This window comes from Meriones unguiculatus, chromosome 1 (genome assembly GCF_030254825.1).
Source record: "Meriones unguiculatus strain TT.TT164.6M chromosome 1, Bangor_MerUng_6.1, whole genome shotgun sequence".
NCBI classification, from domain to species: Eukaryota; Metazoa; Chordata; class Mammalia; order Rodentia; family Muridae; genus Meriones; species Meriones unguiculatus.
Window position 1 is genome coordinate 123,050,982 of NC_083349.1, and position 70,679 is coordinate 123,121,660.

The 70,679-nt window shown below is 48.8% G+C and overlaps 1 protein-coding gene and 1 non-coding gene across 5 annotated transcripts; both read left to right on the forward strand.

The window, feature by feature from the left end:
• Positions 1-15,628: 15,628 nt before the first annotated feature.
• On the forward strand, positions 15,629-21,952 carry Odc1 (ornithine decarboxylase 1). 4 transcript variants are annotated; one of them, XM_021661400.2, is made up of 12 exons: positions 15,629-15,772; positions 17,713-17,810; positions 17,886-18,018; positions 18,245-18,418; positions 18,574-18,746; positions 18,946-19,080; positions 19,194-19,275; positions 19,433-19,516; positions 20,219-20,381; positions 20,466-20,578; positions 20,661-20,875; positions 21,473-21,952. In XM_021661400.2, exons 3-12 carry the CDS (start codon positions 17,917-17,919, stop codon positions 21,615-21,617), a joined length of 1,386 nt encoding a protein of 461 aa, XP_021517075.1. In that variant the 5' UTR covers positions 15,629-15,772; positions 17,713-17,810; positions 17,886-17,916; the 3' UTR covers positions 21,618-21,952. The 4 variants fall into 4 exon arrangements, with proteins under 4 accessions (XP_021517075.1, XP_021517054.1, XP_021517084.1 ...); XM_021661379.2 differs by having other exon boundaries at positions 17,901-18,018; XM_021661409.2 differs by lacking the exon at positions 15,629-15,772 and adding an exon at positions 16,019-16,244.
• LOC132651496 (small nucleolar RNA SNORA42/SNORA80 family) lies at positions 16,752-16,885 on the forward strand. The gene has a single exon (XR_009589132.1). It is a non-coding gene; the product is annotated as a small nucleolar RNA SNORA42/SNORA80 family (small nucleolar RNA).
• Positions 21,953-70,679: the final 48,727 nt, after the last annotated feature.

Below are 70,679 nucleotides of genomic sequence, written 5' to 3' on the forward strand. Positions count from 1 at the left end.
CTACTTAAAATAGTAGATTACATACACAGTAGCCTAGGTAGCCCAGGGAAGGCCACTTCTAGGGCAAGGAATGCTATCCGTGGAGGAAATTAAGCTTTTTCACTACCTGTGGGTCCTTCTACAAGCTTCAGGATTATTAGAGTGTGCTCGGTAATGATAACAATTCGTGAGTGCGTTCGTGAGTGTGTGCAGCCTGTGGGCTCTGGTGTGAAGCATGGGACTCGGGCACAGTACCACCCTGCACAATCCGCAGTGCTCAGTCCTGGTGCTGCCACCTCCCCATCCATGTGGTACTCACAGCAAGTGGAGGGCCAGCCCCCAAACCCCCCTGAAACTCACACTTACTATTTGTGATCGGCGCATGGAGTGCTTGCCTGAATTCAGTCCCAGGCATCATATAAACCAGGCATGGGGCGCACATCTGCAATCCCAGTACTTGGGAGGTGAAGGATGAAATGTTCAAGGACATCCCACCGCTGGTCAGGAAGTATTCTCTGACGATCTTAAGAGATTCCAGCCTATGAAGGTCCTGTACCTTATTTACTCCCCACTGTTGGGCTTTTGGGGACAATCATGAAAAATAGAGGACTCTATCCTCTTAAAGATTGTTCCTGGGCTGCCACCCCTCCTAGGAGCCCCTTCAGGAGTTTTTGGCTCCATTGGGTGGGCTGGGCTCTGAGGCAGGAGCTACAGCTGGTTCTACACTGCTGCCCGCAGCAGCCTGGGGACTCCCTTTGGAGTCCAATATGTGAGTAAAGCCAGATTCTTGGCTTCACTGCCAAAACGAGCTTTCAGGATGTTCAGGGCATCTTCAGCAACACGTGGTTTAAGACCAATCTAAGATCCCTGAGTTCAAGCCTATAGTTTAAGAGAGAGGTGCTGGGGGCAGGGGTGGGGGATAAAACACAGCCAGACACAGGTGTAGACGGTTCAAGAGAGTCCTCTTAACTGTACTTACCATAGCAAAATACACGATTTTGGTGGCTTCTGTCATTCCCTCTCAAATGGTTGCTAAGGGGTTTAAATGAGATCCTAGGGTAGTCCCTTAGGTGTGTTGGACAGGATGGTAGAAAAAAAAAATTTGCAGGAAAAGTTAAGGTCTTATTTGAAGAAAAAGGAGAAGGAGAAATAATCTCAAAAAGGTTTATAATTTTGTTTGTGATATTTTCCTGGAACTCTTCAGGTTTACATCTGGGAAAAGAATGAGGCGACCTATGTTTGGACCTCAAGTACACTGCTAACTAAACATTCTTATTTGAAATATCTGTATATAAAAGAAATCATGCTGACTCTATGCAGATAATCTTTTCAGCAAGTTTTGTTAATCATGCTGGATTTTTGACCCTCCCAGTAAGAGGCTCCAAGGTGAGGGGTTCTATGTCCTTTCCATGCTCTTTAATTTTCTGTTTTTCTATCCTTCTTTAGATAACTGTCTGGGAAGACAGTCAGCCTCAGGGGTCAAATTAAATTCTACGTATCAGAAATTCCAAGCTATGTAACGGTCATAATATTTTCTTTGGGGAGAAAGGCTTCACTGAAAAACTATGTGAGAGCCAGGCATGGTGGCTTGCTAGCTTTTAAAAGACCTGTGCTGCAGGCCCTTCCTTGTTTGGTGAGAACACCTTGCCACATCTCTCTAGGAGGCTTGTGCCATGGGCTCCCATTGACAAGACTGCCACGGGAGAAGAAGCTTCCAGTAAAGTCCAAGGACTTTGAGGAGGCCTTGGGGGGTGTGTGTGTGTGAGAACTCCGCCCTGGCCGATCAGACCTGAAGCCTCTCAGATGACTGGACTACCTGGACCTGGAAGAGGGGATTGGGAAAGAGCTGTTAATTCCATGGGCAAGAATAAGACCACAATTTCTGAGCCAAATATGGAGCAAGCTTTATTAAATACTGGCCAGGACCATGGATAATGGCCAGTCCATACCCAAGATTAGTCAGGAGCTTATAAAGGCAAAACCTACACTGCTACTTCTCACCTTTGTCCAATCAGGGGCAAGCATAATCCTGATGTACTTCCTGCCTGTGAACCTCCAGGTAAAGTGTGGTCAAGCAAAGAGCCTGTGCAATTGCTTGTTTACATAAGTGAAAACACCTGACTTCCAGCATTTCCGGAAGCCATCTGTCCTCGGGCAAGTGGGGCTCCTAGGTTAGAGGCATTTTTATTTTACAGATCTCTTCAGCACAGCAATTGAAATGTAAAATAATCACTGAAAGAAGGTATTGCCGATGACACCCTTTTCCAGTGCCCTGAAGGGGGCCCAAAAGGATCTGAAAGCTGACTGTCAGACCTTGAAGGGGCAGTTGGCCATCACTGAAGGTGGAGCTACCCTTTCAGCGCCTGCTCATTTCTGCTGATGCCATCATAAGAACTTTCCAGTCCCATGGGTGGAAGGAACGGGGTTCTTTTTTACTGTTTTTTTACTGTTCACCTTGGTTTGTTCATTCTGTCTGGGTTTTGGATGGTCCACTGGTTATGTACCTGCTCTGTAAACTAGGGTCTAAAAAGAGTATATTCGCTTGTCATTGTCTAGAGTCAGAAAGGTTGAATTCGCAGTTTGCAGGAAGCACAAAACATCCTGAGCTGCTGTCCCCTTATCTTTGACCTAGTTCTTGCTTTGCTGGGTCACACTAAGAAGTGAGAGCTCACCACGAGAGCAGGTTTTTACCCCCCCCCCAAACTGGATATTGCTAGGTAATGTCAGGCCGCTAAGTAAACAGAGAAAGTGTGGTAAGGTGACTTCAGGGCACAGGTTCTTCCAGAGTTTTATTGTTGTTTTCTCTATGATAAAGTTAATACCAGTTTGTGCAGATGCTTAAACCTACAGGCACCTTAGAAGAGCACCCTGTCCCATCCAAGCATAGTGGTGAGTTCAGCAGGAAGAACCAAATGATGTCAAAATATGACACGTCCTTGCTCTGTCAGAGAAGACTCTGTCCTGCTCATTTCATGGCACTCACTCACAAAACTGATGTTTGCAAAGCACCCAAAGCACTGAGCTAGCCTCAGGCTACAGGCTAGACCCCAGGTCTCCGACTCCCAGAATGTTGTCCCCACCCCAACCCCATCACTGCTCTGGCCAGATATGGTCATGTTAACTCTCACTCTCTTAGCTTAGGCACATAAGGCAATGAAGTCTCAAGGCACCTCTACTAGCAGGACAGTGGGCCACAGGCAGACCTGTGTGCATAGTCCTTGGTGATGTCACTGGGAGTTGTCCATCGGTGACATCACGTCAGCGTTTAAGTGTCACATTCACCTTGCCTTTGCCTCAGCTCCGTAGCTCAGCATCTTTCCAGGCCCTTCATTCAGGTCATTGTGCTCTTGAGAAAAGCTAATGGCAGCCAAGAGTCAATGTGGTTTAATAAGGGGTTTGGTTTTACAAGGAGGAAGAATTTCCTTTGTCCATGAAAAGGTGGTTTTCAAGTTAAAATTATGTCATTGGGTGGCTCTCGGATGCTGGCCATTAATGATGGCTACAGGGGTGGTTTCTTCTCAAGGAGGCCAAAGAAGAGGTGCACCGCTGAGGCAGGAAACAGTTCTCACTTGCTCCCGAAGTGCTGAGCCAACAGACTTCCTAAAGACTATCTGGTCCCAGACCAGAGTCCTGCCCTGAGAAAAAAGTTCTTGAAGGGTAGAATGGAAAGATCTCATGGCCCTGGTGAGCCTCAGTTGTGCTAAAAATGCAAGTGTAGCTGGGTAGTTTGCTCTGTGCACAGCTGTGGCAGTGTGGCACTGTTTATAGTTCACCTGGAGCTTGACTCTCCAACACAGCACTCACCAGCCGGACACGGCTACAGATGACCATTCTTTATTTATAAATTAATTTCAAAGTCCTTTACATTTATTTATTTTTGTCAGAGAGGAAGGGTGAGTGTATACCATGGGATACCTGTGGAGGTCAAGGGACAAGTTAGAGGAATCAGTTCTCACCTGTCATATGTGGGTCCTGGGTATTAAGCGTAGATGATCAGCTCGACATGTCTGCCTATGTGCATGTACGAGTGCATGCAGTATACACACACACTAAAATGTAAAACAAAACAAAAAGCAAAAAAAAAAGAAAATTCCCACGATTGTTTTAAGAATAAACGAAGATTGGCTGGGGATCTAACTCAGCAGGTACAGCCTTGGCTAGCATGCAAAAAGCTCTGGGTTCCATCCCTGGCCCTACATCAAACTGGGCATTGCCTAACACCCCAGCACTGGGAGGAGGGCTGTGAAGCCAGGAGGTTTAAGGTCATCCTCAGTTAGTTGGGAGTCAGCCCACATGAGGCTCTATTTCAAAAGGAAAGCAAGCAAGCAAACAAGCAAACAAAAAAGCCCAATCCCGTTGCCATTATGTTGCTTATGTTAATCTTCTAAAGACATTTACTAACGATCTCAGCTGCAGCCCACACAGCAACGGAAGGAATGTTTTTCTTTAGAGAAGCAGAAAGGTAAATAAGTAACCACTGTAAGTGTGTGGGAAGAGGTGGCAAAGATAGGAAGGAATCATTGTAGCAATGAAGTATCAAAATTTCCCTGGGGCCTGGAGAGGCTGTTCATTCAGTTACTTTGAAAATAAAATAAAAATGGAGCCTCTCCCAGGGCTGGTCTTTAGTCAGCACTCAGGAGGTAGTTAGTGAAAGGTGGGTATCTGTGAGTTTGAGGCTAGGCTGGTCTGCATAGCGGTCTAGGCTATCCAGGGCTGCATAGTAAGACCTTGTCTCAAAAATAATAATTTTAAAATGTTAAAGACTAAATAAAGCAGGGCATGGTGGTGGCATGTGCTTGTACATAGAAAGAGGCTACATAGAAAGAGGCTAGGATGGCAGGATTGCCTCAAATTCCAGGTCATCCAGAACACATCAGCAAGACCCCATTTCTAGCCAGGCCCCAGTAGATACCACGTGTTCCCCTGGCTGTAGAGTCATTTGGCCACGTTATTCTTGTTATTTGGAGTATTACTAATGTTTAGCTATTATAAATGGTACCTTCATACAGACCATTCTGTGTATAAAACTCCATGTCTTTGAAGTCAGAGATGGCGGTGCACACCTGTAATCCTTGAACTTGGGAAGTAGAGGCAGGAGATAAGAGTTAGAGTCTGGGCTGATAACCTATCTCCAAAACTTAAAAACAATGAAACAAACCTAGATGGAATCCCTTAAAACAGAGACATAAGGTGGGCTTGAGCAGGCAAGAGGACTCAGCTCAAAAGTGCTTCCCATACAAACATCTTGAAAAGCAGGGTGACCAGATGGAAGGACATGGCATCCTTTGGCCCTTTGATACCTTCTCCAGATCATATTCATCAAACATCCTCTCCTGGGCACACCTGAGAATGCCACCATCAAAGCCCAACAACCTGAGCAAACATTTTACAAAGTTGTTAATTTGTTTATTTTTGGTGTGGTTTTGATTTCTGAGATAGGGTCCCCAAGGGTCCTCCTTGCTCTGCCTCCAGAGCGCTGGGATTAAAGTCGTATGCTGTCATGCCTGGCTTCGTTCATTTTCTAAATTATGTGTGCACATGAGTGTAGGTGCCCACAGAGGCCAGAAGAGGGTGTTGGATCCACTGAGCTGGAGTTCCAGGTGTGGTAAGCCACCTGATTTGAGTGCAGCTGGAACCAAACTCAGGTCCTTTGCAAGAGTAATACATACTTTTACCTGCCTAGCTGACTCTCCAGCTCCATGAAAATACATTTTTAAGGACCTGAACCGCTCATGCCCTCCCTCTCTTTTCCTCCTGCTCTGTGCCTGGCTGGAAGCATCTCTGAGTATTTCCTGGGTTTTGTTGAGGCCAAAGCCATGGACTCATACTTGGCAAAGGTAACATTTGTAGCTGGTCTTCCAGAACCACTGAGGCTGGTGTGCAGGCCTGGGTTCAGGCAGGTATGTTCTGGAAAGAGACATATGGGAGATGGGGTGCAAACAAGGGGGTAGGGGTCAGGATATGGAAGAGAGGGGTAGCCTGAGGCTGGTAGCCAAGTTAGTACACTGTCAGCTTAGGATCAGGATCTGCTTAAATGTCATCTGGAACCTATGTCTACCTCTCATCCTTCTGTTTAGAATAGGATGTGAAGTATGAGGATGTGGTATCTCTGTGTGTTTCCCCAAGAGCTTGGTGGGTGCAGGGATGAGAGAATATTGTCATCCAAGAATAGTGTTATCCTTCCCCCCCCCCCCGGAATAATGATGGCAGCACAACCATCCACATGCTAAGACTCCAATGCATCAAAGAAGCAGAGACCAGGCAAGATGGATTGGCAAAGAACATGTAATCCTAAGGAAGCCAAAGACAGATTTCCCCAAGAATCCCACCCTCGGGCTCTGTGCCTTTAACATGAGACCTATGTCAATTCTCGGAGACCTAACAGCAAGGTATACCAAGTATACCAAGTAAGGGCCGTGGCGCCCTGTAGATACAGAAGCAGGTCCAAGGAAGTGAGGGAACAGACAAGAACTGAGTTTCTACCTGGGCAAAGCCTGAGCGCTCTCTAGTTCAGCCAAGCCCCACCAACAACCCTGCAAGGAAACAGTGAGGCCCCAGACTCAGATATGTGCAAGAAGTTCCCTAAGCCCCACCGCAAGCCGTGCCAAATTCACCTTGGTGCTTCCTGGGTACCAGCCCTGGGCCAGGAGCCGAGGTTCAGGAAGGGCGGGACGGTGGGTGCTGCCTGCAATAAGGAAGGGCATTGTCTGTAGATCATAAGCTGGACTCCCAGCTGCCCCGCTTGTCATTAGCATCATGCCCTTCAACTCTAAACAATGGCGCTGATAAAATAACCCTTCTTGAGAACGCTCCTTTGTTCTACACAATGGCTGTGGTTATGAGGGAGTTTCAAAGGTGTGGATGGAACTTCACATTTGCATGACTTGCGCCTTCAGAAAGGATTCTGCACCGAAATTAACGCTGAGGACTCCCAGTTCCACAGCCAGGCCCTGGCTCACAGGCTTTGCCCTGCGTGTCCACTTGAGAATGGGTTTCTTAGGGGCAGCAGTCTTCCAGCAGCTGACCAGCTCATTCTGGCTCATGCAGGGTTTTTGTAGTTTTAGCCCTGACAGTCTCTAAGTGTTGTCCACTCCACCTTTGAGTCCAGTCCCTGGACGCATGGCTCCAGCTGTCATGACACTGGAAAAGAATAATGATATTCCAGGCATTGTGAATACAAAGAAACAGTTTGATTTGTTATTTTTTAGGATTTTATTTTATTTCGATTTATTTATCTCCTTTTATGGGGGTGAATGTTTTGCCTGCATGGTTTGTGTGTGCACCTTGCCTGGTATGTGTATATGAATATGCCTGGTGCCCATGGAGGCCAGAAGAGAATGTCAGATCCTCTGGAACTGGAGTTACAGATGGTTGTGAGAGATATGGGTGCTGAGGATCAAGCCTGGGCGCTTGGTGAGAGCAACCAGCACTCTTAACTGCTTAACTACTACGTCATCTGTGGTGGTTTGTATAAGAATGGTCCCATAAGCTCATATATTTAGTGCTTAGTCACTGGAGAGTGGAACTGTTTGAAAGAATTAGTAGAATTAGGAGGTGTGGCCTTGTTGGAGGAAGTGTATCACTGGGGGTGGGCTTTGAGGTTTCAAAAGCCCATTCCAGGTCCTTCTTGAGGATCAGGATGTGCTCTCAATTACTTCTTCAGTACCATATCTGCTGCCATGCTTAGCAGATGAAAGGCCTTAGGTTTGATCTCTAGCACCACATTTAAAACACTATAAATAAATGGATATTTATTTATCTGCCCTGTGTAGACTATCTCATGTTCTCACGACTATCCTGGGGTTGCCTCGGTTATTTTCCCCTCTTAGAGATAATTAAATTGAGCTTGGGGGAAGTTAACTTCCTAGGAAACATAGGCATATGTCTTTAAGCCCAGCTCTCAAGAGGCAGAGGCAGGCAAATCTCTGAGTTCCAGGCCTACATGAAGAGGCTTTATCTCAAGGCAAACCAAAACTGTTCTGTAGTTGCTTCCTTCAGTTGCATGGCTGTGTAACAAATTACTCCAGAGCTCACTAGGGGCAAACAGCCACGTGCATACTGTTAGATTCTGAGAGTCGGGGTATCTGGAGCCTTGGCTGATAAGATTGTGTGTCCCCTATAAGTGATTTGATGACTTGGGGTTATTTGCTTGAGGTGTCCCAGTCATGTGTTCCATGGTTAGAACTGTCTGGGTCCCCAGCTCGGCTGTAAGCAGGACACCTGTGTTGCCTGACTCCAAATGAGGAGACCAACGGTGTCATCCATCTGTGTCCTTGCACAAGATGAAAACTGCATCACCTGTTGGGCTGAGGTCTGACATGGCCTTCGGCACTGTCTCTGAGATTCAAGAGAGCCTACACAAATTGGAGGGAAGCCCCTACTTCCTGATGGATCCCAAAGCCACTCAGTAGGACCCACTCCCCCTTATGCTACTGGTCTTTCCGGTTCTGCCTCTTCTGGTCCTGAGTCCTCTGGGTGTACCTTTCCTGGTCTTGCCTTCTCCATTCTCAGCTGTGGCCTGGGCTCTTCCTGGAGCTCCCTGCTGCAAGCTTGTCAGGCAGTGCCAACCCTGTTGGATATTGAGGTGTGTCCCTCAGAGAGGCGCAGGGAAGAGGAGACCTTGGATATTAGGGTATGCGTCTAGCTTTGAGACATCGCAAACGGCTGTGCTCTAGCTGCCTCACTGGACTGTTGGGGAGCCCTCTCTTCGGACTGTGATACATCAGGCCTTAGACTCGCCATCCCGCTGAGGAGTGGTAGATGATTCTGCTCCATCCCCAGTCACGCCATCCCTTCCTCCATGAGGGTATTGCTTGTCTGCTTCTCACCCAGGTCCCTGCCAAGAAGAACAGCTACAGTGAGGTAGACCACCTGCCTTCAGCTGTCTGCGAAGAATGGAGGGGTGTGCTGGAAAGGAGTCCCGGGGGACAAGTTGGGACAGCTTGTTACCTACGTGTGTGTGCATGAGTTTATGTGAAATATGTGGGGATGCTCAATGAGGCCAGAGGACATTTGATCCCCTAGAACTGGAGTGACAGGCAGGTGGGAACCTCCATGTAGGTGCTCAGAACTGAACCTGGGTCCTCTGCAGGAGCAACTCTTACCTGCTGAGCCATCTCTCCAGCTCCTAAGCAGTGAGTTTTCAATGGTGTCTGAGAAGGAAACAAGGGATAGCCAAGGTTTGTTTGGCTGTTTACATTGCTCAAGCCAACGTAAAAAGTCCCTAGGTGCTCACCGAAACTTATTAGGAAGTGTAGAGAAATGGCTAGAAAGGTGTACATGTGTCTTTGAGAAAGGGTGGAGGCCATCCTCAGCCTGCCAGCTCTCAGACTCACCTCGTCCTCCACCAGGACAGGCCTGTTCTGTTCCTGGACTTTCTTCTCCTCTCCCTTGGGTGGTTTTAGCCCCTCCTGGTGACAGCGCTGTCTAGGAGCCCAATTCCTACTGGTCATTTTGGAGGCCTGAAGCCCTGTGGGGACATCACTCCCTTCTATCACCAGCCAGGGCCTAGCCTCTCTCTGTCTGAAATCATGGATTTTTCCTGTTTACCCCTCCATCAAACTGTCTGCTTGGGGCCTGGGTAATCCAGGCACAAAACTCTAAAAGGATAGATGTTATACCTTCATTTGGTGGCTCTCTTGCCTTTTACACCCACTAGGCCTGATAGGAACTACAGGTGGAGGCTGAGACAGGAGGCTGCAGTAGGGACTGCTGGTCACACAGCCACAGCCCTTGACCCTCTCCCTAAGGAGAGCTGGGCATGGTCGGCTCTCTGTGCTTGCCCTGGGCTCTTTCAACTCATCCCAGCTTTGTTAAACCCATTGAAGCCCAGCTCATCTTCCCTTTGTTATTTCTGATGTCTGTGCCTTTGGGTCCCTATAACCACTGTCCTGGGGACCGACACAACAAAACCAAAGCCGGAAGCTGGGCCTCCCCTCTAAACAAGAACAACTCAAAAATGGGGGCTTTTGGAGTTGGTGAAATGGCTTGGTGGGTAGAGGTACGTGTCATCAACACTGGAGTCTGATCCCTGGGATCCCTGGGCATGACCTCACTACTTCAGACTGTCCTCTGACCTCCATATGTATCCTCTAGCGCATGCACGTACACTCCCCACAACAACAACAATAATAGATAAAATTAAATTTGAAAAAAAGAATGGACTTCCCTGGCTCCTCTCTTTCTCCTTGCAGCCTGACAGGATTCTGGCATAGAAGTACAGAGAAGTGGAGATAGTATTTTTTTCCAGTCATGCCCCTCCTTCTGCTCCGTTATGTTGGCTCATGTGTTTCTTCCTAGCAGCCCTTCAAGGTGTTGTTGGCCATGACTTGCCAGGAAATTGGCATGCATACCATCTCCGGGAAGAGGGCTTACCTTCTTGATGACTCCATTGTGCAAGGGCCATCCAGGAAATGTGCCCTGACACAAGGAAGAAGAAAGCTTGCCAATATCAGAGCTTCCCAGAGGTGAGGCCCACAAGGGTATGTGGTATTGGTCCTTGGCAGACCCCCGGGAACCTGGCCTTAGCAGCATGTCTCTCACATACAGGAGCCCCACAGATGTGCAGAATGAGCATACCACCCAAAGATGAATACTCTGATTCCTGTATCCTTCTCTCCAGAGAACACAGAATGAGGAGGGAGTTCTTAGCAGCCAATAGCTCACACAGAAACCACAGAGGCCAGGATTTTACAGTTATCGACATTTATTAACACGGTGTTTGTGTGTGTGTTAGAGGTGATTGCCACAGTGCCCATATCGAGGCCCTCTCCTTCCATCACTTTGAGGATTAAATTCAGGTCCCTGAGCTTGGTGGCAAACTCCTTTACCCACACAGCTTTTGTGTGTGGGGGTTGGAGAGTTGTTTGTATTTTTATTGCTTTGATTTTGAGATGACAAGGTTTTTTTTTTTTTATGTAGCCATAAGTTCAAGGATTGCCTTGAATTTATGATTCTCTCTCGCTCTCTTTTTCTGGTATAAACGAGGTTTGTTGGGGGAAGGGAAGAGTGAGGGCCCGGAGAAGGGGGCAGAAACAGTGAGTGAGCCATGAAGGCAGAGAGAAAGGAGCAGACGGAGAGAAAGAGGGCACCTAGGACACACAGAGAGAAGCTGGAACTGAGAGCAAATTTCTGATTCTCTTGCCCTCACCTCCTGAATGCTGGAATTACTGACATACCACCATCCTGATCTCATATGAGGAGATGCGTGTTAGCTAAGCACTCTACCAACCAAGCTACGTCCTCAGCTAGCCCCAGTTGTACCATGACAACATGAAGTGACTTCTGTGGGCCGGGTTGAGGGTTAAAAATTGGACTTATAGAGTCACAAGTAAATTACAGCTTTGACCTTAAAGAGGAAATGGGGGTGTGGCAGGGACAGGAAGGATGAATGAAGCAGGAAGTCAGAGGTACCCATCTCCTGTGACTGTGCTGGGTTGCAGGGGCAAGGTCTTCAGGATGGTGTCTGGGAGACGAGGCTAAGAGAATAACGGACTAGACTCCAAAGAGTGGGTCCCAGAGACTCTGTGGACTCAGAGGGGTGTTACTTAAACAAGTACTACAGTCAGCTCTCAGACCTGCTGTCATGCAACTCTACATGAAAAGTGGTGTGTTCCCCCCCCTCACACACACTCCCCAGATAGGCTTTCTCTGTATAGCCTTGGCTGTCCTGGACTCACTTTGTAGACCAGGCTGGCCTCAAACTCAGCAGTCTGCCTGCCTCTGCATCCTTGAGTGCTGGAATTAAAGGCGTGTGCCATGGTATTCAGCTAAGGTGGTATGTCTTAATGCCCACTTGGCTCATATGTATTAGCATTCAGTCTTCAGGCCATAAACTGGCAAGGGTGTGGGAAGCAAGGCATTACCAGGTACCAACATGCCACTAAAAATGAACCTCAGGCAGGGACCATTGTTCTGCCTCTGAGCCTGCTGGCCTCTGGAAAGTCCTGCCCCAGTTTTCACTACCAGGCTTGCTGTCTGGTCTCCTCCCAGTAAGCTCTACCAGGGCAGGGTGAGGTGAGGCCATGATGCAACTTCATTCTTTATAATAAAAATATCCTGCGAGTTCCACACATGGGTGTCTGAAGAGATCTGGAGGAATGCCATCCTTTCTGATGATGCCACCATTGCTCACAGCAGGCTGGAAACTGCCTTCCCTCCCTTGGGCGCATCATTTGGATTATCAGCAGAGGAGGCACGCTTTCTGCCTTGGAGGGAGGGTTAGATTTTTGGAGACACTCAACACAATTACAGGGAAGTCTAGCATCAGTGAGTAACAGCAACGGAACACTCCTTTTGATCAAATACCCAGTTTGGTGACTGGTCCTCACTGCCCAGGTACCTTGAGTTGTTCACCTTTAGCAGGACAAGTGCTAATTTCTTTATGTGGCCTAATATTAGGAATCTCACTTCAGTCTGCTCTTTTTTCCAGAAGTCAGGATATGACTGTGGATACAGATTCTTTTTTGTTGTCATTGTTTTTAAAGAAAGTTGTAGTGGAAGTTTTGGTTTCTTTAAAAACACAGTCATGTTATGTAAACAGGTTTGTTTTAATCGCAAGTGTGGGATGAGGAGTTTGTCCATAGCTGATAATTGCCATGTGCAGCTCAGAGAGGGGCGTGGTCTTTGCCAGCTGGTAACAGCCTCTAGGGTCTCAGAGAGGGGGTGTGGTCTTTGCCAGCTGCAGTTAGTGGAATGCTGAAGACTCTGGGAGGGTATAAATAGCAGAGCCCAGAGGGAGGAAGGAAAGCTTCCAGGAGGCTGTTGGAGAAGAAAGAAGGGCTGCTGCTGGATATCCTGACGACTGAGGTTGGTATTGCCCCAAAAACCCCAAATCAGCTGGAAGTAGTAAAGAGACTTCCACCCTTCCTCCCCAATAATATTTTTCTCTCCTATCTAGGGTTGGGGTGTTGGAAGGTATTAGAAGAGATAAAGGGTGGTGAAAGGCAAGGTGAGGCATTAAGAAACCAAAATAAGATAGAGATAAAAAATAGCTCCTACAGGAAGTTTCTAGCTTGAAGGCAGGTGTGGCCTGCACACCTTCAATCTCAGCAGAGGCATGCTGATCTCTGTGAATTCCAGGTACCCCTTGTACACACCCACGTCTAGGCCAGCCAGGGCTACAGAGCAAGACCTTACCTAAAACAAAAGTGAGCCAATGAATGAATGAAAGCTTTGTCTTGATTTTGCAATACCAAGTAAATGGATTCATATACGGTGGTACTTCTTTTTATATTATTTAATTCTCTCTCAATAAGGGCTCTGCTTTAAAGTTATGACTACCATATACACCTGGGAGGTGGTGGCAGCAAATGTTCAAGGTCATGCTTTGATACATAGGAACCTGAGCTACGTGAGATGCTGTCTTAAAAAATAGAGAGAGAGTTCTTACAACTTCTGTGTGTATGGGCTGGAGCTTTGGTCCAATCATCCCCATTTATAGACAAGGAGGGAAGTGAGATTCAGGGTTTCACATGGGCAAGGGCTGAGGGCCCCTAAGAAAGTCAAGAGGCAGCCCCAGAATGTAGGGCAGTAACTTTGAGAACACCCCTATTAGCAGCACCTACAATGTGCTATTGGTTTTATTCAAATACAAACATCTCACTACACATGAGGGTAACATCCAGGCATCAGGCATTACCCATTTTATAAGGTCTCATCACTTTATTTTTGGGGGCAATGGTAATGGAACTCAGGGGCTCAGATTGCCCCCAGAAAACAAAAAAGAGAGCAAACACTCTTGTGTTGAGCGGTAGCCTGGCCCTTGTTGATTTTCTCTTAAGGAAAATGGGAAGGGAAAGGGAGGAGCCTGGTGAAAATGAATTGATGACAGTGATGCCAATTGTTTGACTAAGACTAATTGTTTAGTCACCGCTGATCTGTCTTGAATTCAGGTTAGTAGTTGAATCTTATGACTCAAGCTCAGCTGTCTTCAGACCGGCTTTGGGGGCCTCTCCTTCCTGGAACCTGTCCCCACCAGCCAGCAGGGCCAGCACCCCAGGAAGTGGGCCCCTCCTTCCCTACCTTCTGTTCCCACCCTGAGGTTTGGGCAGGAGATGGAATTCTGGGTTGGATGGTGCCACAGATCCAGGCAGCTGTGATATGGCGAGAGTAGTTCATATAAGTTGGAATGGTCTCCTGGTTTCCCGAACCAAGACCTGCTCTCTCCTTCCCACTTAAGGCTTCCAAATCTAAAGCATGTTGAGCATCTCCCATCACAGAGATAAAGATGCTACATAGTGAGACCCTATCTTTAAAAAAGAAAGAATGAAAGGCCCCCAAAGCTGCTCTGAAGGCGGCTGAGTTTGAGTCATTACACTGAACTACTAACCTACCTCCAAGAAGAAAGACCAGCGGTGACTAAACCCAGTTTTTGTGAAGCAAGTAGCATTTTCTTCGGAAGTCCTAGAAGAAATACAGGATCTCCCTCTGCTCCCGAGTTGCTCTGTAGTTCTCATTTACCCGAGCTCTTTTAAAACCACAAAGCCCTGGAAGGAAAACCTTGGTACCCCCTCCCAGGCCTGGGGCTTAGTCATGAGAATTTGTTGAAGGAGTGCACGGACGAACGAAAGAATGAATGATCCGCTTCTCCCTGAAACACGGCTTCGGCAGAAACGAGAAGCCCAAAGGCATCAAGCGGAATGTCCATACAAAGATGTAATCGGCCTTCCGCTCTTCTCTTAGGCACTCTGCTCTACCTTATATTTATATAATCCTGGAGCAGTCACAGGGTACCAAGCAGAGCAGGAGAAGGTTGACGGATCCCTTCTTAAGAACTCCTTTCTTCCCCAAGGATGAGATTAGCTCTTGGGACACAACTGCGGTTCTGAAGAAAATGCTACTTGCTTGACAATGACTAGGTTTAGTCACCACTGCACTGGTCTGTCTTCTTGAATGTAGGTTAGTAGTTGAATCTTATGACTCAAACCTTCAGTCCGGTTTTGGAGGTCTTTCTTTTTTTTCTTTTGGTCTTTCAAGACAGGGTTTCTCTGTGTAGCCTTGGCTGTCCTTGACTCACTTTGTAGACTAGGCTGGCCTTGAACTCAGAGATCCGCCTGTCTCTGCCTCCCAGAGTGTTAGGATTAAAGGCGTGAGGCCGCCGCGTCCGGCTTCTTTCTTTCTTTTTTTAGAGATAGGGTCTCACAACGTAGCCTTGGTTGGTCTGGAACTATGGAATAGACTACGCCGGCCTCAAACTTAGAGATCCAGCGAGCCAGTGATGGGGAAAGGAAGCGACAAGGCGCGCCTGCGCATGCGCCGACCTACTCCCGTCCGCTGCCCATAGGGCCCTGCGGCGTGCTGGCAGGCAGGACCGGTGGCGTGGTGCGCGTGCGCGGGACTGCCGCAGGGCGGGTTGGGCGCGAGGCCGGGCGGGGTGCGCGGGCGGATAAGCGGGTGGGCGGGCACGCGCGGCGCTCCGCCCTACTGACGCGCCCGGCCCGCGCCTCCCGCCCCCGGCGCCGGGACCCGGGTTGGCCGCCGCCGAGCCCCCGCCCCTCCCCCGCACCTCCCGGCCGGAACCGATCGCGGCTGGTTTGAGCTGGTGCGTCTCCATGACGACGGGCTCGGTGTATAAGTAGCCGCGCGTCGCGCCGTCGGGCTTTGTCAGTCCCTGCAGCCGCCGCCGCCGGCCGCCCTCAGCCAGCAGCTCGGCGCCACCTCGGGCCGGCGTCTGCAGCGGGCTCGACGAGGCGGCTGACGGGGCGGCGGCGGGCGGCCGGGCGCTCCTCGGGGTTCGGCGGCGGCGGCGGCGGCGTCTCCATGGGGCAGGCCAGCGGCGCCCGAGCGCTGTGAGGTGAGCGGGACGCGGGAGCGGTGTGCGGCCACGTGTCGGGAGGCCCAGCCTGCGGCCGCCGGCAGGGGACACGTGGCCCGGGGCCGGTGACCTTGCGAGCGGCCGCCCCGAAGGCGGTCGCTCCTGGCCCCTGGCTGCCAGCCCGCGGGAGCCCGCACCGCGGCGGCCCGGCTGGGCGCTGCACCGCCGGGTGCGATGATGGGGGCCGAGCCAGCCGCGGCAGGTGCAGGGGAGCGCGGCCGCCAGCAGCCGCCCTGCAGTTTCCTGCTGCCTTCTTTAGTTTCGCTACGTGTGCAGAACAGAGCCGGTGACCCGACGTAGAAGTTGCTAGACTTCATTTAGTCCCGGTGTCACTGCTGATGAATAACCCGCTGGCTTGACTTGGAGATTAGAACGCCTGCAGTGGGGAGCCTGGCTCCCGGCTGTCCGGCGTGCACCTTTAAAAAACTCGACTCAGAATCCTCGACAACTGGTAAAAAAGTGTGGGGAGCAGAGCCTGTCAGGAATGTCTGAAAGAGGACAAAGAATGCAGTGGCTTGTTTTATTCAGATCTAAGATCGGGCAGATTTGACCGGAGGAATTACTTTTTTTGTTTTAATTGGCTTGTATCTCTTCCAGGGTAACTCTTTTGTGCTAATTGTTTAACACGATTTAACTACGCCCAGACCAAAAGGTGTTAGTAACATTTTTTTCAGATTTTATTATTTAGGCAAAGCTTTTAAAGGATACAGAGAGGCAAAATAGTGGTATCGCAAGGAAAGCTTTCCGGGTTTAAGCCTGAAGGTTGCCTGGAAAATACTTAACAAGAGCTAAAATTACAAAGTTGCTGCCAGAGGCTGTTCATTAGTGGTAAATGGTGTGCACATGAGTTGGCTGGCCTTGCTCTGTAGGCTTCACTTAGGAGTGCTTTAAGCAACCAATGAAGTTGACAGTGCCCAAAATGTCTCAATAAATTGAGGTGTAAATCGTCTTTTACCATGCATGGATTTGGATTTATGGCAGGCTCATCACCCTGGGCCTCTCATAGTGTCCCATGCTAGAACAAACTGGCTCCTAACCATTGCCGGGCCTCTGTGCCTGTAGGCTGCTGGCACTGAAGTGGGTCGCACAGTGCAAAAAAAAAGAAACCTTTACCTGGCCACCCTCTGCTGTCCTGTTTCGTGAGGCCAAGACAGAAGCTTTTATTGTTCTGTGTAGTGATCTTGGTTATTTTTGTTAGTTGTAAAGTTAAAATTTCTTCCATATGGTTATTATTCATAACTAAATAGATATTGAAGGCACTGGAGAACAGTTGGATTCTCAGAAGTGCTCATTTGGTAGGCAATACAGGCGCCAGAATTTTGACGTCTGATAACAGTAACTAACAATATACTGTGTTGATTTAAGGTAACTTTTTTTATGCAAGTATGGCATGAAAGTTTCCTAATGGAAATTTTTGATGGATTTGTTCATTAAGTTTGAGTGCTGTAGATACCTGATGATGCACCGTAATCACTAAAAATAGTTCAGCATAACTCTTAGTCAAAGTGGGACCAGGAAAAAAAAAATGTTTTCAGGGCTGCATGTAAATTACTGGAATGCCATTTGAAGTTTCTGAAGAGCAGGAATGGCTTAGAAATAAAGCAGATGGGAACATACAATATACTAACAATGCCAGTCAGTGGACTGTTTGCAGATGAACTTCGGAGACCCATGTTCTGTTTTGGAGAGGGGCGGGTGTCCCATGTGCCTAGAGCTGTGGCATTTGGTTTTGAAGAGTGTGGACTATGATTTATTTGGGTTTGAGGGCCTCTCATACAGACACTGGGATTCCTACCCCACTGATGATCCTGTACTGGAAGCTTTATTCTGCCTACTTACTCTGGTATGCTGTTGCACTGTCTAACCTTTAATGGTAAAATTCCCAGGGAGATAGCAACATCTGTGTTTCTGTTCATTAGAACGTTTCCACCGCTCCAGGGAGACAGTGTTCAGAGTTCCTGGACAACATTTCTTGTGCGGAGCTGGCAGTACTTCATTCCATCTCCAGGTTTTCTGTGTAAGTAGTATTCAACTTATACTTGTTTTGAGAATCATTGCTAAGGCTTTGCGTGAATTTACCCTCACTTTGCAGCTTGTTCTGTTTCAGAGACGCATCAAGAACCATGAACAGCTTTACTAAGGAAGAGTTTGACTGCCATATCCTCGATGAAGGCTTTACTGCCAAGGACATCCTGGACCAAAAAATTAATGAAGTTTCTTCCTCTGTAAGTATGGGAAGCCCACTGCCCAGCTCTGCTGAGAGTTCCTGCCACCACGAGTGAGCATGTCTTCATGTCTTGCGGGAATTTAGAATTTGGCTGTGGATTGTCCACTGATAATGGTCATGCCCTGTCAGTGACTGCCAACAGTGAAGGAAGGGGGGAAAGGGTTTTCAGTGTGGCGCGGCCTGCAAGACTGTTAATGATGTTTCTGACCCCACTTTTGTTCCAGGATGATAAAGATGCTTTTTATGTCGCGGACCTTGGAGACATTCTAAAGAAGCATCTAAGGTGGCTAAAAGCTCTTCCTCGTGTCACTCCCTTTTATGCAGTCAAGTGTAATGACAGCAGAGCCATAGTGAGCACTCTAGCCGCCGTTGGGACAGGATTTGACTGTGCAAGCAAGGTAAGCCTGCTCACCCCCCAGGGCAGGCATCAGTTGTGTGTTGTGTCTTGGGCTGTAAGTGTTAAAGAACTAGAGTGCAGATGACAACTTCATGTGCTTTTGTTTGTCAGACTCATTCAGTCTGTACTCAGCCCATCACCAATCTTCTCTTTCAGACTGAAATACAGTTGGTGCAGGGGCTCGGGGTGCCTCCAGAGAGGATTATCTATGCAAATCCTTGTAAACAAGTGTCTCAAATCAAGTATGCCGCCAGTAATGGAGTCCAGATGATGACTTTTGACAGTGAAATTGAATTGATGAAAGTCGCCAGAGCACACCCAAAGGCAAAGTGAGTCCTGATTGAGGTGTAAAGGTTGGGTCTTGTCAGGCAAACTCAAATTCTGGTTCCTGTATTTCTGTCTATGGTAGAACTAGGCTAACTCCTGGGTTAGCTCAAACCCACAGAGCAGCAGCACCCACACTGAGGACCCTGCTGAGTCTGGGTGAGCATATCTGGAACCCTTACATGAAGTACTTCTGTCCCCCAGGTTGGTTTTGCGGATTGCCACTGACGATTCCAAAGCAGTTTGTCGCCTCAGTGTTAAGTTTGGTGCCACACTCAAAACCAGCAGGCTTCTCTTGGAACGGGCGAAGGAGCTAAATATTGATGTCATTGGTGTCAGGTGAGATCTCAGTGACATTGTTACAGGCTAAGACATTAAACTGCCAGTTTTTCATGGCCTTTTCTCATTTTGAGACCTGTCAGAAAGCAGCATCCTGTTTCTTTTGATTTCAGCTTCCACGTGGGCAGTGGATGTACTGATCCTGAGACCTTCGTGCAGGCCGTGTCAGATGCCCGCTGTGTCTTTGACATGGGAGTGAGTACATGTGACTCATTACTGGGAGGCAGGGCCTGTCTGCAGTAACCACTGAGTCTAGAAGGAAGCCTCTGTATAACAGATATTACGCCCGTTTGCTGTGTGCACTTAAACTTGTGAATCAGGCAATTTGACTTCTGAATTTTCTTGATTCTAGGCAGAAGTTGGTTTCAGCATGTATCTGCTTGATATTGGTGGTGGCTTTCCTGGATCTGAAGATACGAAGCTTAAATTTGAAGAGGTAATTTACAGCATTGATAACCTACAGAAGCGATTTTATATATAGCAAATTTCCATTTTGATATAGTATAAAATCTAAATGTTTTCACTGATACCAAAAAGGGCCAGACAAATACAATGAGTGACCTGGTGTTATGTTTCCACTGACTTGTATTTTTTTTGTTTTTGTTTTGTTTTTTATTTATTTTTTTTTTAATTTTGTATTTTTATTTTTGAGACTATAACCCAGGCTGGCCCTGAATCTAACAATTCTCCTGCCTCAGTTTGTACTACCATCCCTGGCTCCCATATATTTTTAATGTTCAGTCTCTTAGGAAGTGGAGCTACTGTTTGATGCTTGTGTTACTATTTGTACCATTAAGTGAGGTAGGCATAGTGGAAGGAATTTTACCGTGTTGGCATGTATTTGCTAAACAGAATTATTTTCACACTTGGCCCTGCTTTTGTAATAATTTATTTTGTACTATTTAATAAAACAATGTTCATAATGTCTTAAGATAGACAGGTCCTGAGAGGAAGTAGGAAACGGTGGGCACACTGGTTTCCAGGGAGATAGATGTTTTCGTTGCTTCTGTTGCCTCATGACAGACCTGCTGGTGCCAGCTCCTGGGTCCTGTCACGTCCTGTTCCTTACACACAGCAGTGTGACCTCTCTCCTCTATGTAAACTGCATACCGAATGGCTGCTCCCTTCTCTCTCTTAGATCACCAGTGTAATCAACCCAGCTCTGGACAAGTACTTTCCATCTGATTCTGGAGTGAGAATCATAGCTGAGCCAGGCAGATACTATGTTGCGTCAGCTTTCACTCTTGCAGTCAATATTATTGCCAAAAAAACCGTATGGAAGGAGCAGACTGGCTCTGATGGTACGTGGTGATTGAGGATGAGTCATGGATGATAGCTGAACGTTGATACGCTGGGTGGTAATCAAGGGCAATCTGTTTTTCTAGATGAAGATGAGTCAAATGAGCAAACCTTCATGTATTATGTGAACGATGGAGTATATGGCTCATTTAACTGCATTCTTTATGATCATGCACATGTGAAGGCCCTGCTGCAGAAGGTAAGTTCTGACCATGCTTTCTGTAGCAGTGAGAATGGTGGACAGGGTTCCAGGGATATTAAGGAGCAATGTCTTCATACAGAGACCCAAGCCAGATGAGAAGTATTACTCGTCCAGCATCTGGGGGCCAACTTGCGATGGCCTTGATCGGATTGTTGAACGCTGTCACCTGCCTGAAATGCATGTGGGTGATTGGATGCTCTTTGAGAACATGGGTGCATATACCGTTGCTGCTGCTTCTACTTTCAATGGGTTCCAGAGGCCGACCATCTACTACGTAATGTCACGGCCAATGTGGTGAGTGAGATTGTGCCTGCTTGTGTTTCTTCTGGTTGTATAGTAGTGTGGGATATTTGCTTACAGTGAGCTAGAAGCCTTGGGTTCAATCCCTGGCATGCATAAGCGCACACACACCCACATCCATCCATACACACTGGTGGAAACAATATGGGTTGAGGGAAAAGGCTCAGTTGAGGTTGAGGGTCAGCTTTGATTATAGCTTGCTTAAAGCTAGCTGTTTTCCCCCCAAAAAACAAAACAAACACACACTGGAATGTGAATTTGCGCTTGGTTCTTGTCTAATTGGTAATAAGTTATTTTACTTAGAGTTAAATACAGACAAGTGGAAGACAGTTCTATAATACTGCTAATCTTTAGGTTTTTCCTAGGAAAGGTCTTAGAACGAAAAGCAATTGGATTCCTTTGCAACTAGAATAATAATCTAACTAGATTATTCAAGTTAGCATGTGACCTATGGTTTCCTTATTAATGAAATGGTACATTGGATTGCTTCCTGGTCGTGTAGTGACAAAGGTGTGCAGTCAGTAGCTCTCTTGGGAGGCTGCCCAATTTGGAGGGACTTGGGTTCTGAATATACCTCTTCTTTGTATTCAGGCAACTCATGAAGCAGATCCAGAGCCATGGCTTCCCGCCGGAAGTGGAGGAGCAGGATGCTGGCACTCTGCCCATGTCTTGTGCCCAGGAGAGCGGCTTGGACCGTCACCCAGCAGCCTGTGCTTCCACTAGTATCAACGTGTAGATGCCATTCTTGTAGCTCTTACCTGCAAGTTTAGCTCAAGTTAAGGGATTTGGGGGGACCATTTAACTTAATTACTGCTAGTTCTGGAATGTCTTTGTAAGAGTAGGGTTGGCACCAATGCAGAAGGAAGGCTAGAAGATGGGGGTCACACTTACCTGTGTTCCTATGGAAACTTTGAATATTTGTTTTATATGGATTTTTATTCACTTTTCAGACATGATACTAACGAGTGCCCCTCAGCTGCTGAGCAAGCATTTGTAGCTTGTACATTGGCAGAATGGGCCAAAAGCTTATGTTGTGACCCATTTTGAAAATAAAGTATCTTGAAATCGGTAGTGTTTGCAAGTATCCCTTAAAGAAGTACACACTTCTGCACAGGCTACTGTGTCGCAGCAGTGAGTAGCCCAGGACAGCAGAGAGGAGAGGTGGATGGGACAAGGCTGTGCCTCTCTGCACATCATCAGTCTGCTCAGCCCACCCTGAGTGTGCACAGTTGCCCGGGAACTTGGTGCCCAGAGCCTGTGGGTGAGGAATGTCATCTGCCTAGCAACCTGTTGGCTTGGCTGCTTCCCAGGCAAGGCATCTGAGGCTCTTTGAACCTAGCCTGCATGTTCCCTCAACCCTTGACTTCACCTTTGTCACCACCTAGTAACAGTTGAAATTATCATACAACACTTGGCAGTCAACTTCCTGTAATAAATTCAGCAACAGCAATTACTGTGTTGTCTTTACCTTGACCATTGACCATAGTCTTTCACTCAGTTTATACACCTGCTGCCTCCCCAAAGAAGTGTGCCAGGCTCTTACCCTCAAAACCTGTAGCTCAGGAGGAGGAACACTCATATCCTATAACCCCAGCACTGGGAGTCAAGACCAATGTGGGCCACACAACAGACCCTCCCTCAAATGAGCAAAAAGTTAGATGGAGCCTGAGTAAAGCAAGATGTGTGATTTGGAGTGCAGGGCTGCCCACAGCTGTGCAGCCTGTACCCCCTGCACCCTTCCATATAGGTAAAGGGAAGGAATCCCTACCCCTTCTCAAGAGCTGCTGCTTCAACATCTCACCTTTGGCCAAGTGCCTTTTTTCCCAGGCACAGGGCTATGGCTTTGTTTGCTAACTGAACTTCCTTGGGAGCCACAGGTTGTGGCTAGAGTTAGGAGGGAAGAAATGCAGTGAAGCCTCTGACAGGTCAAGGTTCAAGTGTTGTCCACACCAACAGCTATGCCAATAGGCTTCTGTGGGAACTTGATTTACAAGGGCAAGTGGTCCCCACCAATAACCCCAGGCCTGGGTTATTGGTAAAGTAACTGGATAAATTTAGGTCTCTCCAACTCCAGCAGAAATAAAGTTTCCATAGGTGAAAGTTTTAAAGGTATTAAAGGTAATACATCACATGATCACTAGAAATAATCCTGAAGGTGAGGGAGAAATGCGAGATGACACAGGATAGGGCAAATTTATAATGTATACACTGTTCTGCCTGCGTGGCAGAAGAGGGCACCAAATGTCATAGTTGTGAGTCACCATGTGGTTGCTGGAAACTGAACTCATCCTCTTTGGAAGAACAGCAAGTGCTCTTAACCACTGAACCATCTCTCCAGCTCCAGGGCTCACTTGAGATTAAGCTCCAGTCTATAAAGGTGAGAGCTGAAAGCCAACGTGGAATTTACAGGAAAGGACATGTTTTTGCTTCTCTGAAGCAGGGTCCCACTATGCTGGCCTGAATTATTTTTTGTAGATCAGGCTGCCCTCTTAATTGGTGATGGTTGTGTCTGCTTGTATCTATGTAACATTGTGGGTCAGGACTGAGGAGACCAGAGAGGACATGAGAGCCTTTGGAAGGGGAGTTCAGAACCTGCATCCTCTGCAAGAGCAGCCATTGCACTTAACCACCCAGACAACTCTCCAGCCCCCAAATACAGTTTCCTGAGCGTAAAACTTTTTAGCTTTTGAAGAAACAGACTTCTCATCTGTCTGACTGGCAAAGGCAGTTCCTCAGCCCTGCAAGAGTGGTTGCCTAGCATGCTCAAGACCTTGGGTTCCTTCCTGCTATGGAAGGAGAGGTTGATCAGTTCTGGGGGACAGGCATGCTCACACTTGGACCGTGAAGGCAGCTTTGACTTAGTCTTGAATACTTTTAAGAGAGTCTCACTAGTGGGATCCAACCCTGACCTTGAATTTATCATCCTCCTGCCTCAGTCTCGCAACTGAATGCTAAATTCGTACCCAGCTTTTCTGAAACAAAATTTTAAAGATTATGTGTATACATGTATGTGTGCACACAAGTGTGTAGAGGCCAGAGTCCAATCTCTGGTGTCTTCCTTAACCACTCCTCTACTTTTAGAAGGGTAAAATGATTTATGGTTACAGCATAACTAAAATCCATTAAAGATAATTTGGAAAGTCATTTAATATGCTCTAGCTGTCCAGGTATAGTTTCTGTATAGTACGTGTATCAGGAGAGGGGTCTGCAAGCTTGTATATGTGCATGCATACAGTGCCAGAGGAGGCAGGTTATCAGGTGTCCTTTTGTATCACCCAAAGTCCCTTAAGAGAGAACTCATTGAGCCTGGAGCTAGGCTGCCATCCCACAAGCCCCCAGTGGTCCCTGCCCCTCCCCTCTACCTATACCCCCACACTTTACCATATGAAACAGGCTCTCTCATCAGACCTGGAGCTCACCTGTGACTATATTGGCTGGCCAGCAAGCCCTAGGGATGTCCCCAGCTCTGTGATGACAGGCCTCTGCCACCTGGTTTTTATGTGGGTGCTGGGATTGAACTTGGGACCTCATGCTTGCAAGGCAAGTGCTTTACTAAACTGAGCCATCTCGCTAGCCCCTGAAATTCTGCTTCCCTGGCTCATTCAAGGCAGCAGGCAGGGGCAGCCCAGAGCACTCATGGTTCCTGCCATGGACTGAGTTGAGCTGGGAGCTGGACAGACCCTCCTGAGAGTGGACCCCCTCCTTGCTAGGCACAGAGCACCTCCGAAGCAGCCTCATCTACAATGGACTAGCCAGAGCTCCCTTGAGGACTTGCCCCGGGCATGGCTTGCAGAGTCCAGAATTGAGCTTCATCTCTCCCTTTCTCTGTGGTTACTACTTCACTTCTTGCCTTGAGGTTCCTTCTTGACCTGGCTTTCCTCTGTAACAGTCTGGGAGCCAAACCCTTCCTCCTCAAGTTGCTGGTGGCCAGTGTTCTGTCACAGCTACAGAAAAGCTAACAACTCAGACATCTCTGGCCCCACACCTAAAACATTGTTTTGGTGTTGGTGGGAGAAGGGTTTTACGTAGACCAGGATGGCCTTGAACTCAGAGATCTGTCTACCTCTGCCTCCCTAGTGCCGGTATTAGACGGGTGCACGACCACTGCCCAGATGCTTACAGTGCTTCTAAGGTGGAGCCTGCTGGGCCTCCGTGCTTGACAACTGATGTCCTCTGCTTGGGAGAAGGCACAGAAAGCTGACCTGCGAATCTCTGGGCAGGAGTGTGCCTCTACTAGGTGGCCCGTGTGCCAAGCTCTGGGCTGCCTGGAGTATGGCCTGGTCCTTCCAGCTCCCAACCTGTCTTTGCAGCTGTGTGTGTTCAGCTCTTGGTTTATAGGCGGGAGGCCATATTTAGTGAGTAAAACTTAAGAGAGTACCTGGAACCTATTCAAAAACATTATTTGTGGCTTATCTCATTTAACTCGGAATCTTGACAGGGCTTCTGAGTCTTGAGCACCAGGATCCTAGCCCTGGCTTCTGGGTGTTAAGTTCCCTACTACAAGTCATCTGCTCTTGTGGGCCTCAGCATCCTTACCAGTCAATGGGCACAGGAGACAGAAAGCAGCCAGGCTCCAGGATCAGGAGTCTGCGCGGGGAGGCTCTGGACTTAGCTGTGCGGCCTGGAACAGTCCTGGTTATGGCCACCAGGGGGCAGCAGCACCTAGCATTTAAGATGTAGCTGGTTAGCTAAGGGTCAAGTTCCACTCTGAAAGAAGCTCCAGACATATCTGGCCCCTCTTAGGATTTCCCCAAACCTCACCACTAACTCAGGCTGTAGGACCTCCAGGGACCTCTTGTGGGCCTTCTTCGGCCTCCGTTTCACTGTCTCTTTGCCTGTCCCTCCACTGCAGCCATAGCTTCCTGAGGTATCCCAGACCTGCCCCTGGGCCCACACCACAGCAGTGCAGGTAGAGCTGGCCTACGTGTCCCCATGTGCCCTAAGGACAGGGCCCAGAGATTTGTGTGCCTCCGTGCAGCCCACCTACGCTCCCCGCCCCTCCCCCGCACTGCGTGGCCCATCCACACTACCCACCCACTCCCTTCCCAGTATCTGAGCCACTGAGTTCTCAAAGCGTAACGTGTTCTGCTCTAACACTTCCAGCCCCATCCCTTCCAAACAGAATGAACTTAGATCTAGGCCGGCAGCCAACAAAGCCCCACTGATCCTCCCATCTGGGATGTCCACAGTGCTGGGGGGTAATCAGGATATGTGAGACCATAGTTTACATGGGCACTGAGTTCTGAACTCAGGTCATCACGCTTACACAAGCAAATCTTAGAACCTTCCGTGCATCCCACCCCCCCTTACTGGCTTTTAAAAAAACAAAAAACAAAAAACAAAAACCCAGATTTATTTATTTATTTTTATTTTACATGTAAGGTTCTTTGCCTACATCTATGTTTGGTCCACGTGCCTGGGACCAGAAGAGGACGCTGTATCGCCTGCAAATGGAGTTGTGAGGTAGCCTATGGGTTTTGGGACTCAAGCCTGGGTCCTCTGGAAGAGCAGCCAGTGCTTTTTCTTAATGGATGAGCCATCTCTCCAAAACCCCCCCCCCCCTTTTTTTTATTAACCATTCTCAGCCTCAAACTCTGGTCATTGTGTTTGGAAGTGTTTCTTCACTGTCTCCACCCAAACTCCAGCCTTCACTGTCTGCAGCACGCAGAAACGGGGTATACCCCGCAGTATAGCAGGGTAGCTACCCTCTTAGGCTGGCCAGAAGTTCCCACTTTCTCCTAGCTGAGAAAATGGGGCACATGAGTTCATCATTCGACGGAGCAGAGAGCACCGTCAGAGAGACTTGGATTTCAGGTAGGCTCAGCTGGAACCTGAAGGTGCTGTGTTCCTTTACCTAGGCCATCCCTGTCTCTGGGCCACGGGACTTGGCGCTTCTCTCCACCATCGGCTCATGACTGGGTGTTCCAGACAGTAGCCTGAGGGAGGGGACTCGGGGGTGTTGTCATGCCACACGTGTCCCATGAGCCAGCCTGGCTGTCTGTTCCAAGAATAGCTTCTGCTAATGAAGGGAGGGCTGGGGTCTGGCTGGGGTGGGGTGCTGGGCCCTATTCTCCTGTGAGCAGGCCCAGTCCTAAGCTCATTTAAGCAGGTATTTATGTGTGCGCTTTGTCGTCCCCCCCTCTCCCCCCCCCCCCCCGCACAAAGATGCTCTCAGAGAACTTCCGAGAGGCGCCGCTTCCTGGCTGATTTGATTTTTTTTTTCAGGGCTAGAGTGTGAAAGTCAAGCTGAACCTGCCTAATTGTGCCTGCGAAGGCAATAAAGAGAGACTGCTCTTGGAGGGGAGTCAGGACAATTAGCTCTGGGCTGTGCAGAGAAGGGACGAGAGCTCACCATGGTGAATGTCAACCTGTCCCTGGGGGAAGCAAAGGGCAGCATTGAGTGAGAGTGAAGAGGTGGGCATCTCCTCTGGAGGCTGGGTTAGCACCCGCATCCACGCTGAGGGCACCGTGCCAGGTGTGAATGGTGGCCAGTCAGGAGAAGGAGCGATTAGCCCAGCCAGGCTTGGCTGCCAGTGGTCTTGGGCCACTAACATTCACACTCTTTCCTGAGCCCCCCCCCCCCCCAATGCACAACACACACACACACACACGACCCCAAAAAGTAGACCAGATGGAGCACATTCATTCCAGGCAGCAGTAGGCACAAAGCCAGGGCAGATGGTGCCAGAAGGGCCTGCAGCAAACAATCTACAACCAGCTGTAAACCTGGCTCTCCAGCGCTCAGCGGTCTGGCCAACGAGCCAACTGCTCTTCTCTCCTACCTCCCCCATCCTGCCCGGACCTGGAGGCTGGTGGGATTGGGGGGATGTTTCTAGTTCCTGTGACTCTTGGGCCTTCCAAGTCAGAGAGCTGGGCATTCAAATCTCAGGCTTGCCTCTTCTTAGCTCTGTTCCCTCAGGGAGGTGAGTCCGCGGCCTCTGGGCAGGCTTCGTCCCTTGATTCACTATGGAATTCAGCGCCCCACCCGGCACCAAGGAGGTGACAAATGTTTGTCCTTCCTATAGCCTCAGGAAACTGAGGTCTGTAAGTTCACCTCCCACTCATCAAAGTACCTGCTTGTGTGTACATGTATGTATTTTATTTTATGGTGCAGGGGAATTTGAGCACGCATGTGTCATGGCATGTATGAGTATCAGAGGGCAACCTCAGGTATTGGTCCTCACCTTCTACCTTGAAACAGTCCCTTTGGTGGTGGTGTTTTCTGTTTGGATTCTCCTCCCATCTCCCTGTAGGAGCCCTGGAATTACAGGCGCTCACACTATGTGTCCAGCTTTTATGTGGGGCTGGAGACTCGAACTCACGTCCTCACACTTGCACAGCATGCTCTGGCTATTTTAGATTTATTTACGTGTGTGGATGTCTGGCCTGTGTGTGGATCTATCTATGCACCATGTGCATTCCCAGCGCCCATGGAGGGGGAATCAGTCTCCTAGAACTAGAGTTACAGATGGCTGTGTGCTGCCGTGTGGGTGCCGGGAATCAAGACCCTGTCCTCTGGAGGAGAAGCAAATGATCTTAATCACGGAACCATCTCTCCAGCCCACCGTGTGTCTACTGTAGATAGAGGTTTCTAGAGAGAGTATAACTATCTGCTTTAGTTGAAGAATGGGGTATGTGCAACTGATTTTATTCATTTTATTTTAAAAAATTATCTCCTTTACTTTTTTAGATTATGCTATGACCAGGAGAAGGAATCTTCCCCAGAAAGAACGCACTAATTGGTTACTCAATGCTAAATGGTCAGCCCTGAAAACAGACATACATGACGTCATGCAGACCGAGCAGGGACATTTTACTCATCTCAAAGGGAGGCGTCTAGCTCTGTTAGAACAAGCCTACGGAGTGGAGCACCCATGTCTAGACACAGGGTGTGACAGTCACACTTCCCGGCTGTGTTTTGAGGGTTAGACTCTGTATATCTACAGGACTCAGAAAGGGCCTGGCATTTGGCTCATGCTCAGTGAGTTTTAATATCCCCACCATTGCTGCTGTCACTATCATTACATTTTGATGGCTCGGGCTCCCACTGTAAAACCCAGATAAGCTGGCAAGTGGCATGGGTTGAATCCTTCCATTTGGTTGGAAGGAAAACATCAGGGCTCCGGTTCAATCAGTCCTTCTTCTCCAGCAAGGGACATGCTGGCTTTTGTCTGATTGGCCTATGTTTGAACCATGCTAGTTAAAAAGGTAGGGGTTTTGTTTGTTTGTTTGGGTCTCATGTAGCACAGGCTTCCCCCAAATTCACTGTTCCCACACTTGCCTTAAAACTTATGATCCCCTGTTTTTTGAATCCTGAGTGCTGGGATTACTGGGAATGTACCACCTGCCAGCTTACAGTGCTGGCAGTTAAGCTAAGGGCTTCATGCAAGCTAGGTGAACACTCTACCAGAGGACCCGCCCCTCGCCTCCCAGCTACATAGTTTGGTTTTATTTTTGAATATTTTTAAATTTATTCTTAGACCATGCGCCGGCTAGTTTTATGCCAACTTGACACAAGCTAGAGTTATCTGAAAAGAGGGAACCTCAATTGACAAAATACCTCCATAGGGTCCAGCTGTAGCATTTTCTTAGTTAGTGATTGGTGTGTGGGGGCGGGGCAGCTTATAGAGGGTGATGCCATCCCTGGGCTGGTGGTCCCGGGTTCTATAAGAAAGCAGGCTGAGCAAGCCAGGAGGAGCAAGTCAGTAAGCAGCACCCCTCCATGGCTTCTCCACCAGCTCCTTCCTCTGGGTTTCTGCCCTGCGTGAGTTCCTGTCTTCACTGATTTTGGTGATGAACTGTTACATGGAACGGTGAGTGAAATAAACCCTTTTCTCCCCAAGTTGCTTCTGGTCATGGTGTTTCATCACAGCAATAGTAACCCCAGCTGAGACAAGTTGGTGTCAGGATCATGGGTATTTCTGTGAGAGACCTGACTGTGTTGTTTTGGGGAGGACTGTGAAAGGACTTTGGAACTTTAGACTGGAAAAGCCACTGAACGTTCAAACTTTAGTGAGCTGTTCTGTGGGAGCTTGTAAGATAAGACTCTTGAGAGCGATGGAGATGATGGAGGCCTGGCTTGTGGTGGTTCCAAAGGGAAGTGTGAGAGTCACTGAAAGACTATCAGGGCTGTTTGTTATTTTGAGCTAAGAATTTATGGTTCCAGATAGCTGGAGCTGAAGAATCAGCTGTGATTAACAAGAACCCAGAACCACTCAAGTAAAACATCTGCTGTGCCAGGACAATTGATGCCGGTTGGCCAGAGCTAAGAGATCATCAGTGATTAACAGGAGACCAGCATCTCTGAGGTGAAATCTTCTGGGAAGTGCTTCCTCAGAGCCATCACACAGAGAAGCTGTGTTCTGGAGGTCGCCAAGGTTGTACTGACAGCTGCTACATCCGCCTGTTGCACTTGGTACCGTAAGAGTCACCCAGGCGGTACTGGGTTTGAAGGCATGGAAGTGTCATGTGGAACAACTGAAGCTTGGCATTGTGTGGCAGGGCTGGAGTCCCTGAAGACAGCCCAGGAGAGGCTGTATGTACTGGCTGGTTTTGTGTGTCAACTCGACACAAACTGGAGTCATCAAAGAAAAAGGAGTCTTAGTTAAGGAAACGCCTCCATGAGATCCAGCTGTAAGGCATTTAGCGATCAGCAAGGGAGGGCCCAGCTCCACTGTCGGTGCCACCATTCTGGACTAATGATCCTGGGTTCTATAAGAAAGCAGGCTGAGCAAGCCATGGGGAGCAAGCCAGTAAGCAGCACTCCTCCATGGCCTCTGCATCAGCTCCTGCCTCCAGGTTCCTGCCATGTGTAAGTTTCTGTCCTGACTTTCTTGGGTGATGAGCAGTGACAGGGAACTGTGAGTGGAATAAACCCTTTCCTCTACAGCTACTGCCCATTGCAGAAAGAAGCTTCTCTGACCAAAGCTGAGAACAGTGCTTGTTGATGAGTTTCAACCTGACTATTTAGTAGGCAGTTTGACAACACATCCGTTTAACAAAGCAACAATAGTTGCCTGTAGGGTCTGTAACTGGGTAAAACCAATGAAGTCTTTTCTCCCCCAGGGGCCTGCATAGACCTTGGGGCCCTATGAAATCCAGCCCTTCCTCTAGGGAGGAAGTTTTCAGGGCAGTTCCATCTTGATGTTTCCATCAATGTGTGATGTGTCTTCAGCAGTAGGGTCTTACCATCTAGTTCTGGTGGGCAACCAAGAGCAATGGCAATAGGTTGTGTTGTTTTGAAGGCCTCTGGGGCCTTCCCTAACCAATAACTTATAGAGAGGTAGCCCAGATTTGGCACTGATTATTTTGTTTAATGACCCATGTCTTCTGGGGAAAGTGTTGTCCAACCATGCGTAGTACCTGTGTTCAAACTTTTTTAAAAGTATGTTTTCAAAATGAGCTTGCAAAATAGTGGGTTCCCATAGGGTTTTCCACATATACTTAGTTTTGATTAACCCACCCCACCTCCTCCCCTTCCCTACCTAGTTAAATGGTTGAGATGCCAATAGGTGAAAAAGAAACTCCAGCCAAACATTGGGCAGAGCACAAGGAGGCTATGGAAGAGGTGGGTGTGGTTAGAGGAACGTGGAAGGGACAGGAGCTCCACAAGGAGACCAACAAAGCTAAAGGATCTGAGCCCAGGGGGTCCTGAGAGACTGATGCACCGATGGAGGACCATGTGTGGAGAGGGCCTAGATCCTCTGCTCAAATGTGGCTGATTGGCAGCTCAGTGTCTATGTGGGTTCCTGAGTAAGGGGATCAGGGGCTGTTTCTGTAATGAACTCAGTTGCCTGCTCTTTGATCGCTCGCCCCTGGTGATGCAGCCTTGCCAGGCCAAGGAGGAAGAGGATCCATGCAGTCCTGCTGAGGCTATGGGAGGCTATAGCAAAGGAGGAGAATTCCCCTTTTCAGTAGACTAAGGGAAGGGGAAAGAGGGAGGGAGGGAATGTGGGACCAGGAGGAGTTAAGGAAGGGGGCTTCAATTGATATATATATATATATATATATATAGTGAATAAATTGCGATAATAGTAACAACAATAATGATGATAATAAAGAAAAAGAAACTCCAAGGCTGCTTATAAATGTAGGGTATGGGCTTCTGTGAGTGTGGCCAGAAAACCTAGGCCTGGATGGAGACAGTGAGATGGCAGTGATAAGACACTGAACCAAAGGGAGAAAAGGGTTTCTTTCTCTTTTTTTTTTTTTTTTCAGAGCTGAGGACTGAGGACTGAACCCAGCTCTACCACTGAGCTAAATCCCCAACCCCAGTTTCTTTTATTTTATTAATCTACAGTTCATTATTATAGAAAGCCAGGACATAAATTCAAGGCAGGAACCACGAAGGAATGATGCCTAGTGGCTTGCTCCCTACGGCTTCCTCAGCTTTCTTTCTTTCTTTTTTTTTTTTTTAAGATTTATTTATTTATTATTTATACATATTCTGCTTGCATCAGATCTCATTACAGATGGTTGTGAGCCACCATGTGGTTACTGGGTATTGAACTCAGGACCTTTGGAAGAACAGCCAGTGCTCTTAAGCTCTGAGTCATCGCTCCAGCCCAGCTTGTTTTCTTAATACAGCTGAAGACCATCTGCCTAGTGGTTGGGTGGACCCTTCTACATTCAGTTAAAAGTGCCCCATGGGCTTGCCCAAAGGCCAATCCACAAGGAGGCAATTCCTCAGTTGAGGTTCCCTCTATCCAGGTGATTCTAGTTTGTGTCAAAATGACAAAACAAAACAATAACAAAAAACCACACAGCCCTTTCTGCGTCTGAGAAAACAGCTCCAAGGGAGATCTCCCAAGTAGCAGCATCCCCACCCCACCCCGTAAGCTGCTCCTGTGTCCAGCTGTGCACTGGATGTGAAGCCAAGCTAGCTAGGTTCGGCTTTTTCAGTCAGCACATAGGAACAGGCTATTCCTCCATTGCCAATGGCAACAGGGAGGAAGCCTCCTCTGTGTGCTTGATGTTAGTTAGGATCTGGTGGCTCCTGCTCCCAAAACAGGCTGCATGTTCTGTCCACATGTGGTGGGTCCCTATCATTCTTAACCGCCTTCATCTCAGCATTTGCAGAACTATAGCACTCTAGCAAAGACATCCCCTATTGTGCTCTCACTGAAACATGTTTTGGGGAATTTCCATAATTAATGCGGGAGAGGGGCCAAGAGCTCCACATGGAGGCTTCTGTAGAGCTGGGCCTGTGGCTAGTTGCTCAAGCCTGATGGCTTTTAGCAGGGAAACAAATTAAAGGGATAGAGGGTGGTTATATTTTGGGGGCCATATTTAACTCAAGACCGGCTGTCTCTCAGGCTCCATCCAGCCATTCTAGCTCAACACAGAGGAAGAGAACCGTGCTAAACAACACATCGCTCTGACTGTCCTGTGCCCCATGTTTGGCATCGCTGCTGACACCATCCTCTGTTGGCTAGACTAGCATGGTGGTGGATGAATAGCAGAACAGCTGGCATGCTGGAGCAACTGGGGTCCGCCCTTCTCCAGGGAGGCCAGATGCTGCCTCCGAACCCTCAAGAGCTATTCTGCCAAAGGTGAGCCTGGTTCCCCGCCTGAGGTCTGGGATTTGGAAAGTGGTGCTTGTTGCTTACATCCTGTGAGCCCACTGTGCCTCGCCTGTGCCGTTTCTCAGACTATCTTCCAGAGGGAGGCTGCTTTGGACTCCAGGAGGGGAAGCCTTTACCGTAAACTCACTCTGGGGGAGGCAGGGGAAGGATCTGGGGCAGGCTGAGCTGCCTGCGTACGGTTTGGGGGGGGTTTTCTGTCACAGCTGGTGGCAGCTTGCTGGGTCCTCAAGGAGGTTCTGGAAGGTTCTTTTGCCCCAAGTGTGACAGAATGGCTGGAGCAGACAGAGCTCTCTGAGGCCCCGGCCTCCTCCTCCCCACTGCCCACCTTCAAGAAGCTCACGGTTCCGACTTCTTGCCTTTTCAATAAAGCCTTGGAGACAACAGGCCCCATTTCCTGAGCAGAGCTGAGCGGTTATTTTACACTTCATCTAATTGATTAAAATGACTCTTCTGAATTAACTGGGCTTTCCAGAGCTGAGCGGGGGAGTGAAATCCAGAGACTGAGCTGGCTGCCAAGCTGAGCACTGGCTTTTGTGGAGGGTGGCCCCTCTGAACCCCGCTGTGTACAATGCTGCTCCCTGCCTGCTCCCCCAGTGTCCTGATACTCTTCAAACTCAGGCGAGGCCAATTACCTGGCCCCTAGCCGGCACTGTCGCCCTTCTGCAAATGCTAAGGGCATGTTGGTAGGGCCTTGCCCCTTAGAAAGGGGGGACCAGGGATCATACAACTGCTGGCCCCTCCGTGCGAACTTAGGCCCACTGGTCTGCATCTGTCATACAGTTGCCTTGACTCTCACACTACGCCAGCCGACAGTCGCTGAGGCCTACAGGTGGCATATTCAGGAGGTGGCCAGGTTGGGGCCAAGCCAACATGTGGCTAGGAAGCCAATGTCCTGTTCACTCTCACACTCCTGCCCTGAAGATACTGTCATGGGAGCACTTCTATGTGGTCACTTTATTTCCTGACCCTGAGATACTCAGTCATAGCATCATTGCAGCTGGGTTTCGGGACTCCACACGTGAGGCCTTGTCCAGAATGACACCTGAACTGGCAGGTCTCAGGAGCTTGCTGGAGCTGATGTCACCATGACAAGAGCGGTCTCATGCCCATGTGTGACAACTGTCGAGATCTGTCATGATCTGCATGGTGGCACATGACTATAATCCCAGCATTTGGGGGATGGAAGTAGAAGGATCAAGAACAAGGTATATGGCAAAATTAGGTCAGCCTGGGCTACGCGATCTCCCCAATGCCCCTAAAAAGAGATCTATTGCGGTCAAGGAGGTAAGTGTGCATCATTGGTGTAACAAAAGCTTTATTATGCTGGAGGTCATCACACAAAGTTCACACTCTAAATTTCTAACTAAGGTCCTAAGCCCGTCTCCCCGAGGCTGCTCATCTGTGTGACCTATTGCAGCTGAAGGTCAGGTCCAGTCTCTCAGGGTAGACTCCAGTTTGAGTGTCAGGATCCTGGGGGAGAGGCTCCAGCCACAGGGCAGAGCAAGGTGGTGTCTCCCCAGACGTGCAGAGCAGAGCGTTGCTCTTGGTCTCTGCTATGTGCTGTCCAGTGGGCGTTGGGGTTCTAAGACTGTGTCTGGTTATCTTGAGTGAGTGATGTCACTGGGTTCTGGCTATCAGGTGCAGCCTTGGGTGCAGTGGGGTTCCTGACTAAGCCATTTTTACATGTCTAAAAGGCACATATATATATATATTACTATTTTCATTGTAAGATTTGTCAAGTCTTTCTGGAGATATAACCCATGAATTATCTCTTCTGTCTCCTTCCCCGGCCATCTGATTTGGCTGTTCTCTTTTTTTATAGTATGGCACTATAGCAATTGCATTACTGTTTCATTGTCATCATCATCAACTTCTCCTCTTCCTCCTCCTCTTCTTCCTTTGACACAAGGTCTCATTATGTAGCCCTGGCTGGTCTGGGCCTTGCTATGTAGACCAGGCTGGTCTTGACCTCTCAGAGATTTGCCTGCCTCTTCTTCCAGAGTACAGAGATTAAATGTGTCATCTTGCCTCGGGTTTCCTTGGCTCAGTCCCCGCCATAAGTGCTTTAAAAACTGAACAATTAAAGAGTGAGGGGTAGAGGGGAAAAGCCAACTCTAGGAAGCAGGAGGTAGCTTTAGTGGAACGTGGAAGAGGCTGACTAGGGGACATTTGGACAGTCTTGCCCCCCAGGTCTCCCTTGCCATGATCCCAGGTCATGTTCTGAACCTGTCTGTGGGCCTGCAGGCTACAAGGGGGCTCACAGACACCTCCTCCTAACCAAGTCCTTGACTATGGTCATGGCTGCCTGGAAGGGTGTGGATTAGAGCTGTTGGGTGCATTTGTCAGTGTGTGTGTGTGTTGGGGGGTGAACTCAGTGATGAGGTGAACCCAAGTCCTCTTCAGCATCCTGTGAAGACCTCTTTGCCTTGTTGTCCTAAACCTCTGCACCAAATGGAAGTGGAGCGGGGACATCAGGGGCAGTGTCCCCAGCCTGGCTGCCAGTGTCTCAGGCTGTGGTTTCCTCCTGGTGAATATTTATGACCCGCCTATCCCCATTCTCCAAATTGAAGCTGATGGCGGCTCCTCTGATTTCTTTCCCGCACAGGGCCAGGCGGCTGGCTGCCTCAGAGCATTTAATAAGCCCTTAGGCCAAATGCCTGCTTGCCCCAAGGGAGTGTCTCTAGGGCTTTCTTGCAGACAGCTCTCATAGCAACCTTACAAGGAAGGAAGAATTTTTAACTCTTCCTGCTTGGGTTCAGTTTGGGAGCCTGCAAATCCAACTGAGGACAGACAGAGGAATAGGAGGGAAGCCAAGGTATGTTTACATGCCAAGGGAGAGGCTGAGTGAAGAACAGGAGATGGGGTTATATTGCCTAATTTAGGAAAAGGCTTCTACTGGAAGGACAAATGAACAGGCTTTTAGAAGGAAAACAACAAGGAGATAAGACATGTGGGATTATCAGGCTTACCACATCCTTCACTCTGCAAGCTCCCCCCCCTTTCCAACTCCTTTGTTTCAGACTCCCTGTTTATATCCAAATGGTCCAGAAACTTTAGCAAGAATCCTGTGGAAGCCAGGCATGGTGGCTCCTACCCAGAGGTTGGGAGGCCTTGGCAGGAGGACTACCATGAGTTCAAAGTCACCTGGGCTACATAGTGAGCACTAGACCAGCCTCTGCTCTGGAGTAAGATCTTGTCTCAAAACCAAACAACAATAACAAAATAGTCCTGTGGAGTCACACCACTTTAGTCACATTGGAGCCTCCATATCTGATTAATGGACCTTACCTGATTAGGTCCTCCTCCTTGTCCCCCAGAGGACATCTGATCTCACCTGTCTACCTTCACAAGAGTCCTGTTAAGTCATTATAGCCACCCCTCAACCCTGATGGGAAACCATAGTAATTCTCTCTCTCTCTCCCTCTCCCTCAACCCTCTTCCCTCTTTCTGTGTGCATGCACACAGTTGCACGTGGAGGCCAGAAGAGGGCGCTGGATATCCTGGTGCTGGAGTTACGGGTGGTTGTGAACTACCCAGCAAAGACGCTAGGAACCAAACCCCTTTCTTCTGCAAGAACACAAAGCACTCTTAACCATTATCCAGCTCTAAATCCCTACTTTTCCTGTCTGGTCGCGTCTTGTTCCCGGCTGAGCCCAATCTACCCAATGCTACAAAGTCCCATCACTGTGACCCCAGGCCAATGTCGATGGCTTATTTCTTATACACAGGGTCCCATGTAGCCCAGGTTGGCTTTGAACTGACTATACCCTTGGGCTTCTGATTCTCCTGCTGATGTGTCTGAGATCAGTGCTAGGATCGTGGGTGTGCCACTGTATTTGGTATATGTGGTGCTGGGTCTCCAGCCTAAGCTTCCTTCATGCTGGGCAAGCATTTTACCAACAGAGCTACATTTTTGGTTCTACTCTTTTTTGTTGTTGTTTTGGGTTTTCATTGTTTGCTGTGTTTTGTGTTTCAAGACAGGGTTTCTGTGTAGCCTTGGCTGTCCTGGACTCGCTTTGTAGACCAGAGTGGCCTCGAACTCACAGAGATCCGCCTGCATCTGCCTCCCAGAGTGCTGAGATTACAGGCGTGTGCCACCTTGCCTCCAGGGGTTCCATTCTTAAAGCAGAACAGATGATTTTTCTTATTGTCTGTCTAGGTTACTTTTCTTTGCTGTGTTGCACACCGTGACCAAGTTTATTTTAACTTACGGTTCTGGAGGGAGATCCCACAATGACAGCAGGCAGCCAGAGCAGGAAGCTGAGAGATCTCATGTGCAGCTGCAAGCAGGAAACAGAGAGTGAAGGACATGAGTGAGGCTGTAAACTCCGGAAGCCAGCCTCCAGGGATGCACTTCCTCCGTCAAAGCTACACCTCCTAAAAGTTCCGTAACATTCCCAACAGCGCCCGCCACCCAGTGAGACCCACGTGTTCAAATACAAGGCCCTGCTCGGCCATCTTCCTCAGAACACTAGTCCATCTTCAATAGTGTCACGAGGACATAGTCTTTTCCCTTTTTCCTTATCCATACCAGGTGCTGATGTCCTGTCTTCCATCTTCTTGACTAAACCCCACAGCAGGCTTGTGGAGTTTCTTCTCAACCTCTTTTCTGAGAGCAGCCAGGATGCCCTTTTCTTCAGCGAGGGGGAGGGGGTCTCACAGACAGGGGGAGCTCCAGGAAAATAAAAAAATAAAAGCTGCTTTCCATATCTGTCACTTTAGTTCAAAGAACTGTCAGGGCCAGCAAGATGACTCAGTGGGTAAAGGCACCGTCTTAGTGACCTGAGTTCAATCCCTGGGGCCCGCACAGAGGTAGAAGGAGAAAATGGACCGTGCAAGGTATCCTCTGGCCTCCACATAGGTGTTGTGATGTGTACACAACAACGATAGGCATCTTTGTACTAGCTCTGGGGCTGGGGCTGGGGCTGGGCACCGCTTACCCCAAGCCTCCAACTTCCTCTCCAAGCTGACCCTGGCCACCACTGTTCCTCCTTCTGGTCCATTTCTCCCTTCGTGCCTCCTCTTTTCCCATTCCATTGTCCATCGGTCCTTCTAACCCATGTCTGTTCATTCATCCATCTAGCCTTTCCTCAGTATCCAAGACACACACTGCAGAGACTCAGCCATGCCCCCCTTACTCTTCCAGACGCTGGCTGCTTGCCTCTCGGTACATTCTCAGCATCCTTTTAGCGTTCTTCAGACACAGCAGGAAGCAGGGATGCAGTGCATGAAGAGTGGGGTTCAGAGTTGCTCTGAGAAAGGGGACTATCTTTATTCTAAAAGGTGCCTGGAGTTGCAGGGGCAACCCTAGGGGATGTGTTCTGGGTGCCCCCTCCCCCAGCGACTGGTGAGCCAACAGTGAGAGTTCCAAGTCCAGCTGCAGGGCAGCTCATTGGTTTTGCCATTTAGGACCAGAACTTGGATTATGGGCATCAGATGGGGGCTCCACTCTATCACTCTATAAATCTGGGTTCTAGACTCGCTGGAGCCAGGAGATACAGACTCATCTCTCCCCTCCAAGTTCTAGCATGGGCTGAGGTTCGAAGGCAGTTATCTCTAGGACTCCTTCTGTTCCCAAGGGGCTTCTACCTTCCAGGCAGCTTCTAGCGCACAGAATCCAGTATGGGACTCAGGGTTTCTCCAAGCTTGTCAATGAATGACCATAGGGGTACCCAGGAATGCAGAGACCTGGAAGGGACCCAGAGAAGGGAGTTACCATACGAGCAAGTTTCAGAGAAGCAGCAGGTGCTATTAGCCTTCCAGTATCTTCTCCTGGTGGCAGTGGGGTTTGGAGTGGGGGAGGTGCCACGGCTGGTCCCCAGCCTCTCCTTCTTACTAGACTTCCCATGGCTATCTCTGCAGTAAAAACCAAACCTGGGCTCATGAGGACCCATGACTGACTCCTCTGCTCAGTCTCCTGGTTTGAGGGCTCGTGACCCAGCTTTACAGACTGATGCCTGTCACAAGTGACAAATTCCCCCAGCAGGCCTGCCCAGCCTTGCATCTGGGCCTGGGACTCTAGCCTCTGGTTCTGCCAGTCACTGGGAACAGCTTGGTGGTGAGCGGGGGGAGGGGCTTTCTCTGCCATTCCCTGGTGTTAAGGGGCACCCAGTACACCTCAAGTCCCCTAGCAGGGGGCTCTCGTATCCTTTAGGACCTCCCTGTGACGCTTGCTACCTGCTAAGAGGGTCCATCTGCTGTTTTCCCAATTAGAGTGTTCATTTCCTTCCTGCCTGGAACCTGGAGTTTGTTTCCAAGGTTGAGCAGGTGGCTAGAGACCTGGAACATAAACAGATCATGATTTGGGAATTGACTCGCTTATCATGGAAATAATCATCCCTCCTTGACCAGGCTGCTGAGTAATCCTTGACTGAGCTCCAGTCTTGCCCTGTGAAAACCTGCAGTCCTTGGGATGGGGGGGGGTGCATTGCGAGTCACTGATTCTCTGGGATAGGGTGGAGAGGGTGACTCAGGTGTTATCAGCCATGCTTGGGGTAGAGAGAGAGGGAGAGGGAATGAACATGAGCAGAGAACCGTGCCAACGAGACATCTGGGCAGCTGATCAGCTCAGCCACCCTTGGTTACTGCTGCCATCCGGTCTGTGACAGGTCAGACAGACCCTGCTGGGAGGTGGCTGCCTCGCAATCTGCCCTGCCTCTCACGTGTACTAGGGGTAGCGGGGAGGCTCCACAGGGACAAAGCTCTTTGAAAGACCCACAGGACAGATACCTGGTTTGGAGCCAGACGCAGAAAGGAACCACATCTGTTTCTAAGCCAGGAGCAGGGGAAGAGGTGCCCTTCACAGACAGAGCCGGAGGGGGGCTGCGGTTTTGCCAGACAGGGCTGCAGCTCCTTTATGTGGGAGGGTCCAGCCTTCCGGAGGAAAGAGGCCATACAGAGCCACATAGAGACACAGATCTTTGATGTAGCATGGTTGCCTGAAGGTGGGACCTGGAGAGGATCCTGGGACAGGAGGTAGACCTCTCTTGCTGGCTTGCAGCTGGTGCAGCCTCCCCACTGGTGAGAACGATAAAAGGATGATATGCGATCACATACAACCATCCCATGCTAATAGTCATGTGACCTCCAGGAAGATGGTGGGGAGGGGAGAGCCGAGCACGGCAGCCATGAAGACTGAGGAGCCACGGTGCTATAGGTGCTGACAACTGGCCCAACCTAGGTCTTCTCACAGACTCCAGAGCTTCTGGTTTTGCTCATCAAGAGGGGTCTGTCAAGTATGAGAAGCAGGGGCTGGGCAAGCTCTGTAGGGCTCCTCCTCCCTGTCTTCTTCCTATTTCTCCCTCCCTCTTATAGTGTCAGGGTTGGAACTCAGAGCCCCTCATGCTAAGCGAGCTCTGCACCATATCTCAGCACAGCCAGTCTCTCTCAATGTGACCAATAAAGTGGAAGACCTGTCGAATGAAGGAGAGGGGAGATGAGGTGAACAGCAGAAGGTTTGAGTTAGGATAATCCCGGCATCTGAGAAGCCAGCCAGGAACCTCGGCCCTCCATCACTGTCCCTGCAATAGTTTATCTGAAGCAACACTCAGCATCAGAGCTGAATGTTGTTCTGGACAGAAGGCCTAGGGGGTGAAGAAACAGACCCCAACCCTTTTCAGAGCCTAAGCATGGGCAAGGAGGACAGGGTGCCCTGAGGGTGTCCTCACCCCATCAGGGTCTGGAGGACTCCAGAGAAGGTTGCTGTTTTAGTGGATGCCAAGGGCTTGGTGGGGAAGCCTACAGACAGACCCGGAGGTGGGCGGTTCCTGGTGATGCGCCAACCCTGTCAGAGCCCAAGGGTGAGAGGAAGTATGATTACTTGGGATTTATACATTTAGCATGAGTGTACTGAGGGGGGATGCTCGTAACAGGGCCTGAAAGTAGGAGCCAGACAAGCCTGGGGTGAATACTGTCCCTTCCCACGTCACCAACCTGCCGAGAGACCTTGGATGAGTCCAGAAGGTTTCTAGGTTATGAGTCACGGGAGAGCTGATGCCTATTTCCCAGGGGAGTGCCAGGGTAATAGGAGAGGATGGTGGGAGGGGTGGCCTCAGGTGGCCATTGGTCATGTCCATCTTACCCCACTCCCACCTCCACCAGAACTGGTTCTGGGAAGCCAGGTGGGGGTGGTTGTCTTCCACCCTGTTGCGATGGCCCCTTTCCGCTGGCACTGTTTTATTGGTGGCCAGTTCCACAGAGAGCTAGGGAAGACAGTGGTGCCCTTTGTTTTTCGTTCAATTTGGTGAGCAGAATGCCCCTGGGGCCAATAGATTTTCCTAGTAATGAAATTGTAAAAGGAATTGAGTTTTGCCTTACCGGCTTAAAGGACAACCTGTGCCCTCTCCCCAGTCCCAGGGCGATACCAGCAAATGTTTGTCTCTTGGTCTCTTCTCCACCCACCATTCCCCCCTCTTCCTTCTAGAACATAATCCCCATGAGGGAGGGGCATGGTGTGTGAGCTACAGTGCTGTTCCCCAGAACTGGATGCATGATTTGCAAAATGAAATGTGAAATCCTCAGCATTCAAGAAAGCCAAGGTAGAACATTGGCAGCGAGATGGGGGGGGGGGAGCAAGGGGAGCTCAGGCCCATGGTGGAGGGTGGGGCAAGGGTGACTGTACTGGTCATAACACCCACTGCCTGGAGGTGAGAGGAGCTTGGGAAATACCATTGAGGGGAAGACTGAGCCTCCTTGCTTCCTGTCTCTCCCTGTTGATACTGCCAACTCAACTTTGTCCCTCTCTGAGCTCAGTGCATGAGCTCAGTGCATGAGCTCTTGTAGGGTTCTAAGCATCTCTCCACTCAAGACAGGTACCCAGCCTCCAGCTCGGGATGCAGGCAGAACCATGGACAGCATGGGATCCACAGTGGGCACACTAGAGAGGTCAGGTGTGACAAGCATCATTCTTTCTATTTTCCATCTTATTGTGTCCCCTGCCCCCCACTTCATCTTTCACCTTCCCAGGGTCTCCTTTCTGTCCTAACCACCCTTGCATATAAAACAGTGGCAACGTCCGCCCTGTTCTTGTTTCTTAATGCCTGGCTCCAGGGGTCACAAAGCACCTGGGAGGAAGCTGTGTCCCCCTTCCTCCTGGCACTTTTGCAGGTCTGATCCCTCTTGAAGCTTCACACATCCATCCTCCGTCTGCATATATGGCTCGTATATGGCCCTTTGCTGGCCAGAATTCCCTCGAGCTTTGGTGCATCACCCAGATCTTTTCCTCCAGCACGAGCTCCTCAATAAGGCTCTCCTCGAAGGAAGCATTTCAAGTTAATCAAGGATATAGGGTGGGGCTCTGAAGAGATTAGATTAGGGCCCTTACTGGAGGACAAACTATAGCCTTAATCTGTCTCATGGCCAAATAAGGGCATGGAAGAGCAGCCATTTGCAAAGCAGGAATTGATCTCTGCAGACACTGAATCCTAACTCCACCTGTGGTGGTTTGAATAAGAATGGTCCCCATAGGCTCATAGATTCGAATGCTTAGTCACCAGGAAGCAGCACTATTTGAAAGGATTACAAGGATTAGGAGGCGTGGCCTTGTTGGAGTGGAAAGTGTTTCATGGGGGTAGGCTTTGATGTCTCAAAAACTCACACCAGGCCTAGGTTCTTGTCCTCTTTCTCTCTCTCTGCCTGTAGATCAGGAGCTAGTTCTCAGCTACTGCTCCAATGTCTGCCTGCATGCAGACAAGCTCCCTGCCATGACAACAGAGACTGTAAGCTGAGACTGTAAGCTAGCCCCACTTAAATGCTCTGTTTCATAAGATCTGCTTTAGTCATGGTGTCTCTTCAGGAGGATGAGAAGTTTAAGACCAGAGTGGGCTAGATGAGACCCTGTCTTAAACAAACCCAAACCAAGAAGACATTTTTAGTCTATTGAATTTTTTTCCTTAAAAATTACACGCATTCCTTAAAAATGTACACACATATATTGTAGACTAGGATCTGTTTAGAAAAGAAAACAGTTTTTCTTCCTTTTCTTCTGGGTTTGGGCTGCCTTGCTTAATATTATACATTCTAAGTTGATACATTTTCTTGTAAAGTTCATGCTTTTAGTGCTGAATAACATTCCCTTGTATAAATGTACCAGATTTGCATTTTTATCAGTTGATGGACATCTAGGTTAGCTCTGTTTCCTTCCTGTAGTGAATAAAGCAGCAATAAAGTTGGGGTGTAAATTTGAAAGGATTACAAAGCCGGGCACAGTGGTACACGCCTGTCATCCAACATTTGGGAGGCAGAGGCAGGCACATCTGTGTGAGTTCAAGGCCAGCCTGGTTTACAAAATGAGTCCAGGACAGCCAGGACACAAAAAAAATCCAAACAAAACAAAACAGAAAAAGGATTACAAGGATTAGCTTTAAGCTGTCTAGTAGTTTTACTTTTAATGTTCTAAGGAATCTCCAAGCAGATTTCCACAATAGCGTTAATTTGTACTTCACTGGAAGCCAGTAAGGGTTCCTCTCTCCCTAACATTTGTTGTAAGGTTTCTGATCAGAGCCATTCTGACTGTAGTGAGGTAATCTCTCAGAGCAGTTTTAGTTTTCATTTCCCTGATGACTAGGAATGTTGAGCATAAAAAAATATATACATTGTTCATTTTGGTTTCGTCTCTTGAAAACTGTTCAATTCAGTAGCATTTGTTGATTGGCAGGTTTATTTCCTTGGTATTTAATTCCTTGGTGCTTTGTGAATTCTGGGCATTAACTCCCTGTCTGCAGTGCAGCTGGAAAAGAGTCCCACCTGCCCTGTGGGCTGTCTCTTCGCTCTGTGGATGGCTGTGGAGAAACTTTAATTTCATGTCATCCCATCATAGACACTTGGGGCTGGTTCCAGTGCTGTTCAGAAAGTTCTTATGCAAATGGTGTAAGTGTGGGCCTAGTATAATTTAAAATGGAGACTGAGAAAGGGTACTATTTTATGTGGCCTTTGTGTCTGGAAGTTTGCCTTCTTTTTCTCAGTGTTTATGGTTTATTAAAACACACATAAAAAAAATCCAGGCATTGTGGATCATGTCTTTAATCCCAGCATTAGGGAAGACAGAGGCAGGAGGGTCTCTGAGCTTGGGGCCACCCTGGTCTACATAGTGAGTTCCAGGACAGCCAAGGCTACACAGAGAAACTGTCTCAGAAATCCAATATATATAATGTCCCACCCTAGCAATTTTGTGTATAGTCAGTGTATAAATGTGTTATTGATGCTGTGCAACCACCACCACCATTCATTTCCAGATTGTTTTAAAATTCCCCCTCAGCTGTAAGACAGCAGCTCCTGTCTTCATGGGAAATCCCCAGAGCTTCTCGGCATCCGGCCACCACCAGGAACTCAGCATAAATTTGGCCATGAAGGTATCTCACGGAAGCGGGTGAAGTGTCAGGTTCTTTTCTGTTGCTGTGAAAACTAACTTCACAGGGAAAGGGTCGGTTTGGCTCACAATTGCAGGTCACAGTCCATCAATGTAGGAAATAAAAACGACAAGAACTTGGAGCAGCTACTTGCATCACACCCACTGTGAAGAACAGAAAACAGTGGAAGAGAGAGAGAGAGAGAGAGAGAGAGAGAGAGAGAGAAAGCACACTAGCAATGAATGAGTGCATGTATGCACACTATCAGTGAATGAATGCATGCTCAGTTTGCTTCTCCTTTCTTAGAGCCCAGAGCCCAAACTCAAGAAACAGTGTTGCCCACTCTATGTTGAGTCAAGTTGATAATTAAAACTGATAAAATGTTTGTCTTTTTATGTCTGGTTTATCCTGTTTACCACAAAGCAAGCCCTCAACATTTATCTAGTTGTATGGAGCATGAGTGAAGGCTGAGTAACAGACATAGATTTTCCATGTCCCTCTACCACTTCAATTACTTCTACCCAAGTTCTAGCTAATGTGGACAAGGCTATGGATGTGGATGTATAGATAGCTAAGGCTTAGCTTTCAGTTCTTGTGAATATATACCCAGGCTACCACGGTGTCTTCCCCAGGGGTGGCTCCGTTCTTACGCCCTTTGGCTTTTCACTGCATCAGGCAGCTTCATCGAGGGTGTGTAAGGCACACATTCCTGTTTTTAAATTGCCGCGTTGAGGATTGAGTTGCAGGAACAGAACACAGCCTATTAATCCGCTGGTGAGGGACATCTGGGCTGTTGCCCACTGTGGCTGTTATGTGCCAAGCTGTCACTGGCCTTCCTGCATTCCTGCTCTGATGGCCACTTCCTTCTCTAGGGAATACCTGAGGAGTGGAATTACTGGGTCATGGGGTGGGTAATGGTTTATCTTTATAGCTGTAAGGTATAAATTTTAAAGTCTTTTTTTTTTTTCTGGGGCTGGAATTTGAACCCAGAATTTCGTGCTGGCTGGGCAAACTCTCCACCAATGAGGTATGTCCCCAGCCCCTACATTTTGGAGCCTTAAAATACCATTGCTCCTCATATACATAAAGCTTTCTGGTCTGCTATTTACATTAACATTAAATCATTATTATTTTTAAGTAGAACTCTTATCTTGAGATAATTGCAGCTTCACACACGGACGCAATAAATAACACCGAAGGATTCCAAGTGCCGAGTGCCTGTGCTTGGTTCTTCCAACACCAGTGTCTCGTCAAAACACAATGACTATATAGACATTGATATAACACCCCCATTTTGTTCAAATTTCTGGCTGTGTGTATGTGACAGAGAGACATTCTGTGAGTTTTCTTACCTTTGTAGACTTGTGGACCCACCATCCCGATGCGAAGATACCCCTCCCATTTGTGCCACAGCTGCCTTTCCCCATCCGGCAGCCGCAGACCGGTTCTCCCCAGGGGTGGGTGACCACTGTTGGCTCGGCTGGCTTTGGAATCAGGCAGGAGGTGCTCCTCTGAGCAGTCTGAGAAGTCTGACTAAAGAGGAGAGACACATCTGAATGTGGGCTGCAGCACTCTGTGGACTGGGGCCCGGACTGAATACAGAGGCGGAAGAGAGCTGGGCACCAGGCTTCTTTCACCTCTGACTCCTAACTGTGGATGCCGCGTGACTGGCTGCCTCCTGTCCCTGCTGCCACACCATCCCGCCTTCAAACCATGAGGCAAAAGAAGCCTTTTCTCCCTTAAGTTGCTTTGGTCACAGCAAGGACACACTCCATAAAGTGACTAATGTAATCCTTTATTTGTTCCGAGAATGTACCATAAAGAGAAACAGTTTGCAACTGCGAACAGCTGAGCTTCGCAGTCAGCTGAGTTCTCTGCTGTGTGCTGTGGTCCCTTCGGAACTCACAAACTGGGACCTTACACCCTGTAGGAAGGAAATGAGTGTGGGTCGTTAGGAAGTGCCCTGCCTATGAGGGCGGAGCCTCGTGTATTAGTCCTCTTAAAGAGGAGGCTGCGAGTGTGCACAGCCACAAGTCCTATCTGCAAAGCAGAGAGCAGTATGGATAGCGAAGCTGCGATGCCTCAACTTGGGTCTTCCTAACCCCACCAAAACTAGCATCATGTTTTTTTGTGGTTTATAAATTACATATTGTGGGTATTCTCCTACGGATGCTGGTCTGGACTAGCACATGGCGCTTGGTTTCTCCCCCAGTGAGTGGTGGTCTAGACGGTGGACATGATAAAGGTTGTTTTGCACCCACCCTTGAGAGGACATTTGTATGCTTACAGCTTTTATCATGACAAAGCTGCTGTGAACGTTTGAACCAAGTTTGCGTGAACCTAAGCTCACTCAGGAACACAAATGAGGAGTTTGATATTCATCTCCCCACCCTGTTTTGAGCAGGGTCCATTGACCTCTTCCTTTCTCTATGAATCTAAATCCTATATGGTTATGACCTCTCTGCTCCTCATTTTTAAAAAAATGTGTTTATTGCCAGGTGATGGTGGCGCACACCTTTAATCCCAGTACTGGGGAGGCAGAGACAGGTGGACCTCTGAATTTGAGGCTAGCCTGGTCTACAGGGTGAGTTTCAGGACAGCCAAGGGCTACACAGAGAAACCCTGTCTTGGAAAAAAAAAACATGTGTTTGTTCATTATTTACTTATTGTCTTTGTGTCTGTGTGTTTATGTGGAGGAGGTGTGGTCACAGAACACAGGCAGAGGCCAGCAGACAGTGTGGCTGTCCTCTCTTTCCTGCCGTAGTGTGGCTCAGAAGGGATTGAATTCAGGTGATTATCCTTGGTGGCAAATGCCTTTACGCACAGAGCCATCTTACTAGCCCTTTGCCTCTTGTTTCTGAGGATTAGAATTTCAAATTCTCTAGCTCCGGTCTAGAGCCCCTTCTGGGGCTGGGTGCAGCCCTCCATCCAGAACAATTCAGGGTGCAGGCTTCAGGTAGGCCAAGGACGCAATAGACTGATTCCCTTATCTCCAGGTTTTAGCTGAAGCCTGCGGCCTGGCACCCAGCTCTCCATGAAATGTAGTGTGTGTGTGTGTGTGTGTGTGTGTGTGTAAACCAAATGCACATCTATTCATGAGCTGGCAGGAGCTTCCTCCTCCTGGGAGAGGCTGGCTTGAGTTGGTGGAAACATGTTCAGTTGCATCCATCAAAAAGAGAACCTACGAGTGACTAGGATTAAGCTGGTGGCTGGGTAGGTCACTATTTCTAACACTCTGGGAAGAAACCGGGAAGCAAATGGTTAAAAAGAAATTCCAAACCTCTCATCATTCACCCTTGCTGTATAAAGCATGAAGCTGAAGCAGAGGCCCGGGGCCTGGCCCATTCATGTTTTCAATGAGGGCCTTAAATATCAGCTGTTGGAAGGGTTTGGCCCTGTCTTATGTGGCTCCTCCTCACTCCTCTCAGTGTTTAAGGAGAGAGGATGGGCCTAATTGCCTAATTCCTCCTGGACCCACAGCTTGGATAGTCCTCTTCCTTTTCCCCTAAACCCTCTTCATCCTTCAGGGCCTAGCCTGGAAATGCCCTTCATGCCACCAACCAGGGTAGGAAATGACCCTCCCTCCATCCCTGCTGGAGCATTTTGGGGCTCTGATAGACCATTATTGATAGTCTGTGCCACATAAACAAACTCCATCTTCTCATTTGGTCTCACGGTACCTTATGAGACCAGAGAGATTCAACACTCACAATTACTGTGTGTGGTTCCGAGATCCACTCCGTGTCTCGGGGTGTTTGGGCACCACCAGCACCAAGCTGGGAGGGTTGAAGAAGAATCTGGAATGGGTGGGATCTGCAGGTCTGGTTGGGGGTGCCTGGTCCGGTTGGGTCAGGTAGGGAGGAGGCCCTCTCTGAGGAGTGTTACAGCTCTTCTGGGTGATTACAGCCTTCACCAAGAGAGAAGAGAAGCAGAGCAGTTGGGCAAGCTATGCAAGCAGCACTGGCAGTTCGGTCACTGGACCAGGTGATGGTGGGAGCTTGGGTCCCTCCGGCAAGACTGCTGGGCGGGTTGGTCTGAGGACTTAGCGGTGAATGTACTGAGAGAGAAAGCCCTCTCCAAAACAGCCCTTCAAGCGCTACAGCTCAGTGAAACAGCAACTCTTAGGCAATCTTTGGGGAATCAGCTTGTGTGTTCGAGGCAGACAGACTGTATAGACCTTGCAGTGTGAAGGAGGGATTTTTGGGGTGAATGCATTCCTTTGGTTGTGGCTGGGATGCTGGTGATGCTCTTTGCATTCAGGTGCCAGCTATGTGACTACCTTGAGAGTTGGGGGTCACCAGCCTACATGCCCCCGGGGCATGCAGGCTTGGACGCAGGGAGGGAACAGCCCTATCCTACCAGTCTCAGGATGAGATTTTCGGGGTTTGAACACATCTCTGACATCACTCTGGCCCCATGTCTGTTGTCTCTGGCCACCCAGCCTACGTGTCCCACACTGTGAGGAGTCAAGCTTTGCGGATCCATTGACTCCCCCAAAACAGGAGGGTGGGGATAGCTGCGGTCTTCTTCTCTTGATCATTCTCACCAGGAATTTTTTAGTTTGTTCCGTATTTTTCCCAGAAACCAAACGTAGGTTGTTTCTTAGTACAAAATCTATGTGAGTGTATGCCTGTGTTTAAGGGTACCCACAGGGACCAGAATTCAAGTCAGATCCCCTGGTGCTGGAGTTAAAGGCAGCTGTAAGATGCTCAGTGTGAGTGCTGGGACCTAGCACCCTCCGAAAGAACAGGGAGTACTCCCTTAACTGCTGGGCCATCTTGCTGGCACAACTTGGGCGCTTTTAACTAGGACATCAGCATTCTTTTGCCAGAGCAGCTGTAGGAGAGAGCACGTGTGTCTTTCACCAAAAGAAAGAAGGCTGAGCATCTACAAGACCCCTTGGGCCTGGCCATTATGCCACAGTAGAATGGCTCATCTGGTCCTTCCAAAGTCATCCTGGTAGGGCTTGGGTGGAGCTCAGTGGTAGAGGGCTTGTCTAGCATGCATGAAGCCCTGGCCTCTATCTACCACAAAACCCCCAAACAAAACACACCACGTCACCATGACGGCATTTCCATGAGTGAGGACGCACCTACAGGCTCATACAAGGAAAGCTTGTGGTTAGTCACAAGTCATACACTTTGAGGGCATCAGCAGAGAGAGAAGGCACAGCCTGCTGCCTACAGCCTTCCTGGGCTGTGTCTGAGCTCCTCAATGGTGGGTGCTGGCAGCTACTCAGGACAAGGGGGGCTGAGGTGGTATCTGACCTCTTTGGCATCCCTGGCAGCAGTATAGATGGAGATGGTGCCTGGGCAAGAAGGCTGTGGTGGATCAATGAGGGCAGATTCCCTGGCACTGGGTTCTCTCTGCGTCTGCAGGCCACCCGCCCCTCAAACACCTTGCAGGGCTCAGGCATGCTCTGGCTGGCTGTAGGTGTTCATTTCTGGTGACCCTTTCTGCTCAGGAGCACCCATGTGCTGAGTAGGCGCCCTGTTCATAAACATCTCTGTTCCCTCCCAAAGCTGGACCACCTCATACTACCTGAAATAGCCTCGTCCCTCTCAGCAGTCTCCAACAACAGCCCGTATATCCAAGGAGGAGGAGGCTCAGGGTGCTGACCCTCAGTGCTCTGGTATCGGCCTTGAATATCGGTCATCCTGAGCAAAGTGGGAACGTTGGTCACCCCACCCAGGTGGGTTCTGTGACAGGCTGGACAGAGGGAAGCTGTCCTGCTGCTTCCGACCTCCTGTTCATCTCCATGGCTCCCTGCAGCCAAAAGGACAATTGACAGATTAACGTTACTGCCCGAATGTCACCCTGGCTCAGAAATAGCAGCTGTCCCTGGGAGAAAAACTAGCTCCTGGTGATCATACCCTTCCATTTCTTGCACACATGGGAAACTGAGTCAGAAAAGGGTGGAACCTTGCTTGCTACTTGCCTTTGCATTAGAATAGGGCATGTGACTGTAGCCTGGAGAATGGGGTTTCAGGCCCATTTCCTCACTGGGCTGCAGCCTCACGGAAGGAGTCTGTGCCCAGAGTTGAGGTGTCCAAAGCTGATTTGTCAACAGACATCAGATTTACTGGTTTCCCTGATCTATTTATGCAATTTAAATTTCATAGCAAATCCTGTAAGATCTGGTGGATTTGGGAGATTTGGGGGATGTTCTTTTTGACTAATGTCTTTTTTGCTTTGCATCAGAGTTTTAACAAATGCTTCGAATTTCATCCAAGCCACAGAGCCTCAGGAGCCAGGCCCACAGGCTGCTGACTCCAGGACTAGACCTGGGAGTGGGGGAGGCCGAGAGCAAGGGCATCATTCAGCTTTTGTCCAAGGAAGGCTCTAGCCAAAGCCTTCTTTGTGCTTTTTTTAAAATTTATTTTTATTTTATGAACATTGGTGTTTTGACTACATGTCTGTGTGAGGGAGTCAGATCCCCTGGAACAGGAGTTACAGACAGTTGTGAGCTGCCATATGGATGCTGGGAATTGAACCCAGGTCCTCTGAAAGAGCAGCCCGTGCTCTCAACCTCTGAGCCATCTCTCCAGCCCCCTCATGATGTACTTTTAAAAACATTTTATACTGTTTTTATACTGAATTTGAAACCCACACAGGGAGAATATGTAACCAGCCAGTGTCTCAACCCCGACTTGTTCTCTCTCTCCTTTCACTTTGAGGTAATTCTAGCCACAGTATTTCAGCTGTAGAGATGGCTATGCTGTCAAGCACTGAATAGGTTTTTGAAAGTACCATTAAGTTAGTGGTTCTCGCCCGGTGCACGCCTTCAATCCCGGCAGTTGGGAGGCAGAGGCAGGCAGATCTCTGTGAGTTTGAGGCCAGCCTGATCTACAGAGATAGTTTCAGGACAACTACACAAAGAAACCCTGTCTCAAAACACCAAACCAAACAACAACAACAACCAAAAACAAAAACAAAAAGCAAAATAAATAAAACAACCAACCAAAGAAACGAACAAAAAAACAAAACAAAACAAAACAATCGTTCTCAATCTTCATAGTGATGCAACATTTTAATACAGTTGTGGTGACCACAACCATAGGATTATTTGTTGCTACTTCATAACTGTAATTCTGCTGTCATAATTTAAATATCCATCCAGAAAGGTAACTGCTATGTAGCCTCCAAGAGGGTCGCAACCCACAGGTTGAGAACCACTGCGTTAAGTAGCTTGCACATGACGATTCTTACAAAGACTCTGTTTCTGCCTCTGCGTCTCTCACCCGCTGCATTCCAGTCACCTTTCTCGCACCTCTTAGCCTGCCCTCTTCGTCCTTGAACCATCGCAGCCATTCTTGGGCTGTATGTGTGTGTGTGTTCAAATTATGTATAGGTGTGTGCATGTGAGAGAGCAACCTTGGGTGTTGTTTCTCAGGCGTCACACAACCTGTTTATTTGCTTTTGGTAGAGTTCCTGAACTTCCTTTATGTGTGCAGGTGTACCTGCAAGCATGTATGTATGTATGCATGCTTGCATGTGTGTGCACCGTGTGTGTGTCTGATGCCCACTGAGGTCAGAAGGTTTTGGATCCCCTGGATGGTTGTGAGATATCACGTCAGCCCTGGGCACCAAACCCAGGTCCTCTGCCTATACTCATGACCACTGAGCCACTTCCAGGGCAGCCCCCTCCCCCAACACGCAGCTTGTTTTCTCTGACACAGGGTCTCTTCATTGGTCTGGAATATGCCAGCTATGCTGATCTGGCTGGTCAGCAAGCACCAGGGATGTGCCTGTCTCCACCTCCCTGGCCCTGGGATGACAAGTCCTTTCCATCTCACCTGGCTTCTTAGAAATAGCTTCTAAGGGGCTGAAGAGATTGTGCAGAGGTTAAGAGCACTGACTTCTCTTCCAGAGGTCTTGAGTTCAATTCCCACCAACCATGTGGTGGCTCATATCCATCTATAATGGGATCTGATACCTTTTTCTGGTGTGTAAGCACACATGCAGGCAGAGCACTATATACATAATAAATAAATCTTAAAAAAAAACAAAGAAAAATAGTTTCTGGGGCTAAAACTCAAGTCCTCATGCTTACCTGGCAAGCAATTTACCAACGGAGCCATCTCCCTTGACATCTGAGATTCCCTTTTACCCACAGCAAAAGCCTAGTGAACCCCATTGGGGTTCAGTTAAAATCCTAACAGTTAAGAGCAGAGCTTGTCTTTCTGCTTCTGGCTTCCTCACTCAGGATGATCTTTTCTAGTTTCCATCATTTGCCTGCAAATTTCATGATTTCCTTGTTTTTAATTGCTGAATAGTATTCTATTGTGTAAATATGCCACAATTTCTGTATCCATTCCTCTGTTGAGGGACATTCTGGCTCTTATGAATAAAGCTGCTTATAAACATGGTTGAGCAAATGCCCTTGTTGTGTACTTGAGCATATTTTGGGTATATGCCTAGGAGTGGTATGGCTGGATCTTGAGGTAGTGCTATTCCTAATTGTCTGAGAAAGTGCCAGATTGATTTCCAAAGTGGTTGTTCAAGTTTATTCCCACCAGCAATAGAAGAATTTCTCCATATCCTCTCCAGCATGTGTTGTCACTTGAATTTTATACTCACTTATAAGTGGATATTAGACATGTAATATAGGATAATCATACTAAAATCTGTACACCTAAAGAAGCTAAGCAAGGAGGAGGACTGTGAGTAAGATGCTCAATCCTCATTCAGAAAGGCAAATGGGATAGACATCAGAAGAGGGAGAAAACAGGGAACAGGACAGGAGCCTAGCACAGGCGGCCTCTGAAAGACTCTGCTCAGCAGGGTATTAAAGCAGATGCTCAGAGTCATAGTCAAACTTCTGGCAGAGTACAGGGAATCTTATGAAAGAAGGGGGAGGTAGAAAGACCTCGAGGGAACAGGAGCTCCACAAGGAGAGCAACAGAACCAAAATATCTGGGCACAGGAGTCTTTTCTGAGACTGATAGTCCAACCAAGGACCATGCCTGGAGGTAACCTAGAACCCCTGCACAGATGTAGCCCATGGCAGCTCAGTATCCAAGTGGGTTCGCTAGTAAGGGGAACAGGGGGAATAGGGACTGTCTCTGACATGAACTCAGTGGCTGGCTCTTTGATCACCTCCCCCTGAGAGGGGGGTAGCCTTACCAGGCCACAGGGGAAGACAACGTAGCCAGTCCTGATGAGACATGATAGGCTAGGGTCAGATGGAAGGGGAGGAGGATCTCCCCAATCAGTGGACTAGGGGAGGGGCATGGGAGGAGATGAGAGAGGGAGGGTGGGATTGGGGGGGATGAGGGAGGGAACTACAAAGTGGGGGATACAAAGTGAATAAATTGTAATAATAATAATAATAATAATAATAATAATAATAATAATAATAATAAAGAGTAGAGCCTGAAAGGCCCACAAGGGTGAGCATGAGACTAGGCTGTTAGGCCCACCTCCTAAGCTTCTGGGTCTCAGTGGTACATCTGAAAATGGGTCTAATGATAGTTAAGGGTAGCCTGGAGTGTTCCTGGTACCAAATGTATATCCGGGGGCCTGGCATGTGTGGTAGCTGCTCAGCAAACGGCACCATCATGATTCTTACTGTGCTGTTTGACTTACTCCCCTCCCCCTGGGTATTGGCCATGACTTCATCTTCATCTGGAGACAGTCCATCTCCACAAATGCCCAGGGACTTGGTGACATTGGAGCCTGTGTTCCATGCCATTGGTCCCAGTGAGGCTGAGTCTAAACCACCCAGGTTAGACAAGAATCTCTGGTGTCCAGCATTTTGCCTGAGGATGTTTTTGATGTTAGCATGGTACTAGATTTCTGAGTTCCTGCCAAGGTCACCTGGGCTCTTTGCCCCCTCAGATGGCTTCCATCTCACACAGCATTTTCCTCAGGAACCGCTGTCACTGAAAGCTCTCAGACAAGTGGGTTCTCAGACAGAACCCGCTCCTGCTGCCCGCCGGGCCAAGGGTGCATAGCCCCCTCCCTTCCCACCACAGGCCTCCTCCAACCTTGTGCTGATGTTAACTGTAATTATGGACAACCGAAGTTTGGTTGCTATGGAAACTTACATGGTGGCTTGCTTGCCATTTCCTTCCTAAGGCTCTTGTTTCAACAGGCCTCGGGGAGGGTCTGAAGGATGGGCTGGAAGGAGGCTTCAGAATCCCACAACCCACAGAGTCACAGCAAAGAGTCCCTGATTACCGAGGAAGGCTTGGCACCTCCTCTCTCCATTCCAGCAATATCTACGGCATATGTGACCACTTCCCTGTGTCCATGTCACAGCAGCCGGAACAGCCTGAGGAAAGGGAAAGGCAGAGGCCTTGGCCTCATGGGGATCTTTGTGATCCTTGCTGTGAACTGGGTTTCCTCTTGTCCAGGGCAGCCACACCACAGAGGGGGGACAGATGTCAGTCTCCTTCCTTCGTCCTTGCTACCCCAGGCCATGATAGCATTCCAGGGTGGGGAGCCGTCGAGGAGAGTGACTGCTCCTTGCTGTGACTCACTGTTTGACCACAGAGAACTCTGAAGCAGGCACTGGGGTTCTAGGAACACCCGTGGCCCTGGGGCCCTGTGAGCAATTGCTCCAGTCACCGAGTCAGAACTTCCGAGGCTGGTCCCCAGCCGTGTGTGTGTGAGGCATCAGTGCCCGGAATCGATGGACAGGCTGCCCTGTGTCTGCTTCCTGATTTCACTCTCCTCTCCTACTGCACCCTCTCTTCCTAGTGTTCCCTGACACCTGTGGGGAATCGAGGTTGTAGAGGTCATGAGGGCTAGGCCAGGGCTGTCTGCTGCTGGGGTTTCACAGTGGCACCTTCCCCACACAGTCTGCCATAGCAGGAAGTCCAGAATGGGCAGCACACAGCAGTTTCAGGGGTTCTAGAAGCTCAGTTTCCAGCCAGGCCTCTTCCTGGATCATAGATGGCCACCTCTTACTATGTCCCAACCTGGCCTTTGCTGTTCATCCCTCACTCTTCCTCTGAGGGAGAGAGGGAGGCCTGTGTCATGAAGGCCTGCTCCTTTGACTTCCGTCTATTTCCAGACTGTGGTGGAGGTGTGTTAGGGCCTTATTGTGCAAACTGGGGGAGACACAGTTCAATCCATGGTGTGCAGTCCTGGACCCTCCCCTCACAATGCCTTGCAGTCTGAAGGACTCATTTAGTCTCACAGTGATCTCCTGAGGGTCCATCTTCAAAGCTTGTTAGGTAAGTACCTAGTCCCGAGATCCACACCCTACCCTAAGTCCTAATTCTTGACCACACATGCTCTCACTCTGCTGAGCCCAGCTGGCCCAGCATCCACTTCTGGAAACAGAGTGGCCTCGCAGGGTGGTGCTTGAAACCTCTAAGGTTTGGGGTTGCTGAGTGGGTCCCCCCTCCCTTTCCATGACCAGTGGCTCTGATCCCCAAGGTGTGCCCAGCTGATGGATTGCGGAGACTGAAAATGTCGGCTGGAAAAGCAGTTGGAGGGGGAGAAGATGCAAGGAGTTGTCCTGAGTGAGGACATGAGACTTCAACCAGGGCAATTTGGAGGCAGGAAAACAAAGCTAGAAATGTCAGTCTGGGCACAAAGGGACAACGGCCACAATGAATTCGTGGTACCCCCGGACTTAGACGTTGGCTCAGCCTGGAATGGTCCCATAGGCCCCGGCATGCTGTTCCTTTTTTGGTGTGAACCTGGGGCTGGGTGAGTTTCCCACACAGACCTGGTGACACTACCACTGGAGCATTTATGTGAGAAGAGCAATGGCTATCCCAGTGACTTTGGACAAGCCTCCTTTTCCTCACTTGTGTCAAAGGATAGCTACTAGAGGTGATCTTAAAACATGGGGCGTAGGGCACGACAGTTTCAGGCGGTCTAGGGAGGGGTTCTCAACCTTCCTATTCTGCTTCCCTTTAAGACACAGCCTCACGTTGTGATGATCCCCAGCCATAAATTACTTTCGTTGCCACTTCATAACTGTAATGTTTCTACTGTTATGATTCATAGTGTAAATATCTGATATGAAACCCTTGTGAAGGGTCATTCGATCTCAAAGGGGTTGCAACTCACAGATTGAGAACCCCTGGTTTAGGGTGTCTTCCAGGTAGGACTTACCTGTTGGCAGACAGAGGGCACTCAAGAAGGACATTCATGGGCTGGAGAGATGGCTCAGTGGATAAGAGCATTGTCTTGCTCTTCCAGAGAGGTCCTGAGTTCAGTTCCCAGCAACCTCATGATGGCTCACAACCATCTATACTGTAATCTGATGCCCTCTTCTGGAATGATGCATTTATGCAGATAGAGCACTCACACACCAAATAAATAAAATCTTTTTTTAAAAAAGAAGAAGGAGGACATTCACTTTCTTTTAGAGGGCCTTCCACTGATGGTGATGGCAATAGTGAAGATAGTGTGATGGTGAATGATGTAATGGTGAAGATGGTGGTGATAATGAGGTTGTTGATGATGATGGTGATGATAGTAATGGTGATGGTGGTTGTTATGGTGATGATGATGGTCATGGTGGCAGTCATGAAGACGAGAGATGTTGCTGATAGCAATGGCTATAATCATAATGAGGACTGTGCTGCTACTGCTGGTGACAGTGATGATGACAAGAGTGACTTCAGTGAGTAATGACAAATAGCCATACAAGCCACTGTATACATTTCTTACTCTCTGTAGGTGTGTATCTTACCTGCTCTTGCATGAGTTCCATTGTAGCCTGCCCTATCCAGGACCATAAAGCCACTTGTCATGGGTGGGAGAGTAATTTCAATTATGACATTTTCCTCCAATGAACAAACCACTGGAATTTCCTGGAGCTCACAAGACCAGGACCAGTGACCCTGACCTTGCTCTCCAAGCTCTTCCTGAGCTATAGTCAAGAACAAAGAGGCAATGCCTGTTACCTTCAGTCGGTTCAGATGTTGCCCATGACTGGAGCACCTGCCGTGTCCATTGTGTCTGTGGGGTGGGCGCTCAACAGAGCAGTGAGTCTTTCACGGGCTGTGTGTTCTTGGTACATGCTGAACGCTGGCCTCTGCCATTTATGATCTGTGTGACCTCGACGTGTTTCTTAACTTCCCGGAACCTAGAATATCACTAGGGCATGTATATGAAAGCTTGAAGTGCCAAAATAAATCAGTGTCGGTGATTGCGGAGCTTAGTCCTGTGGACACAGAGAGGCTGCGGGTGAGTTGGCAGTGAGCGCCATCCAGAGTTGGGTCTCACTGGGAAAGGGGAGGGGTACTGTTAACTGGGTGCACTGGTGGGGCATGATCTAGAGTTACTCATGGCTAGTTGTTGTTGTTTGCAAGGGATGGGGTGGACCTAAGGGCACATGGCCTAGGAAGGAACCAGCTCCTGCTGTCTGTTCCTATGTGGGTTTGGGGGACATTTGGGAGGCCAGGGCTCAGCATACCAGGACTAAGTGATAGCACCCGCCTCATTTGTAGAGGCTGGTCTCCATTATGACTGGGGTTTGGCACCGATGGACGGCAAGGGCAGGTGGAGGCGTGCCTAGGGATGGCTCTGCAGTAGGATGGCAGGAGCATGGGGAATATCGTCTTGTGAATCTGTGACCCTTGAGGAGTCTGTGGACCATCTGCGATAAGGCCTGAAGCTTGCACCAAGCACGGGTCTCACAGTAGCTGAAGCGTACAGAGCAGAGTGCAAGCATGGGCCCTCAGGAGGCCACAAGCCAGTGATTCTACTGAGTTCCCATGAGTAGTAGAGAAAGAAGCAGGAGCTCAGGACTGAGACTCTCGGTTTGGGGTACTGCATTTGTGTTTTGTCTCATTCTGTGGGTAACCCAAGGAGAACGATGTTCCTGGGCCAGAGTGAGTGGCCACAGGGTGTGCAGGCTAGTTTCATGTCAAATTGATACAAGCTCGAGTCATTGGAGAAGAAAGTGCCTCAGCTAAGGAAATGCCTCCGAGAGACTGGGCTGTAAGCAAGCCTAGAGGACATTTTCTTGATGAGTGATTGATGGGGGAGAGTCCTGTCCATTGTGGGTTCTCTAGCACACACAGTGACAGCAATCCTCCTTGGCTTTACAGTTGCCTCCCTACCAGCCTCCTCTCCAGCTTTCAGCTCTCACCAGGCTCAGGAACACATCCCTTGGCTGGGAAATAGTGATGCTTTCCACCCAGCTAGCCTCCATGTACATCAGGGACCCCTGTCATCACCTGAAGCCCACTCACAGTCCAGCACAGCCTCTATACATCTCTCCCACCTGGCAGCTGACATGCCTGGGGAGGTCCTATCTACCCACTCACAGCCGGAAGACTCCACGGCCCCAGAGTGCTGAAGCAGAGAATCCTGACTTTGGGGAACCTCTGTTCACGTGCAGGTCACAGACTTAACAAAAGGCTTTCTTTCCCTGTTGTCCCAAATTCAGGGTGCCCAGGTTCTAAGCCCTAAGTGGGCATTCTGCCAGGGATAACAACTTACCTTAAGCTTCAAGACTTCTTGGCAAAGCCAGCCTCCCTATATGCGAGACAGGCCATGTCTAGCAGGAGCAAGTGTGAAAATACAGCACTCAAATCAAAGCTGCCAAAACGCTTATGTGGGGGCTGCTGGGGGTCCAAGGGTCCCCAAGTTCTAAAAGGCAGAAGGGACAAATTGCTTCCTGTGGCATCTGTTGGCATACCAAGGTGCATGCTGGCCTCCAGCCCCTCTCAGTATCACAAGTACCTGTCACACATTTCAGAGTCCATGCTGGCATCCCAGCTCTTCTCGGGTCTTCTCACCATGACCCCCTCCCCGAAGCTCCCTCCAGCTCAGAGCTTCCCTTTCCCCAGCTACCCACTGTCCTTATAGCCCCACACCTTCATCTTTGCCCTTCTTTTGCCTCCACACTCCTTTTGTCTTCCTCTCTGGGTCTCCCTCCTCTCCCTTCTCTCTGCTCTCCCTCTCTGGATGTTCCTCACTCAATCTCTCTGCTCTGCTCCTGCTTCTGTCATGGCCGGGCCCAGTCCACTGGCCATGATCGGTCTGCAGCTACCTCTCTCTGTTCTGGACTCTTCCAGATGCCTCTGCCTGTTCTCTCTCTCTCTCTCTCTCTCTCTCTCTCTCTCTCTCTCTCTCTCCCTCTCCCCTACAATGAAAACTTCCCCGTACTGGGTAGCAGTGTTCAACTTTAATCCCGGCAGAGGCAATGGCAGGTGGTGGATCTCTGTGAGTTCTACAGAGCAAGTTCCAGGACAGCCAGGGCTACACAGAGAGACCCTGTCTCAAAAAAACAAAACTAAACCCAACCCAACCCAAACCTTCCCCTTAATCGTCATGGACTGGTCATGTCCTCAGTTTATAAAGAGACAGGCTGGGTTAATTGTCTCTGGGAAGTGGGTTCCAGTACAGAGGTCCTCCATATTTGGTCCTGTGACCACCTCAGCCCGTCAGTTTAACATAAAACACAAACACATTACAGTCATTTCAGAATCCGGAGGCGTTTGAATAATTCTATCTCGCCATTTATTCTGGGCGCCTTACTTCAGTTTAGAGTTGCCTTTGAGAGGAAAGGGGGTGGACGGTGGCCAATAACTTGGGACAGTAAGCAAGGCAGCTAGGACAGGTTATAGAGAGCTGCAGGTACACTGGAGAGAGGAAGCCATGGCCAGTGTGGGGCTTAGACAGAAGAGCAGCCCCAAGGAAAGATGAGGGAAGTCAGCAGGCCTGAGGCCCACCCTTGGTCCTACCCTGCTGGGCTTCTCTGCTGATCTATAGTCAGGGAGCAGAGAGGTGATGCTCAGCTCACTTTCTCCTCTTTGTCCTCTGGGATGCCTCCTACAGTGGCTTTTTTTGTATTTGGTATTTAACCCCAGCCCATAGGTTCTGTCTATCTTCAGGGTCTTCCCTCAGTTAAACATCTGGAAGCATCTTTATAGACAGGCCCAGAGGTATGCCCCCTAGGTATTTCTATAAAGATTAATCTGTATAAGATCACTGCTTGCTGATTTGACACACAATCAAGTTTAGCCATGACACTGTGGGAATCGAGACAGCCCATCCTCTGGGATCAAGGTGTGAACTACTGTGTCCTGCTTCATTGTTTTTCTGATGTGTGTGTCCATTTTCCCAACCAATGGGTCCTTGTGGCTGAGGACTGGGACTCTGCCAACTCTCTGCACCCAGCTTGGACTCTGGTCCTAGTCAATACTTATTCAAATGCAATCTCCCTCTTGGTCTTCTCTGCCTAATGACCAACATGAGGTCACCTCTAGCAGGGGCTTCTGCTTGGGGTCTGAACTGTCCAGCTTTCTGACTACCCCCATTGTCTGTGTTCCTGTCTCCATGTCCTCACGCATCACACACACCCATCAGTTGCCTCCTACCCCCCCCCGCCTCCCCACGTAGTGGGAGAAACCAAAGTTCAAGTCTCCACTATGCCCCGTGCTTGGCTTTGAGTGAGTCATTCTTGGTTGTCAATGTCCAGTGGGGATATAGAGATCTTTGTTGTTGTTCCTGGTACCAACCTCTATGGATTTAGAACTGATGTCTTTGGAGCCCACCAAGAGCCTCACAAGTGGTCGTGTTCATGGCTGCTATTTCTTATTTACATTAGAGTGTGCTCTTTCTTCCTCTGAGGCCCGTGTCTCCTGCAGGGGTGGGAGCAACAGAGAAGAATGACATTTAGTCTTGACTCCCAGGACCTTACCGGTGGTGATGATGCACGCTGAGATGACCGCTGTGTGTGGGAGTGTATGATGGACGGGCTTGAAGGAGGAAGGAAGGACAGAGTGGCCCCTAGAAGTACAGGTGGGGCTTGGAGGCAGGGCTGGGTATAGGAGGGAGAGAGAGGATGGCTTATCAAGGCTCAGAGTGACACTCAAGAGGAGCTGGGAAGCCACCGGATGTCATGATCCCCTAACTCAGGGGTGAGCGGTAAATGAGCACTTTGGAAGACCTTATGCCATCTTGGGACCAGACACAGTTGGTCTGAAGAGCAGGTTTCTTTGACGGGCGTGATGGGTATGGAGAAAGCATGCCAAGTAAGGAAGAGGGTCTGATGAGGAGTAGCTAAGCCTTGGGGGAGAGAATGGTGGGCAGAAATCACTGCAACAGCCACATTCTCTTCACCCTGACACCTAACAGTAATGTCTCCAAGTATGGGTCAGGGTTTGGGTTGGTCTGAAGCTGTGTTGACCCTGGGATTAGCTTACAGATGAGTGTGTGACCTGGCCAGAGCAATGAGTTTTTAGGGAAAAAAAATAGATTCTGTTCAACCAAAATGGGGAATCACAGGGGAATCTCTGATCCTAGTTGCTCTGCTAGTTTTTAACATGATCATGTCCTTTCCCAAATAAATGATCCTCCAGCTGTCAAAGCCATCTTACCAGCCTGAGGGCAAGGCAGAAATGCCAACCTCGAGTCCTGATGCTGTTGGCTGCTGAGTCAACCGTGGCTCTGCAGAGCATCATGTACTGTTGCTGTTAAATGTCTTCATCATTTATGCAATTAATCAAACTCTCTACTTCTCACAGTAAATGCATCCTTAATTAATCTATTGTATTTAGACTTTTTATTTTTTCATGGACACTAGGGGAAATTATTAGATGATTGGAACACCTGAAGAAGATTAGGACATGATTATATTTGCTTTTTTTTTCTGTTCTGAAAATGGATGGAACTTATCATTTCAACAGACTAAAGAAGAGAATCAAATGATGACCACAATAGCTGCAGAATCAACCTTTTTCACAATTTAATAATCAGACATGATAAATTCTCTGAGAAGTATAGGGATTGAACCAAACTTCCACTGTCTGGTAAAAAGCAAAGATAATTAAAAAAACAAACAAACCAACCATACTTAACATGATAGGTAATGGCTAGTGTTTCCCTCCAAGAGAAAAGACAAAGGATGCTGGGGGCTGGAGAGCTGGCTGTAGTTAAGGGTACTTGCTGCTCTGTACTTTCAGAGGGCCTGAGTGTGGGGTCCCCAGTGCTTTCATCAGGCAGTTTACAATCCCCTGTGACTCTGGCTCCTGGGAATCTGATGCCCTCTTCCGGCCTCTTTAGGTGCCTGTACATACATGGGATATACACACAAACACAAGCATTTATGAAAAAAAAAAAGTAAGGTGGTTTTCTGTCGTATGAATATTGGCTATTAATATTTAACTATTAACTCATATAATTATTACGGCAGCTAATATTTAACCCGCTGTCACATCAATAAAAGACAGTCACCTGTTAGGCTGTTAATATGCTGATACATTGGAGCTGGGCAGAAACTAACGCCCTGAGTTACCTTGTTACCGCCCAGCCCCACGTCCCACGCCGTTCGCTTTAATTATTCCTATCTGGACTACTTCCCAGCCATAGCCCCCACAAGTACTTGCAGGTGCTCTTCACCTGGGCTGCTCCTCTCCATAAATGATCCTCAGAGCAAAGTCCTCCCAGCCATGTGGTTCTGCCTTATCACACCAACCCATGGAGACCCTGCTTCCTTCCTCCTCTCCTGCCCTCTCCCCACTCCTCTGTCCTCCAAGCCCATGAACCTGAGCTCTTCCTACCTCTCTTCTGCCCTGCCCTAGTGTAGGCCTTTATTTAGCCAGTCGGGGGTAATTTTGGAGGTAAGTTTACACAGCATCGCTTTGTATGTGTGAAGGTTTGCTTATGGAACAGTAAACGTTTCAGGGGGCAAGAAATTAATTAAATACAAAGCACCAGACCATGCTGTAACAGTTTTCTGTCACTGCTCTTGTTCAACACCATCTTGGTTAGGGTGACTATTGCTGTGACGAAGCACATGACTAAAACCAACTTGAGGAGGAGAGGGTTTATTTCACTCACACTTCATAGAACAACAGTTCATCATCAAAATCAGTGAGGGCAGGAATTCAGGCAGGGCAGGAACCTGGAGGCAGGAGCTGGTGCAGAAGCCATGGAGGGATGCTCCAATGCCAGTTTTCTGGTCCTGGTATTATTCTGTATTTACATGCAACAATTAGGAGAAATTGTATGATGAATAAATTCAGTAGTACTATGCAAATTTTTAAATTTTTATTTATTATTTATTCAACATACTGCCTGCCCACCAGATCTTAACTGTAGATGGTTATGAGCCACCACGTGGTTGCTGGGAATTGAACTCAGGACCTTTGGAAGAATGGCAAGTGTTCTTAAGCTCTGAGCCATCTCTCCAGCCCATGATTTTATTTTTTTTAATGAATCAGTAATTAGTTTAAAAACTTTCCTGGATATACTAGTGAAAGTCTTTAATCCCAGAATAAGAGAGAGAGAGGGAGCCAGGAGGATGGGAACTTTAAAGTCACCCTTTGCTATGTAGTATATTTGATGCATCCAAGGAACTATGGACATAAGAGCCTATCTCAGAAACAAAACAAAACAGTTTTTCTTTCTTTCTTTCTTTCTTTCTTTCTTTCTTTCTTTCTTTCTTTCTTTCTTTCTTTCTCGTTCCTTTCTCGTTCCTTTCTTCTTCTTCGTCTTCTTCATCTTCTTCCCTGAGACAAGGTTTTACTATGTAGCTCTGGCTGTTCCAGAATTCACTATGTAGACCAGGTTTACCTCAAACTCAAAAAAATCCTCCTGCCTCTGCCTCCTGAGTGCTAGGATTAAAGATGTGTGCCACCATATCCAGTAAGGAGAATATCTTGTGTATTATATGGGTGCCTGTCAATTAAAAAACCTGTAGGCCAAGGTTGGAGAGATAGTACAGAGGTTAAGAGCACTGGCTTTTCTTCCACAGGTCATGAGTTCAATTCCCAGCAACCACATGGTGGCTAACAACCATCTATAGTGAGATCTGGTGCCCACTTCTGTAGGCATACATGCAGAACGCTGTATAAATAATAAACAAATACATCTTAAAAAATCTACAGTCCTATAGGATAGGAAGAATAGAAGGTGGAACATCCAGCAGGCAGAAAGGATTCTGGGATAGAGCCAGATATAGGAGATTCGCCTGAGAAAATGTGAAGAGGACAGCTGCGTGGTGCTAGTCATGTGGCAGAATGTAAATTAGTATAAATAGGTTTTTAAGTTATGAGCTTTTCAGAGAAGATCTTAGGTATTTGTAAATATATTTTGAGTCTTATGAGTCATTATTCTGGGAGCTTGGGGCCAGGAGGAAAAAAAAAACACTACAACATAATGGTGCCCAATGTGGGCTTAAACCCATGACCTTAGGATTAAGAACATCTCATGCTTTGCCGATGGAGTAAGCTGGGTGAATCTCCCACTCCTGGCTCTATCCCAGAATCCTTTCTGCCTACCAGAAATCCTACCTCCTATTTTCTGCCTCAGCTAAAGGCCCTTAGCTTTTTATTGACAGGTGATGCTTCCATACAGACACAAGAGATTGCTTCTACACTGTCCAGCTAGAGATTAGTTGTCCAGCTTAGCACTAACTGCTGACCTAACAACCCAGAATCACCTGAAAAAGGAACATCAATGGAGCAACTGTCTGAATCAAGTTGGCCTGTGGATGTGTCTATGCAAGATTGTCTTAATTGATGTAGGAGGCCTGGTCTACTGTGGGCAGTACTATGTCCTGGGAAGGTGTTCCTGGGCTTTAACGAGAAAGCTAGCTTGTGAGAGAAAGCCACAGTGTGAGCAAGCGAGCGAGTAAGCGAGTAAGAGAAGGAGCTGGTATTATGTGTTACTCCATGTTTCCTGCCTTGAGTTTATTCCCTGACTTCCCTTATGGATGGACTGTAAGCCAAATAGACCCCTTCTTCCCTAAGTTGTTTTCAGTCAGAGTGGGTTTTTTGTTTTGTTTTTTTTGTTTGTTTGTTTGTTTTGTTTTGTTCACAACAACAGAATGAAACTAGAACAATAATCTCTTGGAATGTCAAGACACTTTAAACCTTCCAAATTCTGTAATTAAAAGTTCCTGGTGGGGACACACTTGAAGCTTAGTCTCTTACACTAAACCACGTGATGCAAGATCTGCAGAGCTCTGAACCTGCGTCCTAAGAGGCTCTAAGGTCAGAGTCTTGGAGGGGCTGAGGATCCCCTACATGCACAACCGAGGTGCTGGCAGGCATACGGTCCCTGCAGTCCCCTGCTTCCCTGTTCTACTGGCTCAGTGACAGATCAGTGTAACAGAGACTGGGAAGGAGAGCAGGGGGAAGCACCTGGAAATGCAAATGAAGAGGCCTGTAACCAAGACCTCAGCCCCTGGCCAGAGGCTTCTGATGTTTTGCTCCTCTGCCCACTGGGGCAGGAAAAATGTAGGAACAGCAAAACCTCACTCACCGTGAGAGTTCCTAAGTCTCCACGGATGAACAGATTACAGCCTTGGCCCGACCCGCTGTGCTACTAGTGGGGAGGCCAGCAGAACATGAAGGATGAAGACAGGCTGCAATGAGAGGTACTAGGAATGTCAGAGGAACACCGAGGCCGTGATGCTGAATGGGGAGCCATGGCTAACCGCCATGACCACACTCCTTAACACATTTTCTCCCGCCCTCACTCTTGGGGGCAACAGCAGCAGCCATTTGCCTCTGAGAAGAGCCTCTGGATCTAAAGAATTAACTCAGCTGACCTAAGAAGTAAAGAGCAGGTGGAGGTTGTGGTCTCAGGTCTGCCGTGTGCCTCTGAGGCTCAGCCTTTGTCTCTGACCTGGACCAATGTCTCTCCTTTAGGCTTGTGAGGTCAGCCTTCACCAAACCAGTCTCTGCTGCAAGCTCACTAAGTTGCTGATGCACAGCATTTCACTGGTGAATGCGGACCGTGATGATGAGCTTTCATTGTGAACTTGATACAACCAGGAATCGCCTGGGAAGTCTCAAAGGATTGTATCCTTGAGTTGACCTGTGTGCATGTCTGTGAGGGATTATCTTGAAATTTCTTTTGTTAGACTTAGACTTGAAGGGCAATTTTCCCAGCCCTGGTTTTCTTAATTATCTGGGAAGACCCAGTTCACTGTGGGTGGAACCATTCCCTAGGCAGGGGGTCATGAACTCTGTAAGAATGAGCTGAGCGTAAGCAAGCAAGAAAGTGAGCATGCGTACATTTATTTCTCTCTGCTCTTGACTGTGTGTGAGGTGACTAGTTATTTGAAGTTTCTGCCCTGACCTCCCTACAATGATCGATGGTAACCTGGAATTACAAGCTGAAATGATATTTCCCCCCTAAGTTTCTTCTTGTCGGTATATTTTATTATATCAACTGAAATAAAACTAGGACATGGACAATGTCCCTGCCTCACAGGGCTGCTAAGGAAACCACAGGAAATGTTCTGTAAGGGCAACCAATGAGTTCCTTAGAGATGCTGGGTTCTCTGGAGGTGAAAGGTGGTGGTGGGAAGGACTTTCTTACCTGCTCCCCCATACTCTGCTCTCCATCCCCTACAGCACTGTTCAGGAGAACGGCAGAGGGAGTCTGAGGAGGCCAGGGTGGCATCAGGCCACGGCCACAGAGAGCAGATCTAAGGTCGGGGAAGCCACTGGTGAGGACCTAGGCCATTGTCACACTAGGCAAAAGTGACAGTGAACCTAGAAGCCACTCTTGCAATCTCTGGGTTTAAGATGCCGCCCCAACTGTGATACTAAATGCCAACAAATTCTAGTATGTAAGAAGGTAGTGTTGGCACCCAGCTGCTGCTCAGCTACAGTGCCTGCAACAACCTTCCCCTCATACAGGCACCCTACAGGGACATTCTATGAGGCCTTAGCTCACACATTCCCAGGTGCCAGGATCTCTCAGGAGTTTACATCAAAGGGAGTCTGGGCGGTCACCCATCCTGTCCTCTCCCCCTTCCCTGACTCCTGCCCAGGAGTCAGACAGCCTGGCTGCAGGTTTGTATGGAAAAACCAAACTTGTGCTTAGAAAGACATGAGACTCCTGCTTCTGCCCTGCAGGCTCAGATTGCTCTCTTCAGAGACCCCCACCTCCATGCTGTCTGTCTCCCGAACTGTCCTCAGAGTTCTAACCACGCTGTTGTCAGTCCGCCGGTCTGTCCACAGTGCAAATGACTCTTCATATGTTCCTAATCATCAACCATCTGTTTCGGTGTCCCTCTCGAACCCCCATCTGGGACCCTTCACACTGTCAGCTTCCACAGGGAGGAAGGGATCCTGGTGGCTTCTGCCCCAGAGGACTCTACAGCCTTGGCCATACTTTCTTTCTTTGTGTGGGTGTGTATGCTCATGTGTGTATATGTGCATGTGCATCTACATGTATGTGTATACACACCCAGGGCAGTGGTGGGGCTTCGGGTCTTATTTCTCAGGCACCATCAGCTTTGGGTGTGTGTGTGCTGGCATATGTGTGCCATGGTATGTGTGCAAAGGTCAGAGGACAATTTTTAGGAGTCAGGTCTCTTCTTCCATGGAGTCCAATTCAGGTTGTCATACTTGCCTAGCAATCACTTTCACTGGCCGAGCCATCTTGCAAGTCCTGTCTTCCTTTTTCTTTCTTTCCTTTTTTGGTTTCAAAAGCCCATGCCCCACCCCGTCTCCCTTTCTCTCTACCTCTGGATCAGAAGTGGATCTGTGGTTTTCAACCTTCCTGATGCTGCGATCCTTTAGCACGGTTCCTCATGCAGTGACCCCCAACCGTAAAACTAATTTTGATGCTACTTCGTAACTGTGCTCTTGCTCCTGTTATGGATTGTGATTTAGATAGCGGCTATGCAGGATACCCTGGGAGGGTTGCAGCTGTCAGACGGAGAAGCGCCGGTGACGGAAAGCTTTCAGCTGCTGCCCAGCACCTGCTGGAGCCGGTCTGCCTCCCATCATGACGATCATGGACTAACCGCCCCCCCCCCGAAACTGTAAGCTAGGTTCCAATTAAATGATTTGTTTTTATAGGAGTTGCCTTGGTTATGGTATATCCTCACAGCCATAGAACAGTGACAAAGACTGGATTGAACTCCGGTCCTCGTGACATCAAGACAATTGCTTCATCAACTGAGCTATCTCCCCAGGCCACACTTTCTGAGGGCTGGGGTCATGTGGAGACCGTCAGCATGGCCGCTGAAGAAAGGGCTCCTCAGGGGATTGCCTGGCATCTGCCTGGGCCTGCTTCTGGACTTCCTCTAGTCCCCTGCACACATCTGCTTTGGGAGAGGTTTAGACCCTACCAACCAAAGCCCCAAAGGAGCAGGCAGCCCCTCTCACAGGGCCCATTTCTTTCTGTAGAGCCTTCCTCTTGCCCACACGTGTGGTCCATATGCCGTATCGGAATAGACACAGCCTTCAGGGAGCCCACCCACAGAGTGGACCTGCCTCCATGCCACACTCGGATCCAGGCAGTTCTTAAGTTGTCGCTTGGTGGAACTTGGCCGACTGGGGAGAAATGGAGCTCCCTAGAGAAGACCCCTGCCATGAAGCTGATTGGCACTGTCCTTCCCTGTCCATTCCTACTGCTGCAGACATCCCCTCGCTACCCAGAACCAACCAGACTCCCCAGCACCTCTTTTCTATGCTTCCCGTTGGCTCTTGAGGCAGATGACAAAGGGGGAGCGCGGTGACTGCTCAGCCTGCAATTCTGCCAAAAGGCCAGTGCTGGAGAAGTAATTACCTCAGCTGTGACAGACATGTCAGCCTTTCTGCACCCTGGGAAAAGACACCCATCCCTCCGGAGGGAGGACCAAGGGCCTCCCACTCCTGCCTCTGGAAGTAGGCATATCTCAGGAGAAGCCAGCCTCACACTTGAACTGACTCATTTGCTCATTCCTTCCCTCCCTCACTCAGAGCAGATGTGTTCATTTATGATTCTCCAGGGCGGCCTGCCTCAGGGAAAGGGCCAAAGGTCAGCGTGATTGTTTTTTTTTTTCCTCAGCTTCTGCCTACTAGCTTTATGGCCACGTGCAAGTGGCTCAGTCTCTTCACAGTTCTGGTCCCTCAACTGTAAAGTGAGGAATAACAATGGCATCTGCACAAAGCTTGTGGGTGAAGGTTGGATGGATGTGGATGGATCAACAGGTATGAGGACCATTCAGGCATGGAGTCCTGATCCACCCGGGCAATGGTGCACTGGGCTATGTCAGACCACTCAGGCTCTTCCTCCAACGAATCTGAGTCCTAGCCTTAGTTGATACAAAGGCTCCAAGGGGTGGGTGGGCTTTTCTCCCTCCCTTCTCTGTCCTGAGGACATCATTGGTTTCTGCTGCCTGAATTCCCAAAGCTGCCTGAGAACCTGAGCTCGGATCCAGCTGAGGCCGCTTGCTCTTCTTGGGATCTCCTAAGCATCTTCAGATTTTCAACGGCCCCTCCTCCCAGAGAGTGGGCTCTGTTGTTTACACACCCACCCTATCTATCCAGAAGCTCTGTGGTCTCCCTTTCAGAAGGTAGACTCCTTTTACCTGAGGCCTGGTCTTCTCCTCAGGGGGCAGAGCCTTTAGGACTAGGAATGGACATGGAGTCCAGGAGGGGACCTCAGTAAAATCAGAATGTCTTCCTGGGGGAGGGGACGCCTGTAGGGTGAAATGTTTGGGGGGTATTTTAGATGAAGAAGGGATGAGGGAAGATGGTAATCAGCCATTGAGACTGCAGCCAACAACTGCTGTTTCCCCGTGAGCCCTCTTGTGGAGGTGGGCTTACTCTCTGGGGACCAAGACCATCAGGGACAAGATGCTAACGGGTGGTTCCCCATTGGTTCCCCCAGCTTTTGTGAACATGCTTGCAGTGACTAATGCGTTTAATTACCCATTGCTGCACTCTTTCCCAGCTGTCCTGAGGAGATAGCAGTCTCTGGCTGGAAGCCACACTCTCAGGGTCCTTTTCCCTCCTTCAGGACTGGTGGCGTTGCTGATGAGGACACATCTGTCATCATGTGCAATTAATGCTCAAAAGGTGTGGCCAAAACCATAAAGATGGAGATCTCAGAGGAGGACTATGGGCTCCTAGTGGAGCCAGGGGCCCGGATCACAGTGAGCAGGATCCCCAGGCACGGTAGGACATGAGCAAGCTAGGCCCAGGGTACAGATGT

Bases quoted from the DNA above. Each gene is read 5' to 3' on its own strand.
- Odc1 (XM_021661400.2), top strand. From the start codon at position 17,917: ATGAACAGCTTTACTAAGGAAGAGTTTGACTGCCATATCCTCGATGAA. The intron at 18,419-18,573 runs GTAAGCCTGCTC...CTTCTCTTTCAG, and splicing joins GATTTGACTGTGCAAGCAAG to ACTGAAATACAGTTGGTGCA. The intron at 20,382-20,465 runs GTACGTGGTGAT...CTGTTTTTCTAG, and splicing joins GGAGCAGACTGGCTCTGATG to ATGAAGATGAGTCAAATGAG.